Genomic DNA, 72,089 nt, shown 5'->3' on the forward strand with positions numbered 1-72,089 from the left:
AAGAAAGATACCTTTTTCCATGCAAATGTTAGTAATTTAGCTATTCTGCCTCTATAAGTGTGTAATATTAAGGCTAGCCCTTAGACACTGACAATTAAACACATATCTTCATTTGTCTCCTGTAAATCTTTTTTAAGTTTTAGCTACAAAGAGGCAATTTGGTATCAGTGCTTATTGCATGCGAGTGCTTTTTTTTCTGTTTTCAGTTTTTAAAAAGCATAATAAGAAAGCACTTGAAAGGACCAAAGAAAGAGAGGTCTGGTGTAACAGGTAGCTGTGTCACAGTGGAAAACTGTAACTGCAAGGAAACTCAGCAATTCCAAGACAAAAGCTGTAGGATGTACCAAGCTACCTAAACTCAACTGATATCCCAGCAAATGACACAGGTACATGCTTATGCTAAGACTGAATTTAGTAATAGCACAGCCCTATCCAGTAAGGAATGGAAAGGCGTGGCTGCAAACCATCTTTGTGAGTTTATAATTTCGGGACTGAGAACCACCATACTGCTGAGCCAAAAGTATTCTGATCCACTATAACACCAGGAGCCCAGACAGACAGACAGGCTTACACTCTATCTGTCAGTGCTGAGTTTTGTACATCTACAAACATATGTGGTCATCCCAGAATTGCTTGGACTGATTTAATGATCCAGTGAAACATCCAGGTGTCAAATAAAGACTGTCAAATCACAAGTACGCAATGGGATCTCAGTCAGGTGGTGACCCCTGTTACCAAGTCATAAGGCTGCAGTAAGAGTCTTTGAAGTCAATAGCAAGGGTAAATTAGCAGTCTCAGATCCTATTGTAGTTAAAAGCACCCAGTTCTAGCCTGATTAAATATGCAATGTCACAACAACTAGTGTGATGACACAGAATGTAAAACAGGGTAAAAAAATCTGTAAAAGGGCAATCCTTTTTCTATTCTTATTTCTGGTTTCTGATTCTTATATACTACTTATTGTAGCATTTAACATGTAAAAAACCCACAGTTATTATATCCTTATTTTTTTTTAAATAGTATATGCAATAGCAATGACTTTGCTAGCAATAATATTTACTACATTTTAGATGATGGCAGTCTTATTCAGCTATCGCCAGCATTATATCCCACAAATGCAAACCTCCTGATTGCCCTGGGGACATCTTTTTACCTTCATCCTTACAATTGTGTGCTGCATTTCTACTGCGTTTATGCTTGAGATTTCTCAGGCTTTTTAAGTGGAGTTTCCTCTGTACTTTGCATTCTTATTTATTCCATCTCTTCTTTCTAGCACGGTAGTGGTCAGATCAGAGGATAATGAAGATTTGGCTTGAACATGATGTTAGTTGAGAGAAAGGTCATTAATGGGAGATGCTGAAGAGAGTTACAGAGAAGTAAGTGAAGTTTTCCACAAAAGATTATATATCAACAACCAGAATTTGTTCAGGAAATTTTGAAATTCATTTTAATTTTGTTTAACTTCGCTCAATGTCACCCCAGATGAGATCCATGTGATCCACACATCCTCCTTTCTTCCACTCTTCTTATTCATCATCATGACAATAACAATTTCTCTTTCATACTGATTTAGAGGAAAAACAGCTTGATTCACATTTGCGTGGGTGAAGGGAAAGACAAGTCAGAGATGAGTTTTGCACTGGGCCATGAGTTCTGAGGTAGGTCTGCACTTTCTGCTACGTTTGTCACCAGGATGTGAAACCTGAAGTTTTGATGTGGCTTCTGTGAAGATTGTGTGTCCTCTACTCCACATTTCCTCTTTCTCTCCAGCAGTTTCATGGTTTCAGAGCGATAGAGGTATCATGACAGGTCATAGCCATGTAGAGGGAGGTGATCTCATAGGCAGAGAGGCAGAGATCTCATATCACACTGAGAGGTTTAAATATCAAGATGGAGACCTTGAAGTGGATAAATGTGGCAATTTTCTTCGCTAAGCAGACATTCTGTTGTATTTTCCCCCATGTGGAGCTTTTTCAAGCCATACGGCTTAATTTCTAGGTCTGAGTTGCAGTAATGCAGCTCGTAGGTCACTAATGCAGGGATAACTGTATGGTATGATTACTGTGCAGATTGCCACATAGCTATGACTCCAAGGGAAAGGAGGGAGCAACATGGCTATTTGGACATATAGTAGCATCAAGGAATCAAAAGGGATCTGAAAGCTACAGATGGTTTTCCCCAGGTATTTATGTACCAGCTTGAAGGAACAGTTTATTTAGAAATAAATAATTGTGTTAAACTCTTTTACTTACTATTATTGTAAGGAGCACCTACAGCTATTATCATAGAATATGAAAAGAGGAAAGTATTTGTCCTTTTTTTAATTTTATTTTTTGTACATTTTGCAGAATTTTGTGTGCAGTATATTTTTGTTTTTCTTCTCTAGCAGGTACATGTTCTCATTTTAATTGTGTAGACCTTAGATACAAACCAGTATGAGAAAGAAAAATATTTTCTCTGTTTTCCAGTTGGAAAATGTGATTCCCCAAACCATAAACATTACCGAGAAGTTTCAGTCAGTTATAGTATTAAAGCTATATTTTAAATACCTCTATGGCCATCACAATGATTGGACTGCATTCCAAAGTCAACAACATCCTTTCATAATTTGCTTTCAAGAAGTTAAGCATGGTAAGACTTGTAAAACCTATTCTTCTGAAGATTTACAGGAGGTGGACACCAAATGTCTGAGGGAGACAATAATCTTCTACATGACCTAATATCCTGTAGCTGTTAATTTTTGGTGGGTGCAGAGAAGAGGGAAATTTATTAATTGATTGTAAGAATGCAGTGAGGATATATATAACTTGTAGAGTCCCATTCAGTGCAGCTGGGAGTCTCGATCAGGATGTTTTGACTCATTACTCTGGGTCTTCATCAGCTGATGGAACTAATTTTTTTTTCATCAGCTGATTGAGATTCAAGATAATGAGTCGAAACATGCCAGAAGTAATTCCCGTCAGGACTGGAGACAGGATGTTAACTTCCATGCACATGCACACAGAAGAAACCACAAGAAGCATAGCCTCCCCAGGTTCATTTAACCAGTGAAAAAAGTGAGCGTTTTACATGCACCTAAGAAATAAAAAGCAGCCCCAAACTAGAGGACTGAGAAGACTGTCATGTTTCTAGCAGAACAGGGGAGAAAACAAGACAGGTAAAGGAGCAATCGCAAAATACAGAAGGGGGGGGGGGAATTATTGCATGTAGATCAACAAAAACCTAGGGAAACATACATTCCAAGTATTTTGGGCTTATTGCTAAAGCAACAAATATTCTTCAGAATGCTTTTGATCTTTTTTTTTCCCCGCCTTGAAGTAAATGTATGTAAGCTTAAAACCCTAGAAGTTTCTTGCAACAACTTCAACTTCCTTTGAATGTTTATCATGCTCCTAAGCATTGACTTTGACAAAGGAGATCTTTCCATTCAGTTTGAAAACCTTTGCTGTCTATATATACAAATGCCACTATATGTTTTCTTTTGGGAAACATTTGAAATATTTCCTTCCTATATTATTTAACGTGCAATTTGAATGGGGTTTTTTGTTTGGTTCGCTTTTTGACAGGGCTGTGTTTTTTAAGCTGAACAGTGGGAGGGAAAAGAGAGAGGAAGGGACAAGCAGGACTTGTACTGGGGTTGTAGTCTGACCAACAGTTCAGTGCTCAGTTACAGTTAATGGGGTGAAAAGCTGTGATAAGGCATGTGATCTGAATAGTTAATGTACTATTCCTACAGCTAGCCAAATTCAGTGCTTCCTAAATGTGGTTTATTATTCCAGAAGTTGAAAAAGGAGTAGTCTTACAATATGAGCCAAGCTTTTTTAACCTATCCACAGAAATGTCAGTATTATTTTAGCAAGTGATTCATAATATCTGTAATACAAAATCTTGTATTTTGTATATTGCATTTTATATAGTAACTGGCAAATTATAGTACAGCATAAACTGAAAGTTAATGATTTGTACTGCATATCATGGCTGTGATCCCAGCATCTTCAAACCACAAGGACTGGAAGTATGTAGCAATTTTAAATGCAAGCCTCTGTTACCAGAAAAGAGGCTGAACTCTTACACGTATGATTAAGGATCACTTCTCCCTGCAGTACGCAGCTGATCTTCATGTTTCTAAAATAATCTTCTTGCTGGAACACTTTGTTACAATTGCATACAAGGTTTTGGGAAAAGGCAAAGTACTGCAGAGCTGAAAACATTTATTTTTTGCTTCTCTCCCCACAGATATATCTACCCTGTAACCATTTCTAAACTGTCAGCTTCTGCAGACGCTATCAGTAGGTATATTAGAGAGCAGGAACTACTACTATTGTGCAATTTACAATGCGCAATTGAAGCAGAGCAATTGTCATACAATCTATAAAGACCTACTCATAAACGTCTTCAAAAAAGGTCTTAATTGCTGCATGATTTACTACATGGAGGATACCTTCTCCTTTGTGTTTGGAAGTATTTTGCTGCAGGAGAAACCTTTTTAGCCAGGCTTTTATAGGCCAGTCTTTGCGTTGGTAGCATGCATTTACTAGCTGTGTAATTGGTGGCACAGCTCTTCTATCATAAACATTGTTATCAGTTAATTAAACTTGAAATGGAGCTTTGTTCCACAACATGTTTTGTCAGATTGTTTTCCTTATTTATTTATCATCATAAAATTTTATTTTATGACTGGCAGCTTCTCAGCCCTCCAATAATAATATAAATCAAAACAAGATTTTAGTCTTCATGCAATTTCCTTTTGGTCTCAAAATATGAAACCAGATGTTTTTGGCATGCTAAAGATGCTTTTCATCTTTTTTTAGATTCTTTCAATGCAGTCAAAGTAAATGCATTTTTAAAACCAACTTATGAAAGTTAAATTTCCTTTGTTCGCCTCGGTGTAGTCTGGTTTGCATTGATGCAGCAGCAATGAGAGACCTTCCAGATAACACACAGAATGCCATTGAAGAATTACACATGTGTGTCTCAAACCTCAGACAGCCACAGGAATTGTATTAATAGCAGATCAGTAGATTTATATTATAATTTAAAACATTATGAATTTTTTTTTTTTTTTGGTCTAAAGGGCTTAGCAAGCATCTAAAGGAAGGCTACGGGACAACTGTGTATCCTGCAGTCTGTGTACAGTAAGTGGCTAACCTACAATATTTGTTCACATATCTAGCAGCCTTTTTCTGAGTTGAAACAGATTTTTTTTTATGATGCCCTAACGAATTGTCATCAGTATTTCCTTTAAGCAGTGAATCCTTTTTCAGCAGACATTAAATCTGGGCCCAAGGCTATTACTAAAGGACCTAAACATTCCCAGGTGGGCCCCGCTTCAATAATAACAGCAGCCTTGAAGGGATTTACTGATACTGTAAAGAATAAGAAGTAATAAACAGGAACTGGAGCAAAGTGGGACAGTTGTTATGAACACTTGCATGCCAGTCCTCAGAATCCTCTGTCCTATCAAAATAATTCTGATTTCTAACCCCTGAAAGCAAATGGAAAGGCTTTGGCGTGCTTGTGCACAGTGGTGTGTTCTGGGGGTTTTCTGTCTGCTTTACAACCTGTGACTGCAGACGGGCTTCTCTGCATCAGCCTCAACCTCTGAACTCAGTGCCATTAACCCTGATCTGGTCTCAGGCATTGGAAAAATAGTAAGTTTTATAGTAAGACTAAACATTCTCAGCCCCACAAAACTGTAAGTGACTCTGCTGCACAAATTACAGAAGAGATGCACATTTGCCTGGTTGTGGCATCTGTTAAATCTCTGAGCCTTGTTTATTCAGGAAAAATAAGTTGAGGAAGAGATATGTTACTGAAAAACAAAAAAAAGAAGCCTGCAAAATGAACTTAAAATAAATGTTATCACTCCAGCTGGTCACTTTATTTACTTGTTCAGATTTTCTGTTTTCTTTTTTGGTGAACTTACTTAAACTTTTTTTTTTTTTAATTTCTCCTGTTTTTTGAAATCAAATGAGTAACTGTAAAAAGACACGTATATGAAATTTATCACGTATTAAATTTGCTGCATAAATGTCATGCTTTTACTATTCTGAAAGTATGTCTTGACTCCTTACTTCAGCGTTTTCCCTGTTTGTATTTTTGAATGGTAAAAGATAATTAGGAGCTAGGTCTAGGGTAAAAGAGGTTGAGTTTCCAAATAAGACCTATCCAGAGAAGAAAACACCAATGTGCAATTGTTGGCGGGGGAGGGAATTTGGTCAGGAGGGAATCCAGGGCTGTCTGGGAGGAATATTTTTCTTTGACCTTGGCAGAAATTGGGTGGTGGGGGGGATACGGGGAAATGGAATAAAAGGTAAACGCGGACAAACTGGCAGTTTTCTAAGAGCTTTGATTTTCAGTGTCTTTATACAAAGGATGACATTTAAATAAAACAGTGTTTAGTGACTTCTGCAGAACTACATAACTCTCCCCTTCTCCCCTGTAAGTCATATGGGCACTAAGTTGTTATTTACTTAGAAAAGTATTTGTAAGAAAGAAATTGGGAAGAGGCATAACTGTTTTGGGGAGTTTAAGTAAAACGTCTGTATGAATGCAAGCTTGGATTATTTCATAATGTGAACACTGTACAGGCAGTAGGTACTTACAGGGTTCTGGCTTTTCTTTGCAATGAAGAAATGCGTCCATAGAAATGGCTGGAAACAAGAAACGCATGACTACTTTGCTCTGTATGAAGCTTCAGCTATTTTTCCATGGACCGCAGGCCAGGACCAGATCATCTACCACCCTTAGAGCAGCTGGACGTACTTTCTTGTTTACTTTTTTTGTTTCCTTCAAAAAAGTAACTGCATTAGATATCAACTATGTGACTGTAAATGATGAGTAAGCAGCTTCACTGGCCGTTAAACTTTAAATCTTTTATCCGTCTTTCCTCTCCCCACTTCTCTGTTGCCCTAGTTCCTCTGTTGAACCAAAGGAGCCACCAGCGTGCAGACAGATTGCAGATATGAGAAGTTCTTCCTCTCCCATGTTAAAATGGGAGGATATTTGGATATATAGGATATCTTCTAAGTTCTCTTACAATGGTCTTTTATTCAAGCTAATAATGGTGTGTGAAATATGAAGCAAGGAGTGTTGCTTACATCTTTCTGCATGGGGTTGCTTACATCTTTTTGCATACATCACCAAGCTGTATGGCTTTATTTGTAGGAGTGGTTACTTTCTGCTTCATTTTGCAAGATGGTGTTTCCCAGACCTTATCTTGTCCCCCTGGACTCACTGGAATACCCCATGCAACACTGTGCTTTCTCTATGCCAGTGAATAACATTATAATTTGACCCTATATTTTCATATGCAGATATAATCAAGTACAGCCATGGTTTTGGTCGTTAGTGTAAAGAAATTCCTATAGGAAAGATGTGTATGGGTTGCAGCCATCAAATGGCTGCAAAACCTCAGAAAGAGTTTGCTTAGTTTATGAAATGTTCCATTAAATCTTGCTAAATGCACACTGTTGAGATTTGACATTAACCACCTTCATTCATCATAATAAACACACAAATTTTCCACTTGGAGTATCAAATCTGATTTTTTTAATAAGAAACAACTATGTTTATCACAGTTTTCTGAATGCATTGCTCAGATATCAGTCTAGATTCATAATGTTTTTATATTGTCCAGAAGATGTATGTTTTCTTTCTCTAGTCATTTTTTTTTCCATTTTGCAAAAGCCAAATAAGACTTAACAAGTACCTCCTGCCACATGGTGGTAGGTCAGATACCTGTGTTATATAAATCTTTATGCTGAGAGTTTATGACATTTTAAACTCAGAGCTTCATTCAACTTGATGATTTTGGCAGCAGCCAATTATGACATTAAACAGTTCACAGAACTTAACCTAAGACCTAAAATTATATAATTTTTGTAATGACTGATTTGCACCTCTCCCAGTTCATTTAGAGCAATTCAGTTCAAAAGTCTTGCCCTTCTTAATTACTCCCTTTTAATTTGAAACTGCAATGTCTATCTGTTTCTCTACTCTATCTACTTATTAAAAATTATCAATTAAAAAAAAAGGAAAAAACCAAACTCCAAGCTTACAGGAGCTATATGATTGCCCATATACATGCTATTGGAACAAAAAGAGTGGAAAATTCTTGCTGTTACTACAGAGGCCAAAGACCGAAAAGCATTTTATTTGACTGCATTATATTATTTAAAAGTGTGGCAAAAGAGTTATTGTAATTGTGCATTCTCAGTATAGAACTACGAGATTTCATTAGATAAAAGACGGAGTTTGATGTTGCATATCTCAATAACAAAATCCTGAACACTGGCTGATGCTTAAGCCTTCCCTCATGGTACAATATCCTCCCTGTTTTCCTCCATCCTTCTGGAGACTCAGTGGCTCTAAAAGGCTGTGCTGGACAAGCAGTCAAGCTGAAAAGAGCAGAGTGTTGCAGGTCACTCAGAGTAGATCATCATATTTTGATGTGCCTCTGACAAAAGTAAAAGGGAGACGAAGTTCTGGGTGGGAAAGTAAATAAATGAAGAAAAATTTTCTGAAACCACAGGAATAGTTAAACAGAGGCTAAAAGATTTGTTTGAAATTGGGAGGTGAGGAGGAGGTTTGGAAAGACCAAGCCACAGAAGAAATGGGGGCAGAGGAAGACATACAGTTCCATGAAAATTGGAACAACAGCACAAGGTAAAAAGAGAAAAAGAGGTAGTCCCCAAATTAGAAGATGCAGCAGCCAGAAGAGACTTTTGCATAACACATGCATAACATATAGATTTACCTAGCCCTCTCTTCTGAAGTTAAATTCATCCCCCCTTTCTGAACAGTGCCCATTCAGATTCTGCCAAAACAGACAGCGTTATTTCCAGTAATCAGGTTTTAAAGCCAGCTGTATGCTAAACACTTTATATGGCAATGTATAGCTTTGTTATAAAGTAAGCTGCACAAAAAAGGTGTAGAGGTAGCTTGTTATCAGTGTAGAATGAGTTGTAATGCTTTGGGTTCTGAAGCAACAACTTTATAGTATTTGCTTTTCACATGTGCTTCAATAGGATTTGAAACCTGCTTTGAACATATGCAGTGCACAGTTTGACAGATCTTGGGTAAAATATATTGCATCTTGTTTAAAATAATGCAGTGTCTTGAGTACCTGGGAGGCATACTGAGGAGAGAGAAACCCCCCCTTGTTAAATATTTACCACTTGAGTCCTGAACATCTGCAATTAGCTAAGAATGGTGATGTCAGTGGACACTTCCCAAGGTTAGCTGCCTCAATATTTGTACAGATCTAATCTGAAATCCTTTTCTTGAGAAGAGGAACACATCCAAACTCAACAAATTGTCATTGACAAATGACCACAGTAGTCTAAGGATAAAAGAAGGGCAAGTATTCAATAGAGAAAGAGAACATGAACATTAACAGAATAAACCTGACCTATTTAGTGTGTTTAACCCTCTGTGATTTCTCAGACTTGGATTATTTATTAGCACGTGAAACCCAGGATTTTTTGATTTCTCACAATTTAGACACCAAGCAGCTGCAGTTTAACTGGGTGGCTTTTTTGATTGTTTGTGGGTTGGGGTTTTTTTCCCCCTGAAAGGGTGAGGAAGACTCTCTGTGCACACTAAGATGCAGCATTCGGATTGGGTGCTTTCCAGGTGGCATGCCACTCTGTGTTAAACGGCTCAATTAGTGAGTCCCTTTCTATTTTTGTTGCATCAGTTTTGCCAACCGTACGCTTTATTGTGGAAGGGACAATGCCAAAATGCCCCAGCCTCGTGGCCCCTACTGCATCGCACAGAGAGACCAGGACACATGAATACAAGGGAAAAAAGACTGGGTTTTTCATCACCACCTCATAGCGAGAGGCTCAGCGTGGGCGCAAGAGACACGTTGCTGAAGGCTGTTGGATGAGCAGCAGAGGTGATCTCTGGAGGGATCACCCGGGCATGGCGCCCGCTCGGCCAGAAGGAAGGGGCTACGAACCAGCTGTGGCTGTGGGGTGTTAAACAAGAAGGGGCAATGTGAGGGCAAAGCAACAACGATGCCAGTCCCTATAAAAACAAACCTGGTAGCCGAACAATGAGATTCAGGTTTGGAATCATTTCTAGCCAAAGCCCTTCATCCCAGTGGAAAACTAGGTGAAAAAAAACTTGTTCATTTAAATTAGCTGACATAACCACGCCACTCCTCGTCTGAGCCCAGCCTGTATGAACTATCACGTTTAGCCGTCAGCAGAAGAAAATTAGACCTCTGTTTTTTGATGCCAGTTCGCTGGTCAACCAGATGTAGACAGACAAGGACAAATGAGAAATCTAGGTGGTGTATGGGGCGTAGATGTGTTTCAGATCTCGTAGCTCTAGAGTTCAAGCTTGCTGCAGTTACCAAGTCTGTCAAGGAATGTAATGAGAAAGGCTTTTTCTGTTTGGAGGCAAGCTTGTGGAGGCTGTTGCCTGTTTCTGCAGTTCACCAAATTGTTCACAATATTAATAATGAAACAGTTATGGCATTTTGGCAATCATACAATATGGCCAAATTTTAACTTGTTAGAGCTTCAATGCCTACTTTTTTTAAATGGGGTTATTGAAAAAAAAAAAAAAAAATTCAGACATAGTTTTCAAATTTCAATGTATTTAATGTGTTAAGGCAACCCCCATTTAAATATGCTTTCTAGAATGAAATTAAACAAAGCAACAGCAACAAAGAAGAAACAAAAAAGAATATGAAAAACATAAAAGACAAAAGAAACAATTTGTTCCCTGTATTGTTTGATTGTGGAAAACATCTTCTGCCAAACTCCTTAGAGAGTGTAGTGAACACTAGTCATCAAAATGCATATATATATCTTCATGTTATTAAATGCATATATGTGTATAAAACAAAAGATTCTTATAAATCACCAGTTTTGATCAAATTTTCGACCATTTGCTACATAATATTTCTCCATACCACCTATGAAATGCTTGAGTCTCAGAATGTAATACAGATTTTCTTCTCATAGAAAGAAAGTGATTTTTGTCACTCTGCATAACTGTTTGCAATATAAAGCTCCAAATTTTTAAATGTCAGATGGGATGATGATTTCATTAGACTGCACCAGACTGCCCATTGACTCTGTTGACAGAGCACCAAGTCTATAGAACCATGTATCTGTGGGATGAAATGCTGAAAAGAAGGCGGATTTAATTGTCTTCTTTTTCAGTGTTGACTGTTTACTTTCTTTTCACTGAAGCTCAGAGTAGTTAGCAGTCTATGTAAATATGCATTTATTCTTAAGGCTCATATTCAATACACTTAAAAAAACAATCTGAATTTATAGTATATTTAGTAGAAAGTAGTGTTATTGGACAGTAGCATTTTAAGTAATGATAGCCAAGAATTTTTTCCCCAGCTATCGATTTTTAAGAAAAATGGGGGGGAATCCAGATATTGTGCTAGTGACAAAACAATATGCAGTTATTTGAGGGCGGAGGGTCCCTTTATTAGAAAGAAAAATACTTTAATTAGAAGAAATATGTTAATTTCAAGAGCGCATTCTTCATATCTCTGCCCCCAAAAATCTTTGCACACACCTACATTCTTTTTATGGACAGTACAAAGGAGGATAATAGATGCCTATAAAAGTAACTAGTGAAATTCTGCATTAGGATAATCTGTCAACCATTTCCATTTTTTCTGAAGAAAGCAAGCATAATCAAAAGCCTAAATGACAAAGAGTTGACAGTAAGATTCTGTAGTAAATGATTCCAGAGTCGCTGGCCTGCGGAGATGCTGAAGAAGTCCCCAGCAGACCTGATTAATTCCAGTTTCTCCAGCTGCCAGGGGAGCAGAGGCTAAGCAGTTTCACAGAGAGGAGCCTATTACCACTACTAGGCTGAAATAGATCTAATCAACTCACAGCCGCTCAAAAGAAAACTTTACAGGTTTAGCTCACTAAGGCAGTGCTTTAAAATGATGACTACAAAGGATCATGGGAGTCTGAAAGCATTTAGTCTTTATTGCAGCTCAAGGAAATTTTCTGCTGTGGTTAGGCCATGCTAATTTACTGAACATGACAATGCCTCCCAGATTGTATGACATCATTTCAATAATGGCCCTGGTCCTCTTAGTTAAATATTTCTACTACTTTTTTAATTCTGAATACTTCATTTATTGAAATACCCTCTATCTTGGGATTAATTAGGTTTACTGCTCCAAATCTATGGGCTAGCCTGCTTTATCATTCAGTTTGAATGATGATGTTGCATAATTTGCCGTGGCACTGACAGAAAAATTATAGTTATATTATTTTTATTTTTAATTTTTTTTTTTTCAGAGAATGAAGTCTAGAAGTACTCTGTGCCTCTGCTGTAAATTTTATGGCAGTTGTGCATTGCTTCAAATATTTTACCGGGCTTCACAATTATATGGATTTGAATGATTTTAAGAACAAAAGCTCCAGCATATTGGGTATTACTTATTTAGACTGACAACAATTATACATTCAAAACTAAAAACCTTCAAAACTTTTTTATTTCTTTTGTTCATTCATTCATTTGTTTTTGTTTTGTTTTTAAGTGCTCCAGTCCCCAGGGAGAATGTCAAAGCGAGGAAAATACACATGTAGTTTGTTAGATTAAGAAAATAATTCCATCAACTCTTTCTCAGTATTCAGTTGAAAAACCTTCCTTAACAGATAAAATCTGCTTTTTTAAAAAACAATCAGTATTTGGAAACTCCAAGCATAAGCAGTTATATGACACAATGCTGTAAAGATGTAGCGCAACACTCACGATTTGCAAGGCAGTTCTTTAATGATGGCTAATACATTATTATTTGACCAGCCTCCCAAGTGATTTAAGGTAGAAGCACACAGCAGAATGGCATTTGGAAAAACAAGTTACTGGTGACCCTGATTGGGAGGGAGGGACAGTGAGCAAGCAGCAGTGAATCGGGTTGTGGAGGCTGGCGTCCAGGACTGGGAGCTGAGAGGTTGCTGGAAGCTGCCACTGGCCTAAATACAGCCCAACTCACTAATCGCGGGGTTACCAGCTGCTCTGCGCGTGGTTGCTTTTGTGAAATAAGCTTGGCAATTGTAATTCGTGGCACAGTGGAAAAGAAGTGCTGTGTATTGGAAGTAGAACCATTCGCATGCATTTTAGTGAGGAGCTAAAAGGCAAAGGAGATTGAGCTCTCCCTACCCCAGGAACACAATGGGTGAGATTTAAGATCTCACGACTGCAGAGCTCCCAGGAAAAAAATGAAAAGCTGGAAATAGAATGAAACTTTTCAGTCTTACAGTGCTTATTCCATACAAGAAACATATCCAATGCATCTTTCAACCAGTGTAAAAATCGGACATTCATCTATCTACTACCAGGTCATTTTTATTCCAAGAACTGAACTTTCAGGAGTTAACAGGGGGAAAAAAGAAACAGATTGCAACAACCCAATGATCCACTGCACAACAGATATATGAAGAGCCGACTAAAAATGAAGGATGAGAGAAGGATTTATTCCATACAGAGATTCTCACATATCTTTTAAAACTATTTTAATAAGTTACAAGAAAAGTGCCACAAATGAGGGTAGGACACTTGTTAGCAGCAGCTTAAGTAATTTCTGGAAGAGAAAAAACCCCCCAAACCCTCCTTTATCACTCATTCTTCTTCCTATGACATTTCTGGAACTAGGTAGGGAAAAGTATGTTGTGCAGCACACTTTGGACACTCAGTTGCAGTGGGAACATGAGACAAGACAAGGACTCATTTTGTCAGACTCCAGGCAAGTTGCAATGAGAAATAGTAGAGTACTGTGAATACCAAAAGGTGAACAGAATATCTTTAATTTGTAGATAGCAGAATAATTTAGTTAGGTAGAAGTGAGAACTGCAAAGCCTTTAACGTCCTCAACCAAGTCGTTTGACCAGGGTGCGTTGGCTGTAAGAACTGGAAAACCAGAACCAACAACAGGGGATACAAGGCAGGAAGAGACTGGAGATCTGCACTGAACAAGAATTTCAAGTATACAGCAACATCCCTGGTAAAAGTAAAAGCAGTGAGATGAAAATATTACCCAGCCGGGAGAGCCTATTCATACTTGAAGCTGCTGAGGTTGAGAGAGTGTTAAAGCAGTGGGGATAGGAGCTGGCATGGACAGTAAAGTTTCTCTATTCTTTCTGTTCTACTTCTATCAAGAAATAGCTATAAACTGGGAATGCTACTAACTATCTTTTTGCACTGTATGAATCCTTGCCTCTGGTTCATTCTTTTTTTCCTATTTTGCTAATTTGAACTCCTTTGGTATTTTATCCAGGCCTTCTCCGAGCTCTCTGAGAAGCATTCTTGTTGATCCTGCAGTGGTAGGAAGACACTTTGAGAATTCATATTTTTGCTTATGTTAGTGGCCTCTCAAAAACATGCATTGCAGAGTTAGACTGCTGACATAATTTTCTCTTTGTTGGGGAGTCCTGTTGCTTCCCTGCTCACTGTAAGTAAAAGGGGATCAGTACTCCTCATGCTGCTCCTACCTGCACACTCTCAGGGCAAGATTAGTGTGATTTGGACCACAGCACTCCAAAGGTTTCCATATATTTCTAGCAATGCAGCTGTCATGTTCCTGCTTCCTATGTTTGAAGGTCTGAGTTAAAGTTCCTTGACGTCAACAGAAAGTTTCCCATTCATTTTAATGGGCTTTGATCAGGCCCCAGAGAGAACCATTGCCAAAGAAGGTAGAATAGAATAGAAAAGAAATTTCTATCTGAAGGGACCTACAATGATCAACTAGTCCAACTGCCTGACCACTTCAGGGCTGACCAGAAGTTAAAGCATGTTGTTAAGGGCATTGTCCAAATGCCTCTTAAACACTGACAGGTTCGGGGCATCGACCACCTCTCTGGGAAGCCTGCTCCAGTGTCTGGCCACCCTCTCAGTAAAGAAATGTTTCCTAATGCCCAGTCTAAGCCTCCCCTGGTGCAGCTTTGAACCATTCCCATGTGTCCTATCACTGGATATCAAGAAGAGATCAGCACTTCCCTCTCCACTTCCCCTCCTCAGAAAGCTGTAGAGAGCAACGAGGTCACTCCTTAGCCTCCTTTTCTCCAAACTAAACAAACCCAGAGTCCTTAGCTGCTCCTCATAGGACATTCCTTCCAGCCCTTTCACCAGCTTTGTTGCCCTCCTCTTCAAGGACCTTAATATCCTTCTTAAATTGTAGGGCCCAGAACTGCACACAGCAAAAGAAATGTTGCTGATGTGGAGGAAATATGAGCAGGGAAGGCTGCCACAGAGAGCTGCTTGTTTGAGAGCACTTCATGTTGTCTCCTTTTCTATTAAAGCATGGTAACTGCCAGGAGGAGAAGAAAAATATTCAAAATCTTTCAATTTGCTACAGCTTCAGCTGATAACTGGCCAAACAGCTGGAAAGGCAGAGGGTCCCCAGGGTTGGGGGCTCACCAGAGGGGCTGTCAGGGCAGGACCTCACAGCCAGGAACTATCCCACCCTCGGCCGTGCCAGCTCTGAGCTGGCCATGACCCTGGAGGAAAAACCCCCAGGAAGAGGAATGCCCACGGTGCCCCAGTGTGGAAGTTCACAGTGGGCTACACAGCGTTGTGCCCATTCCTGGTATACACCACGGAGCAACACCTTGTTTATTATGCATGTTGTGATGTTGCTAATGTGTATCCAGTGTCTCCAATCAATGTCATACATAGCACAATAGCTCGTGAAGCAATAGAGCTGTCGATGAAGGAAATGGTAATGGACCACAGTGGGAATTTTAATGCACAACAGGATCCATTACTGGAATGGTAATGGCCAGGATGAAGGTGGAACAACAAATGTCAAATGCAAATAGATGTGTGTGTATGTATGTATGTGTGTGTGTGTATATATATATACACACTTACATGTATATAACACTTATAAATACTTGTGTGTCCACAATATGTTTATACACATATACGCACACACACATACAGAATCTTAAAATACTGTGTACATTGTTTTTTAAGGTACATGTGAATTTACCTTGGTCAGTGAATTTTTGGGTTTGGGTTTTTTTTTTTTTCCCCCTGACAGTGTTATGATATCATCTGTGAATATGTAAATGAGCTATTATAAGCTGTGAAGATTTCGATAGGCTTCTAAGAGATTGTTCTGGATGTACAAGAACAGGGGAAATGCTGAAGGAGGGCAATGTAGGACAACAGCATTGTTAAAATAAAAAGTAAAATATGGCAAAGAAAATATCAAACAAAACGTGTTCTAAATGAAACATGGATGGCTGATTCAAAGGTTCTGTTTTCTAACGTATATAATATATATTAGCAAATGGCTTGCTTTTGTTTTCTTTTAATGCCCCTTATGGAGGCATCCTACTGAGTATAATACAATAATATATCTACCCATCCATCTGTCAAGGTTCTTACACTGGCACCCATCACCGTAGAATAAGAATACTAATATTTAATAGAAAATTGCCCTTTTCCCACAGAATCACTCAAAACACCACAGAAAATAAAGTTTTCTATCATTCTCACAAATCCTATTCAATTTTATCCTTGTTCATTTCTTTTCTGTACAGCAGATTTGTGTATACACTATTTACTACATACATTACACATGTTTTCAAGCTGCTATTATGAACACATTCTTTTGGTACAAATTGCATTAAACACGTTAGGTCAGGTAACACTATATAGCTTTATTACCTTAAGTTTGATTTGGAAAAAATTCATTACCTAAAACAGCACAACAAAGAGTTAAGTGCTTAAGACATCATTCAGAAAATCCAGGTGCTGTGCAAAGTGTTACCAGACAATGTAAAGATTCTCCTTTCCCATGTAAGGCTCCAGAGCTGAGACTGACGACATGTGAAGGGATTTCTGCACAAGCATTGCTTCTCTGTACAGGTTTTGCAGTCTTTCTGCAAGCTGCAGAAAAAGGCCAAAACAGATACCAGAAGTAAATCTCAGGCCTATTTTAAGAGGCACCCTCCATTAGTTAATGCTGTCTCACCAATGAAGCTCAAGCTAATACACCAATTTGTGTCATTACAGATCATAAGCAATTTTCACGAAACTATGGGTGTTAATTCCTTTCTCCTGGTTGAGTCCCTCCTTGGGTAATTGTAGTCTGCTTGCTTAACTTCCCCTGCAGCTTCAGCTCTCTAATGTGCTCTTCTCTCTTTCTCATCCGCCAGCGTGTGCTGCTGAAAGCTGCCAGCTATCATGTGGCCTCACAATTTATCACATTGGTATCACCACCGTATACGTGGTTTAAACACGGGTATTGTGCAGTACTACAAAGAATGACACTTTTCTGATTCTCCCCCCTGTCACCAGGTCAAGGACTACCAAATTATATAAATATAGTAAGGACTTGAGTGGGAAAATTCAGTACTTTACATGGAATAATGAAGCACACTTAGGTGTTATGGACCTTGAAACCTTTTCCTTAAGAACATAAAGTGTGGACTGTTCTCAAGTCAAGCTGAGGAATATTGTCTGGTTTTGAAAGAGGGAAAAAAGTTAACGAGGACCTAAGTACAGTGTGTACATTTAGAATTCATGGTATTGTTGCATTTCCGGTTTACTCTCAGTTTTTAGTTTCTATTTGCAAATTTCCACATTTCCCTGATTGAAATGGAATATCACTACAAATGTTAGCTAGCTATCACCACCTGGGTTTGGGGTTTTTTTCCATGTGTAAAACCTGAGAGCAAGAAAAGTCAATTAAGGAAACATGGTGTCTTGGAAAGGCTGCTTAATGTTGTAGAGCCTATCAGAAAAAGATTGTCTAGATCAAATACAGTTCCGTCCCTATTAGAAAACTCAGAAGTCCATTTCTTAGAAAGCCAGGAATTACCACGGTCGCAAAAAAACTCCCAATACCTAAAGCCAGACAGCAACAACAGAGGTCTCCAAGTAGCCTTTGTAGCCTTTGTTTCTTTTGTATCATAGAGAAGGAGCTGACATATGGCTCTGTCAAGTCACAGATCTGCTAATGACAACCCTCACAACCTCTGAACTTCATGGTGCAGGAGGATCACAAGTTTGGTTGTTATAGGTAATCACATCAACATGGCAGACATATATAGGTTAGGCTTATCGCTCAGTCTTGCACAGAAGAGATTTACTGAAGCACAGCAATATAAAGTATGTGTGACACACCTTGAATAGATTCAAAGTAGTTAACTGATCTCACAAACATTGCTGTAAATGGTGTGTTTCTATCAAGGTCTCACAAAGATAAGCTGTGACCCTTTACTATTTAACATCTTATCAACTACCAGGGAGAAAACATGAACTGATGATTGAAAAAGTTTGCAGATGACACAAAGATTGCAGGAGAGGTAAATGATGATAAGAGTACAGCATTATTCCTTAGAGAGATTAAAACCCCTTGGGAAACCGGACTCCAGTTCAAACAAAATACATTTTACTGCTGCATACCTCTGTGAGGAAAGGAGGTTGGGCATGATTTTAGGATCGGGAATTCTGTTCTGAGAAGCAATGATGCTGAAAAAGACTTCGGGCTACAGTGGAGAATCACCAGACTGTAACTTTCCCCATGCAGCTCTGTGGTTAGAAAGGCTAAGGTATGAAATCTGAATAAACAAACAAGGAATTTAGAGAAGCAGAGGTTACATCACCTCTATTTGGCATTAAAGACAAGATCACTGCAAGTGATCATTGACAAATCAGCGAGCAGTTTAAGTCTTCCATAGCTGAAATCTAAGCTGAGTAGACACAAGTGATGTGACGTGTTTCTATCCACCTGAGTATCATCAGAAATTAAGTTTTCCTATGGGACTATTCAGGACTCGAAGTACAGAGCACACACTCTGTGAAAATTCAGCGATACAGGCTTAAACGTGGTGTTCTGGAGACGATGCCTGTTCCTCTTCTCATCCAGAACTTGTTCTCCCAGGACCTTCTTAGATAGTCGGTGCACAAGGAAGACAAAATCAGAAGGGAATTAATTTTTAAAATGCATATGGATAGTCACATAACATTTGCACTATTTTCACCTCTTTATTAAAAAGCCAGTGAACAACACTTCATCTCTTCGACTACAGCTAGACACTTAAGTCGTTTTGCAACGATTCAGCAAGAATCATTCTATTTATTTCAGGTATTAAGTGTCTATCACTTTGATATCTAAGCACCTACCTGAATATTACACTTCATAATATTGAAAGAACATAGAAATGTTGCAGCACAATCTGTCTGTATTTACTCTATGGCAGCTTAATCACTGATTAAATACTAGTAACAATATGAAGATTGACATATGAGCCGCAGGAGAAAGAAAAGTTAACTGCACAAAGGTGAATTGCTGTAACTAAGAATTGTTTCTGTCCTATCCAGAGCATGATCTTCAGTGAGAGAACCAGCTTTCTTTTTTGAGTTGTTCCCTTGATCTCCACAAAACTAATCAAGAGAGGAGGGCGGACCAATGTTTTGTCAGCAGTACTTCTGCTGTCAGCCAGGAATTCAGATATTGTCCTTTAAAATACTACTCACTTTTAAAAATCAGGGTGCTGAGTGGAACAGGAAATGGTACTTGCCCACAGTGTAAAGGTTTAACTTTGACCGTCCCTTGAGTTTACATAATTGTAAGGACCTGGGGTTCCCATGAACCCTTGCAAATTCTGTCAAAATAACTCATACTTGGGCATTTGGACTGCATCTTCACACAGCTGCAAGTCACAAACAAAGTAAGTTGTTTTCTCCAACACATCCATTATTTAAATCTAATCAATGGATCTGATAGAGATCTAAAGGATTAAAATATGGAGTTTTGATCCACTGTAGAAAAGAGAAAAACACATTATTAACATTAGGTTTACACTGTTTTTTTACAGACAGAAAGCTGACACAAGTACAGGTTGGCCTTACCATCCCAGAATTTCTGTTGCAAGGAATTTCTGGCAGGCAGAAGGGACAGATAAGTATATAAATAAATGCAGAATTTCAGGGAAATAATAGAACAGAATTAAGTTGTTCTGAAAATTAACCAATAATTTTCAACAGATCAAGTTCTTCTGTGATATACATTTAAGAATTAAACTTAAATTAGCTCTTTAAAGTGGCCGTGTGACTTTAATTATTCAAAATGTACACAAATTTAATGAGTTTTTAAATATTAAAACTATTCTCTATTGTCACTACTGTGAGCTCTTAATTTACAGAGCAATTAAGTCAGGACCCTCATTTATCAGTACATGTGCGTTTCTTGAAAACATAGTCAGTTTTTATTAATTGATGCTATAGAAATACTGAGGTAAAATTAATGTGTGTGCTTCAGAGGTCATGCTGGCGATAGTAGGTAGCTAGCAAGGAGCAAGACGTGAGATAAATAAGTAACTGCTGTTCCCTGATTACACTAGAGATAGCTGAAATATTAAGTGGCACAATGGGCACTACGCTTAGCCAAAATGCTTGCAAACAAATGCCCCCTGAGTTTTCTCTGGCAAGCATCTGTCATGGCAGTAGCTGCGAAATAGGGAAACTTCAAAGCTTTAGTTTCTGATTATTAGCAGTGTGTGTAGTGTAATGTTCTTACATTTTTATGTAAACTCAGCACTGATGAGCTGAGAGGGTAGAATTAAAAAATACTTCAGCTTGCCTTTGTTCTTTGGGACACGGCTGACAGGAATGTTAGCAGCTAGGAGTCTCCCGAGTGTCTATCAACTTGCGAATTACAGGGAGTACAGGGCCAAATTTGCAAAAGAATCAGGTGAATAGCTACAGAATTGGAGCACATTTTTTTTCTGCATTTTCCCTGCCCCCAGTGGTGTAGCTACAAAAGCTCTGTGACGGCACAAAAAGTGACTGGAAAGTAGGTTAGGCATAAATATGAGCACAGCCTGGGTGCACAGAGATTTTTGGAGACCGCTGGTGGGCTGCAGAGCATTAGCCCCTTCGCCGCTTGCACTGTCGGAACGCCCTGAGGCCATCCTTCACATCTCCTCTGCTATCCCAGTACTATTTGACTGGTAAATAAAAATTTGCAATGGAGACATTCAAAACAAACAATGCAAGATTTTAAAAATGGAGAAAATCCAGCCAGGCCCTCCTGCTTCGGGTGGTTGTGTTTGGAGTGAAAACTTTAAAAGCCTGGTATTTAAAATATTAAACGATGCTGTTATTGGGAGTCTCTTCCACGGACCCAAAAGGCAGTCCGGAGTGGAAGTCCTGTGTTTCCTTTGAAGACTCGCTCGTGCAAAAGCACAGATGCTTCAGCTGGATAAGCATTGCTCAAACGCCCTCCTGTCCTGTGCTGCAGGAATGCAGCACACCTTGCTGGTTAGTCTGTGTGAAAAGGTGGGAGAGGTGGGAAACTTAAAGTTCCTTAAGCCCTCCTGTTAGGGCACGTCTTCCTGCAAATCCTGGTAGCTTATTGAAAAAGTTCTAGTCTTCTCTTCGCTTGCCAAGGAATTTCAATAGATTAGAGAGAAACGATTTACCTCTTAAGAGACCAGGCAGTTTGGCTTTCTTATGCCATGGTCTGTTAAAATATTTTAATTTTTTTCAGATGATTTATCTTACACTGGAGTAAGGTCATTGATCTGTGGTTCTTCCAATTGCCTGTGTGCCTTTTTGAAGACCTTGTGAGATATTATGGTTGTTTTTATGGAAGAGTGTGTTTCTCCTAATTGGTCATTTTGATGTTTATTTGGAACTTTTACAATGGATGATCCTAGTGATTTTTTTTTCTTTGTCAGTTTCTTTAAGATTCTTTTCTTTTGACAACTTGATCTCTGATATCGCCTTGTGTTTATTATCTGAAGATAATTGGCTTAGAGAAAGGCATCTCCATAGCGAATGCAGATGCGAAGAAATTGCTTCATTTTTATGCAATATTCTTAATTGTTCTCTTTATCTTTAGTGGTCCAGTGTCTGACCAAACCATTTGCAAGCTCTTTGAAATTGTGTATGTACTACTACATGTGTGTGTGGGAGGGATAAAGAGGATGTACTTAGAATTCAGAGCTGGGAGAGTAGTGTGGAATCCCTCTTTTTTATTATTTACCAACCAGCTTCTCCAACTCCTTTCCCTCCTGGTTGTTCACTGCCCAACCTGTTTATTTTTGATTTGAAATATGGGGTCAATGGGCTGCTGCTGATATAGGGGTGGGATATGATCCTTGCAATCTTCCCACTTGTTTTGGGAGTCAAGGGTATGCTGCCCATTAATAATTGCTGATAAAGTGGCTTTAATTGCTCCTGCAGTTTTCCCTGACATAGTATATGCTATTGAGACCAATGCTAGATCATTTCTGATTTGGGAATGCATCAGTCTTAATGTTACTGTGTACCTTTTGGTGTCCTTTCATCTGCGTATCTCACAACTTTTCTGTTCTGATCTGTCCTGTGTTTCAGTTTCAGGCCAGGACAATGGACTTTTAGCTGTACAGCTGCTAAGAAAGGGACCACCAGTACTTTGAGACTCCTTACAGGTGTTGTCTCACAGTCAGTTGGTGGAGATCCTAGTCTTCTTAAGCATACAAATGCTTCATTAATACTTTAATTCTTTACTCATTCTCTGTTACAGACCAAGCCTCATTGTGCTAAGAGCTGTACAGACCCAAAAGGTGGAGAAAAAAAAGTGAAAAAAAGCAACCTTATCCTAAATATTGTGATCCCCTCCCAGTCCCAGGAATTTTGTACTTACTTTAAGGTATCTTCATCCCCTTTTCCTCACTATTGACCTATCCATTTTAAGTCTGGAGGTAGCCACAATAGAGGGCCATGGAGGCTGAGCACCTAAAGCTGTCTAAAAATACTCAGCTTGGATTTAGGAGAATAGACAGAACTATCTTCTCAAAAGGCTGTTATCCCATTCAACAAAACACACCTCTCCTTCAATACACATATTTTATGAAATCTTGACCTTACTTAAAGCTACATTTCCCTTTTAATCTCCGCATTTCAGTGTCTCAGGGAATTTCAGAATCTTAATCATAACCTCTGAGCAAACTTGTTCTCTTATGTTTGGGCATCCAGGTGTACGTATGTCAGGCTACTTTTAAATGGCAAGTGACATACCTCTTCCTAATAATTTAAGAAAGAGTGTCTCTGCACAGATCCCTTCATGCATCAATGCACAGTGTACCATGATGACTTAATAGAACTCACACCCAAAACGGGTGTCTGAACTGAGCGTGGAGCCAAACCATTCCCTTTTGTGCCTGATCCTGGCAATTCCTGCAGGCCACAGAGGTTACAGGAGAAACAGGCCACGTGGCAAATGTCACAGAAACAGACCTTGCTGTTTCAAGGATCTCACGGGTGCAGAAGGACTGGTAAAGGAGGAAGACATACTCAGAGTTGACGCGATTTGTTCAAGGCCATGCAAGAGCCCTGTGGCAGATCCAGGCAGGCAGGGACCCTGTGAACCAGGTCACGGCAACCTGTGCCTTGCACACTATCTTTCCACGCAGAGAAATCCCTCTGCCATTAAAGATAAAGTTCAGTGCACACGTCATTAACATGCTCAATTTACTAAAGATTTTCCTCAGTGAAAATAACGTTGGTGCAAATAGATGGAAAGATTAAATGGCTTCAGAAGCATTTGGCACCTACTTTTCACCGTTAGTCTCTACTTCTTTGGTTTATGGTGTATTAACAAGGATGCACAAACATCTAGGGCAAATATTCAGCCTCTAGGCCTGATGGTAAACATGGAGCTGTAGGACAGCAAAGGCATTTCTTAAGTTTATCTATGTGACCCCTAAAGAATATTATGTCTCATTGCACTACACACTTTCCCATCTGCTCCAGGCTGGATGATGCTCTCCTCCTTGTGACATCTTTCACTGCAACCAAGTTCCTGACTAAAGAAATAGAGTGACTCCATCCGTTCCCAGCAGTTAAGGTTAAAGAGATGCACTCGGTTCTAAATCTCAGCTGCTAACGTTCTCTTGACCTTTGACTTGCCTTAGCATGGCGAAGTTTGATGGGCCCATGCCAAGCCGTCTTCTGTAACCCATGAGTTGGTTAATATACTCCCATTTCTCATTCAGACAGCCAACAGAGGCAAAAAAGGCAGCAGGGCAACAAATGCTGTCTCCTGCAAATGCTCAGTAATAAATTGCTCTTTCAGTAGTGCAGAAGACAGATTTTTCTTTCTTTTGCTTCTTTCCTCCTTTTGCACAGAAGTCACCAATGGGAAGCTCGCTTTCCCACCTGGCCCCAGCTGACTGTCCCCATAAATTTGCCTATGCAACGCCTGTTTACGGGTCGCTGCCGGAACACGGAGACGGGTGCGTTTTCTAAGCACCGGGTAGATAATCATGGTAATTGATGTTTGGAGCTGCTCGCTCCTAGGAGCATAGGGTCTCTTTCTCCCAGTGAGGCCCTGCTCCATGTTATCAGTCCAGCCCATAATTAAATATCACTCTTTACAATATGTTTCAGGCTCCTTAATGAGTCTAAAGCAGAAATAGTCACCTCTCTCCCCTTTGAGCTTTATTTGCTTGTTATTAAACAATGTTATTGAGCTGCCTTCTTTCTCTGTGTTGCCAAACCTGCATCATTTCCGTTTTATAATTGCACAATTAGAGTCAGTGCTTTGCTTTCATACATCAGCAGGACCAGAGAGAGAGAGAGAGAAAGGGGGAAAAAATCAGGTGTTCACAGACAACTCAAATGCATCTTATTTTCATTAACTACCAGATTTTGCAAAATGGGAAGCTATTTATCATGATCTGTTTTCTACCACCAGCCACCCCCACCACCCCACTCTGGTGACTTTCGCTATGACCTTGTGCTGTATTGTTAAGGGTCCAATTTGCTCATTGTTACTTGCCTGCATAATTCTATGCACCTCCCCCACCATCTTTTTTTTTCCCAAGCAAAATCCAGTCATTTATATTCTGAGACTAAATGGTATTCCTCCTCCCCTACGGCCTCCCCCAAAAAGGGGGGAAAAAAAAAAAGCAAGCCTTAGCAAGCCGTATAACACTAGTAATTCCTTCTAACAAATTTCCACAGATCCCCCCCTCCTTACACACATGCACACTCTCTCTCTCTCTCTCACACACATACGCTCTCTCACACGCACACCCTTAAGCTGCTCTAAGCAGTGTATTAAGTAGCTGAAGAAAATCCATTCACATTCTGCTGTGTCGCTTTCTTCTCAAGTCATGAACCCATCACAGACTTTTTCTAGCTGTAGGTTGCCACGGTGAAGATTTACAATGCCAGTTATTCATACATCTGCCTTCTCTTTTTTCCCCCCTTATTCTTAAATCCCTTGGGCGAGGGCAACCTTGATACTGAGACTCGTAAAATTCATGCAGGCTTATCATCCTTGGTGAAGGCTTCAGGCATGCATTACCGTATCCAACTGCCTGCTCACCGCCATGACAGAACTGGGCCTATAGCTTTTATTTCCAACAGGGGAAAAATGTATTAATGTGCTAAATAGAAAAGAAAGCTTAAATGTTTTGAGGAAGAAAACGATAACTAGCATTATCAATTTCTCTTAATGATTTTTAAATTTGTTTTAATTACTCTACTCCCCACAGAATAGCATAAATTTGAAACCTTTTTTTTTTTTTTTAAAGCACCCTTTAATTTGTGTGGAACAGTGTTCTGAAAGTCCAATCACACTGCAGTGGGGAAGTACAGTACTAATACAGCCTCTGAACTCCACATCAAAGTAATGAATAGAACAAATCTGGAATGAATTTTAAATGTCAATTTTAAAGTCTTTTCCTCATTTTTTTCTGATTTTTTTCTGTATTTTGAAAGACTTGCCATAAAAAGAAATACTTTCTTGAAGGGAGGTAGAGTGGAGATGAATGTATTGATTTTACAAAACAAAAACAAAAAATTAAAAGCAGAAGAATCCCAAACAAATTGCAAGTGTTCAGTTACAAAGTCACAGGCTAAACATGGAATCTGCAAAACTGCAAATCACTGTGATTATAATTTTGATATAATCATCATTTGCTAGAGCATTAATACATTTTTGTATTTATCTGTTCTTTTCTGAGGATTACTCCTACAAAGTATTGAGGGATCCTCTATGGGGAGCTCAGGTATGAAAACCAGAGGGTTTTGTTTCAGAGTTTGGTTTTTTTTCTCTGTTTTCAATAGGTGGAAATCATGCTAAAACCTCTCAGGTTTTCAAGGAGACAGATTGCTGGATGCTGTGCTTAAAGACCTGCACACCTCTTCTATTTTCTTTGGATGAATATGTGCAGTTCTAAGTGTATTGTTTCATTTTATTGTGTGTTTTGAAATGGGTCATGATTTTAGGAAGCTGAATAGTGCAACTGAACTATGAGCATCCTAAAAAAATTCTTTCAACATGCTTATGCCTGTGCAAGCAAACCCAACATAGCTAGAACCAGTGAGAGTTACAGTGAAAAAGGTACGATGCTGGAGTGCTGCCTTCAGGAGATGCCTAGGGTGCGTGACAGACTTTTTCTGGAAAATTGTGACTTGCGGTTTCAGAAAGAAGTAGTTTTGAAGACACAAAATTATTCAAAGAGAAATGAAACCTCATGTCCTTTGAGAAGTCGCACCCCATTATCCTCATCCTTTTTTCCCCTTTTGCGTTTTATTGTTGCTTTAAATGTTTCAAAACTGTTTCAGCCATTATGCTGTCAAAAGTGTCTTTTCAGTCTCAGATCCATATCTTCTGACATCCTGAGACAGCTACAACAGAAAAGAAGACTTGTGTTGATGTTACTCAGTCAGCATTAAGTTGTCACAAGTGCTGTCTCACTTCATCTCAGTAGTGATGCCTAAAGCCCACTCATACCACCATCTGCCTGCACAGAGGTGACATCCCCGTTTGCATGATGAAGCACTATTTACCCGGCTCCACTCTCAGGTCCACAGGGCTCTGACAGCAGCGCATCCTGCTCAGTGTGCCACCTATAATCACCTGTGAGCAGCATTTCTCAGTGAAATAGCCATGCAAGACTTCTAATGATTTGAATCAGAGGCACAAAGAAAAATTTCTATGTCAATATGTCACCAGTGAGGCAGTTGTTCTTCCACTTAGTTTGGTCTTACAAGGGAGTGCAGAAAGTTGTTTCCAAACATGCACTAAAATTACCTCAGGGTCATTCATCTTTTCTGGCTAGGGGAGGTGCTTTTGGGGCATCTCACAGAAGGGGATGCTCCATTGTGCACCTCAAGTGGGAGTTCACATGCCTTGCATGGAAACCACAAGGCAGGGAAGAGGAGTTCTGCTAACCCAACAAACCTTACACTGATTTACGCTAGGAGGTTGCTGAGGCACAAATGCAGATCTCTGCATGAGGACACGTCCCTGGGTCCCACAGCAGACATGTTGCTGTTGGGGGTCTCCGTACTCTAGGCATGCGACGTGAGCTCAGACTGTTAGGATGGATGGATGCACCTGCACTACCTTGAGCCAAGGACACTGATGGTTTTTTCTGAGAGGCATCTGCTGGTGTCAGGATTCCACCACGTTTCTTGCTGATGTCCTTTTCTAGGCCAAGGGGCTCAGAGGATCATCAAGTCCAATCCCTTCGAGCACAGGACACCATGCAATCAATGTGTCTAGCAAAGCAACCCCCTCATTTATCACAGGTCGTGAAATGCCTCCCAGCATCCTGCACTGAGCTTTACAGTGTAAGTAAAGAGACCAAAAGCCACAATTACAACCTGACACAGAAAGAAAGAAAGAGATTTCAAGGGCATCACAAAGTCCTTAAGTTCCTGCAGTAGCAGAACTGGCTGGAAGCCTGAGTTCCTCAACAGTGTAGGAGTTACCAACACTCCTTGCTGCCAATTAGTCTTTGTGTGTGTTGAGTATCCTCCCCCAAACTGACTTACAAAGGACTCACCTCCCAGATATTTCAACTAGAAATCCAGGCTGTTTAGCTCAAGCACCAGACAAGCTCAGTGCTTTTTCTCCTTGAAAGGCTGTAGTTCAGCTGAGGTGGTAGCAGTGAGAACCACATGTGTAGCAGTGATACCTCCCACCAACACATTCTTTTGCTGGTAGGATTTACTCCAAACATCAGCAGAAGCTGGTACAGATACTCAGCGAATTTGGCCCCTTAATTATGTTTCTATAAGGCCTAGCACTAAGCATAGCAATTTGTTTCAGCCAGTCAATGGACCTGATGGTTCCCCAACATTGTTTCTTCTTGCTGTTGTCCCAGTCCTCTGATTGATCCATTAGACAAGACTCTCTAAATCATTAGACAAGAATCTCTAAACCAAAGGAGACTTGTCAGAGCCGCTTTCCATTTAGGGAGACTTAACTGGAGGTATTTCCCAGTATTATTCCATTTCAGTATTCCATGTGAACACTTCATTCTGGGTTGTGGTACGCAGGTCAAATAGTCAAGCACTTCCAGTGCAGAGATTGTATATATCGTTGAATATTAGATTAAATTGAAGGCCTTCAGTAGATGGGAATTACAGGCTGCCAGAAAGAAAGAAGCAGATAGATCCAAAAATTAGAGATCTGAGTAATTTCTTCTGAATCAGTTTGTATTCTCAGGCACATCCCTTATTGTTAGTAAACAATGTGAACTGGTGCTGGCTTTAATTTTTTTTTTTTTTAAATTCCATTTTCATCCTTCTGCATCCCTTATGCAGTGGTATTGTCAGCATTTCAAAGTAAGGTAATAAAGGAGTTATGTGAAGCAAATCACTTGTGTGTTTTCGTCACATTCAGGGTGTACTAAATGGTGGAGATACACTGAAGAAGGAAAAAAAAAAAGTATCCCAAGCCTGAATCACTACTGGATTGGCAAAATTTTAAGTGCCTAGAAAGCCAGTGTAGATTTGATGCTGTTCAAGCTATCTGATTGGAAATTATTGTATCTTACTATGTTAGGCAAAAGCTGAGGTGGTTATGTAGAAGCTACGACTTCTCCACCTTGTTTAAGAGTGCACAAATATGATAGATCTCTGGTTCCAGTGAGCTGAGGTGGAAGACAAAATATATCTTCAGCAGGTAACCTAGAAGATTGCTTCATGCAACACCTGGACTAGTTTTGAATGTACCTTTGCCTAGGTGGAGCATGCTGGGTGAGGGAGGGGTTTCTGGCCACAGGAGCTCAGAAAAGCTTGCGATTACCATGATGCTCATGATGTTCAACAACTGTTTGTGTCTTTCTTTTACAACATGGCTGACAGCCAGCACTGAAAAGAAGATCTACCGGCCAGCTAATAGGTTTCTGGAATGTCATGTATAAAAAACCAGATATAATTACACCTGGCCATGCAGGGGAATTTTTCACAAATACTTTGTTTACTATGGAATTCTAACTTTTGGAGTGGAGGAACATACTGTTCTCTAATACCAGAGTCCTCACTAGTAGTTGCAGAATTATAAACGCTAAATACCTATCAATTTAGTCCATATAGTAAATATCTATGGATGCATGAAGTAATGGAGATTTGATGAAGTCCCTTGCATAGTGTAGCATCCCTGGTTTGGCAGTATTTTTTTAATGTTATAACAGGAAAACAGAGTAGCTCCGTGAAAGCTTACCAGTCCCAGAAGACTTCATACCATTTCAGTAGTGACTACCCAATAAAATAAAAGTTATTGTGAGCCTCAAAAGGGTTTGTCACCTTGAAATAAAAAGTGAACCGTAGAGAGTTTTGAAAGTTTTCACTTGTAAAAAGCAAGGAGATTTAAGATTAAGCTTAGCTGTCCTGAATGCAGATGTTGTAGTTGGTGCATTCCACAAGCTAGTTGTGCTGCAGTCATTCAGAACAAAAGCATAAGCTTGACTATCAATCCCTATCCTTAACAAATAACAGCCTTCTTTATTGTAACGTTCTCCCAGAAATGTTTCTTCATGGTGGCTTTCCTAGTTCATTGAGACTGTTTGCACATTTAGAAACAATTACATGCATTTCTTGTACAGAATACACTAAAAAACCCTCCAAAAGTTTATCAGGTTCAAGAACGTCTTTCCCTTTTAGATTTTCTGTCTACAGTAGATGTGATGGTTTAGTTCTACATTTGCTGGCAAATAGGGTATTAGAAGTCCAGTATTTTGTTTCCTACCTGAAATTTACTTGAGCAACTCACCTTCCTATTGGAGGCTGCACTTCAAGCTAGATATTGTCAGAAAGCCCAGAGCCTTTAGGCTTGGTCACTTGCCACATGTAAGTAACAATCAATTTTTATGGGGACTCTATGTGCTTTTTACATTTGGGGTTGGTTGGTTTTTTTTTTTTCTTTGGTTTTTTGGAGTTCTTTTCCATCCCATATTTCCTGTATCTTTATTTCAACATCGCAAATATAATTAATAGAACTTAAGGTACTGGTTGTGACAATAAAACCACCAAAGAAAGAAGACGGTTGACCATGGACTTGAGGTTGGATTCTGCAAAGAAAATAAGGCACGATTTTTCATGGCCTTGCCTCTGCAATGGAAGTTCAGTGCAGCATTAATGAGAGCCTGTAACTGCATGGGTCTCCTTTGCCCAGTTTAAGTGTGTTTCTGAGGTGTAAGACACTGAAGTATCAGGCCCTCAGGGAACATTGTCCATCTTAGGTGGCTTTAAAAAGCAGCATAGCCACCCTTTGAATTATGAGCTTGTCACAGGTGGGCGAGACAGAAGGATAGGAAGGGCCTTTCTCTGTTTTCTGCTGTGATGGTTTTCATCAGGGTTCTTAGAAAGCCAAGGGTGTAAGTGTAAGGCTGCTCTAATTTACATTGGCTGTTAAATCCAGACTGCAGAAAGGACAATACGGCTTCTGGCCATCTTTGCTCTAACTTCTCTGCCCTTAACAGGTAATAATCCTTCTTTGCTTCAAAGTGTTTACTCATAGGAGTAAATTTTGTTGAGCAGATAGCATTTGATGGATAGGGTTTTGAGATGAAAAGGTGCTCTTTAGGGCAGAGACTATGTACTTAGCCTGTCTTATAGCAGCCTTGCACATCAATACCTCTGAGTAGAAAATAAATACAAAATTCCATATACTGTTTACATACTTGTTTTTACAGATGTACACACCCCTGCAAACATACGTACATATGAGAGGAAGAGAAATACAGAGAAAGATAAAAAATAAAAGATATTAACATCTAGATATTTTAAACTGATGGGTGGGGGACAGATTTTGCACTTGGTATTTCATTTATTAAACTTTGGGTGACACTGTCTTGGAAAGCAATCATTTTGGTTTGTATTTTCTTTATTTGCATTACACAGCACACCTGGTAGAAAGGATATTTAAGTAGTGAAGGACTTGCAGCATTAGTAATTAATAGGTCCCATTATGCTAACTCTCATGCAAGTTTAGGACATCTTAGATGCTAGATAAGAGATGAATAATTTGAAGTAATTTTCCTGTAATCATGCCAATCACTTCAGCAAAGTAGTTATTAAATGAAACAGTATTATGATGAATTATAGGACATCTATTGAATATCTTTTCTTATCATCTACTTATAGTGCCTGATGCTGAAAAGAGGCAAACATGTGAATGCTCTTTCCCAGTAAAATATGCACACTTCTTACTGTAAATAATAGTTTGTTTAGCAAACCTTGTTTTTTTAATGAGGCCTAGAGACAGATTTCTACTAGTCTCATACTCTGTGCTGCTCCAGAAGATCATCTAGTTTTACCTTTTCTTTAAAGGTAGATATTAGCAAGAATGAGTCACCACTGATGACAAGGAATTTTTCTAGTTCAAATTTGCTGAAGTGATTAAATATTATTTATCTAATTAAATGCTCAAAACAGATCATTATTGAAAGGAATAAATTTAGTGGATTTGTTGAGCAGTGTTAGCTGAAATGTAACTGCACATCATTTGACTTTTTAACATTTTATTATATCTAATAAGTCTTTCTGTGCTTAATTAAATCAACTTATTTTTTACAGCTAATTTAACATGATTTCATTTTAGTTACAGCTTTTGCATCAGATATGTAGAAAGCCAACTGTATACCCAAATTAAGCTTGTGCTACTCGGGTGCTCTGCTGTACTTCTTACCTCTCTAGCTGCTACTGATGCCCAGACTATTTTTTAGTGTTTTCTCATCTTTCACTGGAGAAAGGTTACTCATTTGTTAATTATCATCTATTTCAAATACTACAGTAAAAAAATTATACCATATGGTCATAAAACATTTAATAATTCTGTCATATGTAACAAGCTCTGAAAATCAACTTTTTTTCTTGGCATAGGACTTCGCCTGGTGTCAGAAAATGCCAAACAGGAATGTAAGATTAATTTTACTCATGGCTGCCCCAGTAACTTAATCTGCATGTGTCTGGGTGAAGGTAGGAGTGGACCTGTTAGTGTACATAAAGCTTTAATTTTTCCCAGGGCACACCCTATCTTCATAGTTATTGCGTGTTGTTCCAAGATTTTTGAATCTGGTTTTGTTGTTCTATTAAAAACAATTCATTGGCTTCATCCTTTTAAAACTTCTGAGAGCTTTTGCCTCTTTGCTGAACGGTATCCCACCATGGGGGTAGGCTAGGGTGGGAGGTGAGAAATTCAGTCAGCCTGCCAGTGATTGCAGTTGGCTTGAATCAATGCCACTCCTTTGACTTCAGTAGGATTATGCCTGGACCACACTAGCATGTGTGAGATCAGAACCAGACTGAGGACATCTCTGTATCGGCTAAAAAAAGGCATTTTATGGATTTTGGTCAGCCTGCTCACTGGCTAGCTGTTCCCACTGAGTTGTTTTAAGAGACACTGTCCCTCCAGAATCTAAACGAACAGAGTAAAGTTCACTGAGCGAGTAGATTGGAGCTTTTGGTAGATCATTGTCTAATCCGAATATCTATTTCTCCCTCCCAAATATCTGAATATTTTTCAGAAAAGTTCAGGAACGCTTTTCAAGCTAGCCCTGGAGGATAATGAATTTCATAGTGCATAGTACCAGTTTTTAGCAGTGTTACCAGTTTTTAACCTAAATAAAAATAAAACTGCACGCAGTTTTAAACTCCTGGGTGAAGGACTGCATAAAGATACATTTTCGCCCATGTGCATGTAACACATTATTATTCCTGCGGTGGCTACCAACAACCATTTCTGCATATAGAGAAAACTGCCTAATACTTGGGCTTAAATTCCCCAGAGTAACTGTTCATGATCGCAAATTTGGCTAAAGGATTTTTTTCATTACCCTCAAACATTTCCTTTCACCTCCAACCTCTAGGCAGAGCCATCGCTTTCCCTTTAGAGCAGGGAACATAAAGCCATGGGGCCATTGGGGCTGGCTGTGCCTGACCTCGAGGGCCCTTCTGTCAATCACTGCCTCCCCATCCCTTGCTCTCTTTCACACCAGGCAGCTGTACCCATCGCTGTCAACCAGGTAACAACCAGCAAACAATAGAGGCCTGAATGCCTGGTCTAGACACTCTTTTAGCCACTTATTTGCTGCTCTTGGCAGCTGTTGAAGCATAAATAAGCAGTTTGTAATCAGAAAGCTGACATCATTGCAGCTCAGCTGAGAGGGGGAATTGTTGCTGTGCACTGAGCTGCTTTCCCCCCTCTCCCCCCGCCCCGGCCCCCTCCCTCCTTCATTTTGTGACAACAGATTCTGGGGTGGGGATGCAGATTTCTGCCGGGCTAAGCTGGCTTTTCTTTTTATTTCTAGAGTACAATGATGCAGGTCGCAGAAAATGGTATGCATGCGGGAATGTAGTTTGCAACTACCAAAATTGGGAAAAAAAAGAGAAAAAAAGAAAAAAAGAAAAAAAAAGGCACAGAAAAATCATGGAAGACCTCACCTGCAAATAAATACTTTTTTCCTATGCATTCAGAAAGCACTTTGAGGCTCACAAGTATTTTGAATTTAAAGGGTAGTATTTTAATAGGTAGACAATACTGAGGAGATGGGCAGAGAATGTTTTCTGTCCTGACTGGTATTTTTACCCTTTCTTTTTTCTTCTTCACCCCCTGGAAGGAGACAGGAGGTAGAAACAGCCTTACCAGAGCTGAGCGAACACTTTCTAACAAACTCTGTTTTCTGCCAGCGTGCCTCTGTTTCTGCTTTCGAAATGCCCAGCTACACATCTCCCATTGCTGCAAACATTTGTTGTTCGAGTACATTTCATACAATTTAACACTTTTTTTTTCTACTTTGGGGCTCGATCGTAAACAAGTTCACTGGGCAAATTCGACACAATATTTGAAACTCAAGCTGGGTTCCTCGGGCGGGATTGGTGGGGCGAGGCACGTGGCAGCACTGCTGCTCCCTGACTGGGGGAAGACGGCAGCATACCCAGTGCAAATATTTGCACATGCAAATTTAGAATTCGTTTTCCACAAACACTTGCACGTATGACTTTCAAATTAGCTTTCTGCGAGCATTCATGCTGCTAAGAAACTCTAGTTCAAATATTCATAGAAAGTGAGCATAAAAGGGCCACAGGTTTAGGTGATTTCATTTTTTTTTAAAGAAAACAGCCACTGAGTGAATATTCATGCTGCAGTCCTTGCAGTGTTTGTCCAGTTCTGTTGTTTTCTGGCCGTCCTTCAACGCTGAGAACTGATATGTGTTTGTGTGGCACCAAGCAGCAATGGCAAATTATGCTGCCTCAAATATATAGTTAAAACATAAACTTTACAATCTGCGGTGCATTTGCTGCTCTTTATCGATGGGAAAGTAAAGCACAGTGTGTAATCTTTAAAATATATAATCCATACCGGGTCCCACATCTTTCCCCCATGTTTCATTTAGTCTGGTCCGGTGATGACTGTGGTGATAATGGGAAAGAGGTGAAGTGCTTTTCTGAGGGGCTTTTCCCCCAGTTGTTTATTTATTTATCTGTGTGCACTTTATGCATGCAGTCACGAAGGGAGTTGAGCTTTCTCATTCTTGTGGAGCAGAACACAGGTTCAACCGGCCATGCGTCGAAGTCTGATCCGACCGCCTGTTGGTACATGGAGGCAGGATGAATGCCAGAGTGTCTGTGGGATTCGCTAACTATCTGAAATATCTTCAGGTAGCTCTGTCTGTCTCCAGTTTCAACAAGAAAGAAGGCCAGTTCAACAAAAATATTGACTTTATATCTCCCAAAGGCTTTCTAGTATTAGTTTGCTCTAAGTAGCTCATGATTTAGAGTACAAAGGCATTTCCAGAAAGCATGTTTAACAAAATGACATAGCAGATAATTGAAATTTATTTGCAATTTTCAAACTACAATAAACACCATTCTCCTTTTCTTTCATTAATAATCGCACGGCTAATGCATAACAATCCCTCTGCAGCTTTTACAAGCAAACTTGAGCTGCTGTGTTGTAATAGCTGGAAAAGTTAATGTAGCTTGAACAAGGTTCCTAATTGTCCCTGTCTCTGTCATATTTGTCTACTTGAATGGTCCTAAATACCACAGCGATTAATTACTACAGAGCAGGTATTACAAGATGTTATCATCCTTCCCCAACTGTCTGGGTGAATGGAGAGAGGCAGTAGATTGTTGCAGTGTTTCATCTTTGCACTTCCTGTAAGGCACTTTAACCAGAAGATTTAATGTGTCAAAGTTAACTGCGTTCTCGCGCAGATATTCACATTCTAATTAAAGATTAAGAACGTAGTACATTACACTGTGATTTGTCATACATGGCTTGTTAAATAGGAAACCTACCGGGATTCCCTAACATTTTATAAACATTATTCAGGGCTTTTAATGTGGGCAAAGGAAAAGATTATTCAGCTGCTCTGCAGAGTAGGAAGCGGGTCATTTCTCTCCCCCCTCCTTCCCAAGCTGCCCCCTCTCCAAATAAATAAATAAGAAAACTCAGGTGGTTTTCAAACTGGAATTCTGCTGAGATCTCTTTAAACTATTTATCTTCCCAGCGTGTACGTGTGCACATGGAGATATACATATATATATAAAAAAATATATATGTCTTAATTATTTTTTGGCATTTTTCAACTCTTGCTGTCAGCTATGTAAACTGAGGTAGGAAGTCTTTGTTTGAATTAGACTGGCGAAGGAAGGAAGAAAGATGAAACAGTTTTTCAAAATGCAGAATGTGCTTTCAGCTGATTCTAGCAATGCTGAGCGGCGTACCACTTCCAGTATTAGTAGCAGAGGACTGGTTCACATTCTTTGATTGCCTGAGGAATAAATTAATGAGGTTACTGGAGACATTGAACATTTGCATATTCACGGATGCTTATTAGGTATAAAGTGAATGCCAGGTGCATTGAATTTTGGGAATACTAGCTTTGGTTTTGGTCTTCTATTTTTAAAGCAATCACATCTTTCTTTTTCCCTACAGTGGGAAGTTGGGTGAGAAAAAAGCAGCATTTATAAAAATAATAACACACAAAAAATCAAATTAATTCAATACAGACAAGGCTGCGCTATGAGATATACATCAGAATAAATACGATACAGCATGAGGCTGGGGACTATCCGAATATCTTGTTTGGAACAACAGTTAGGATGACTACAAATATAAAAACAGTTGTTCCAAGACATAAGGAGAACAAATGTTGTATTTTTCACTGTGCTCCTTATGGATTTCTAGCTTTAAATAGCAATAGGAGAACTCATTATGAAGTTACCTTCCATAATGCCCAATGCTTAATTTTAAAACACCAATATTCGAGCACATTTTGTAACAGTGAGTCTTAAACTCAGCCTGCAAAGCACAGAAGACAGAATTACAAAATTTGCTCGACTATTTCTCCAAGGAGTATCTGCACATGGTTGCATTGTTGTCAGTGACTTCCGTCATTGCTGTGTGAAAGCACATTGTGTGAATGATTTGCACTGTATCTCATTATTCCTGGAAGTTTTTATCTGTATTGTTTATTTGGGATTGTTATCCCCTTTGCATTCTTAAAGATTTTATGGTGGTGCTTTTTTGTTTTTTCCTTCCCATTCTTCGGCTGTCCATATGCTATAGAACACAGTATTAGCACTGCTTGTTTTAGCAGAGAAATATCTGTCATTTGAAAACGTGTGTATTGTTTGTTCTGCCTTTTGCTTGTCTTTTACAGTGGAAGCATCAAGCGTGTACATGTGCACAGACTACAGGCTTACATGCCCTGCACACAGATAAATACAAACACACGTGCCCACACAGATGTGCACCTACGAAATTATTGGTATCACCTAGTTCCAAGTAGCTGGTGTAGCAAAATCAAGCAGTGATAAGTGTTTTCTTTGGATAATAATATGTATTTACAAACAGGCTCCCTTCTGCCCCCTTGTTTCGCAGAATGCTGTGCTCAACTTCCTTTCCTGGATGTTGCACTGTGTTGATCACTGCCCTGCCTCTGCAAATCCTATTTGAAAATCTCATTTGCAGCATAACTGACAACAAAGGCATTACATGGTGTATGCCCTGCATATTCGACAGACTATTCCGTGCCTTTGTAAGTTATTTCTAACTTCTAATGAAAATACTGTGCGATCAGTTGATGATCTTTTTTATTTATTAATAGTCTGTAAAATTAAGTGTGTCTAATCAAAGAATGGATCCTTTCTTAAAAGTGCAAGGTGGAATGCATTAGATCAGTGGTACAAAAAGCAGATGTTCTTTACTGCAGTAGGCCTTTCTTTGGGTACTCTAGGAAGCAGGGACTTAAACAAAACATTAAATTGAAGAGGATTCTGAGGTGCAATCACTGCCAGCCACTGCAAGGCACAGAAATCCTCTTCAGATACACATTTTCTCTGCATTTGTTTCCAAACTGTAATTCCGCTCCGTGATTAAAAAAAAAATAAGAAAAATGATTTGATATTTCAGTCTCTCAGGGCAGCTTCTGAATAATTACATGCAAAATGATCTATTATGTATTTATTGAAAATAGTATTGCGGAGCACAAATGTGCATTTTATTCAGAAAGGTCATTTTTTAAAATGTCCATTGTAGCTGCTTCACTAACGTCCAGGGGTTTTTGCCATACACACGGCACAGATTTTTTTGATTATGTAGATTTTTTTTTTTTCCCCCTATTGCAGTTTCATATGCAAAGCATGCATCAGCCACATCCATGCTATCTCCTAAAGCAGTCATTCTGAAACCCAATCTGAGGACAGTGCAGACTAAATAAAATTTCATTTTGATTTGGCCTCCCGCTGAGAATGGGACTGCTTTGTTTCAGCCGACAGAACCAGCAAGCCAGAAAGGTATGTCCTGTTTTGCATGGCTGATGGTGTGACTTGAGGATCACAATCAGGCCGTTCATGCTCTCAGGGCTCGGCATCTCATCCACATCCTGTACCGTCTTTCTCTTTTCCTTGCCATTTGCTTTCCTTCTGTGCCGCCTGCCGTCTACCTGCAGGGCAAAGCTATGGCAGACCCTCACACTATTGTTTACTTTGGCATATGTTTAATAGCTGCATGGCTGTTTCAGGGTAGGGTTTTTCTTTTTTTTTTTTTTCCCCCCCTTCCCCCCCCGCCTTTGTTTTTTCCCTTCCCTGTCCACGTTCACTTTCCTTATTTTCTAGGTGTTGAATACACAAATACTGACTTAACGGAAAATTATGTAAGTACTGCTTGCAATGCTTCAGAGATTTTACTGGGAGATTTGTAATGCAGAATTTTATTGTAAATCTGAGGAAACATTTAACAGCTTTGAAGGACTTCAGTTTTCATAGCCCTTTAGAGCTGTTTAGGCAGAAAAGCAGTCACCCATTATAGTTAGGAGAGGAAAAAAAAAAATAAAAACCACTCTTAGGAAGGGGTCTGGCTGCTTTGCCATCTTCACATGCTTTATAGTTACAGCTGTAGTGTTTGGCTAGGGGAATATCAGTAAATATTTCTCTCTCTAAATATTAGTATTTATCCTAAAGCCAGTTTGCATTCCAGGAGAAACTGTACAGCACGCTCCTTGCTGCTGCTGCTGCTGCTGCTGCTGCTGCTGCCCCATCTTTCAGAGGAGGTGTTGGCGTTCAGGGGAATGACCACTGTTGTAGCCGCTGAAGCAGCTTTTGGACAGGGCAGCGGGACTCCTGAAAGACTCCTTACGATGCGAACTTACTCCTCAAAAGCGTATTTCTCTGTCAAAGCTACGCTATCCCTTGTCTGTGAATATTTTTGGGAGGGGAAAATGAGTTTTTCATGTGAAATAAAATTAGCATGAAATTTACCTCAGACAAAGGGCAAATTTTAGTTTTGATTACTATATATCTTAATATGGTCAATGTCCTGTTTTCTTAGTGAGGTAGAATACAGTTATAACTCCAAAGAAAAACTGAATCCTTAACAAAAAATTAAAAATATGTACATATTCTATAGAGCACTGACGTTATATGGGAATTTATGCCTTCAAGTGATTTACAAACACAAAATTATTATTGTATGCAACATGCCTTTGTGGTAGGTGCTATTAGTAACAGCAGGTTGTTCAGCAAAGTCTTATGGAACGTGTATGGTCAGTTATAACCCTCTCTGCTCAGTTTAGCAAGTTTTATTCCCAGCTTTTGTATGTTACTCCAACTCCATGACTTTCATCATATAACCATATTCATATTTCAGTTTCTGACTTTCTGAGGTGGCCAGGGGTGCAGGGCCTTGGCATAACCATGTGGATCTTCGCGTGGCAGAGTTTTGTGACTTGAAAATTCACTTTCTTCCCATCTTTCTTAATTTAAAACAAAAAAAAAAAGGAAAAAAAAGAAAAAAAGTGGTGGGTTTGGGGTGAGGTCTCATCCAACAAAAGTTTGGAGAAAAAGAGAGGTAAAAATAAGATGTCTCAGTGGCCTCCCTGTAAAGAAGGGAAGGCCAAATTCAAGTTTCAGCTGCATGCATTAACCTTGGTGAACTCCAATAGGATTTTCCGCACATGGCAGAGGGCAGGATCTAGCCCTGCATGTTTTGTTATTCAGAGATGTTTATAAAGTGAAATGCAGCTTGAGAAGACTTTAAAGAAGCTATCTGTAGTGATGGCACATTTTCTTTAACAAGTTTGAGGCTGTAAGGAAACTACAAAGAGACTATATTTATAAGAAACAAGAACTACAGCTTTTTAAATGGATACAGTGGGAAAATGATCAGTTCTGTGTGGGTTTTTCCTCAGTATCTCTAATCCTCCTGCTTCACCCCTCAGGTATCATTGGGATGTTTTCCAAGTTACCAACTCTGCATTTTAATCAGAGTTTATAAAAATGAGTTCCAACTTTACATTTACCATAATTTCATTTTAACAGTTAAATACAAGTTTAAGAGAAACTAAACTTTAGGTATTGTGTGGCACTGTATCCTAGTTCCTTTATGTCAGAACTCACAGTCCTGGCAGGCTTTTTGTTGCACGAAATGTATTTTATATTATGTCAATAGCTGTATTAAAAAAAAAAAAAAATAAGCAGGTACACATGGATCGCTTGGAAATAGACAACCTCCTTATATAAAATACTCAAGGAAATTAATAGAAATATTGTTTATTTCCAGGAATTAAGTATTTTTTAAAAGAGTGATGTTCATTGCGGTAAAGGAAAATACTCGTAGCTCCAGAATATGCTTACTGTTCTGGGTACTTTTTTTATTAATTACATAACTGTTTTATTTAACCAGAAATTAATGCAAACTTTATTCCGCTCTTCGTAGGAGATCAGAGTTCCCTTTTTTAGGTTGATTTATTAGAGCTGTATCTGGTGGTCTTATTCTGGATCACTAAAAGAAGTGAGCGGGTTTTGGAAGTTAGTTTTGTATTTATCACTCCCACAGAAAGAAAACTGTAAAGATATTAGCCCAAAGTCCAGAAACAAAGACCTCATTCTTAGATAGCTTTATAAGGCTGCCCTCAGTGGAGTTAGCAGTGTTCCTCCTTATTTATATTTGTGTGCTTAAGAAAGGAATCACATCCAAAATCCCAAATCAGCTACCTCTAGCACACTATAATTGCAAAAAAAACCAAGATACTTGGCCATGTAACATATTTACTTATGCATTTATTTTTTAATGCAAAGGACTTAATAATTCTCAGTTCTCTGACTTTTCTTTCACTTTTTGTGCTTTACCTGAATGAGGTGACATGACTGAGATAAGTCATATCTGTGCCCAGAAGATCATCTCAAACAGAGAAATATGGCAAATCATGAACTAGATGAATGCACTCAGGAGACAGGTGCTTACTTGTAATTAAATATATATGCATACTTGTATGTAAATTAACTGTATGATCCTAGTATATATATATGTATGTATGTATAAGTGTGTATGTACAGATACATATACGTATATATGTAGGACACTGTCACTAGGGTGTCCAGGGCCCACCAATGATACATAGACAGATACTGTTACTGTGCCCATATAGAAGATGAGAACCTGCATTATCAGTGCGTTTGCTGATCTCCAGCCCATCGGAAACTCTCAGCAGCTCCGCAGCTGATTGTCTTAGGAAATTCTCCTGGAACAAATTCACAGTCATCTGACATTTCAATCGGCCTAAAAACTTGCTGAGGTCAATAGGATCCCAGACTTAAAGATTTGACTGCAGGATCAGGGCCTAAAGATTTGACAGTAGCCCCTTGGACAAGCCAGGACAGACTAATCAACAAACCTTTGGCAAAAGGTGGCAAAAATCTTTCATAACACTGGACTTGGGACCTTCCAGCAGAATTAACGGACAACTCATTCTCATTCGACTCAAACTCCTTGTACTCATGTTCTTACTTTATACATCTGATTTGACCAACACCAATAAAAAAGGTCTGAGAAACTGGTAGGAGATACTATAAAATTACATATCAAAGGGCAATTGACTAGGAGCAGATACTATAAAATTATGTATCAAAGGAAAGCAATAATATCCTGTCAGCAAGTATGAGCATAGGAACCCATTGTGTTCACAGTCCAAAAGGGGTGAGGAGTAAAATTGCTTTGGTCTTTGGTTTGAGATATTTTTACCCAATCTCCTTAGAAACGAAAAAACAAAAATCAAAGTTAGTTTTTTATTAAAACAAAGAAAAGGTGAAGTTAATCATAAGCTTACTGTTCAAGTTCACTGGAGCAACAGTATGCTATAAAAATGAATGCCATCACTTAAACCTTCATTTGATAACGTTTCAGGCTTTCAGAAAGTTGCCTTTCCTGTCCACAAAAATAAAACGGGAGTTTTCTCAGATTTAGGGGAGTATTCTCCGCTATAAAGAGGTACTCTTTCTATAATTCTTGTTTTAAACAAAAATCTAAGAAACCAATCTAAGTAGCTGATGAAATACCTGAGTGTAAACAGAGAACCAGCTTTGGACCAAAGCTAAAGAAGCAGAGCTAACAAGCAGGAATTAACTTTGTTTAGGAGTAGAGGCAGAACCAAAGAACTTAGCCCAGCAGCTACATTGGAAACCTAATATTTCCTGAGTGGAGAGAGGAGAAGGAGGTTTGGAAACTGTGGGGAAAAAAAAAAAAAAAGGACGAGAAAAACATGTTATTTGTAACATATACACACTGGTGGAAAATCCACCATTGGATGACTTTATCAGAACAAAGCTACACCCAGGGAGACTGCTTCTAAGAAGTACAGTTTGAGAGATGTTCAAAGAACAGAAGTCTGGAGTCTTGATAATCCAAATCTTGAAAGATTTTCTCAAAATAAAATGCACATTGACCTCCCATGTATCAGGGCATATAAATGTGTTAAGATTTTATCGATTATATTGAAAAAATTGACAATGTGTATTAGTTAACTATTTATCTCTCTTTTCTTATCAAAGCTTGAAAAAAGATTTTTGTCCACAAAATATGGGGTGGGTGGAAGAAATTACTAGTGAATGTCTAATGAATATTATCACAGAAATGGACTACAGATTAATAAAAGCATCCTCTCCTTCATTAACTGTTCTTTACCCTATGGGGGTGGAGAAGGTTAGGTTATAGCAGCATTATGTCCTCACAATAAAAATACATTTAGTCTCCTAGCATCTACTGCAATTGGTTATTCATTACATATAATTTTCTTTATTTTTGAAACCCTTTCCCTCTACCAGCTGTCTGACAAAGGCAAGCATGAAACATTCTGAAAATAAACTTTTGGAATAATTTGCATTCAATGGGAAAATTCCACTAGTAAAATAGTATTCATTAAATTTTTCTAGTGATGGACAAATCTCAGAAGATTGAGAGGATTGTTTCAGACATGTATAACAGTATCAGTGTTTGTCTACAGTGTTTTGAAAAAAAGTCTCTACAGTCACTGTACCCAGGAACCTCCAAATAATCACAATTTTTTGTGATTTTATTCTTTAATGATGTCTAGCTTTATTTCTGTCCCCTCCTGAGGTTCTTTTACTTTACCAAGCAGAGCAATGTCTCCTCATGGGTGACAGGCTACATTTCAGAGGAAATTAATTCATTCTCCAAACCATGTTTCTTTCAGGAGTAACCCACAAAATCTTGCAGTCATAAGAAGTACTAGGAAACATTTTTTTCTGTAGTTTTTTGGGGGGTTGGCTTTTTTTCTCTCTCTTTCTCCTCTGAATTAAAATTTTCCTAGATCCATATATTGCTCCTTGCTGTGGAGGTAATAAAAGGAGATTCCTACACCTTAAAATGGGAACAAGAGATGCAGTGCTGCAGGAAGATTTACTGTATCCTCTCAATCTCTTCTTATTTTCACATGGGAAATCTGAAGTAAATCGAAGTAAGTAACTTTAAAAGGATAAGGGGAAAAAAAACAAAGGAAATGGCTAAATAAGATCCACCAGTACCTCAGTTCTGTTGGCCATACTGTAAATCATAAACAGATTTTCATCTAATGGAAATGAAAACTTGGAGCTACTTTTTAGTAGGTTGGTGGGGAGAAGGGAGAAGAAGATCTAATTTTTGTGATTCTTCTCTCTTTTATTTTATCTTTTTTTTCTTTTTTTTAAGAGATTCGGTTAAGATCCCAATTTGTGCTTTAGGGAGGTAAGATGAAAAGACTAAAAGCTGCCTCAATAGGATCAGCTAAAAGAGCAAAATAGATCTGGGTGTTATCAGGTTAACAATGATAACTCACCTTAAGGTCCCTAAAAATAGAAGAGAAAGAAGCACATCAGTACTGAAGAGCAAGGGGGCCAGAACAAAATTCTGAAGATCCCCATAATTAACTGGCAGAGGGTCAGATGAACACTTATTAAAATGCAACAAAGCACAACGGGGTGTCTCAAAGATGGAGTTTCAATCTTAACCATGAATTTCTTGGTTTTGTCAGTTCCAGCCAGGCCTGCCATGTTATTTTAATAAGTACTTTTCTCTACATATTACCTTTGAGGATTTTGGGGGAACATTTATGGGGAGAGTTAAAAGGGCATTTTATAGACAATTCACAGGACAGTCCTCCTTAGAAAGTACAGGACGAATGACATTATGGTGATATTTTAAGATGTATTTCTATGTGATATTTGAATACTGTGAGATAAATGCATCAATTTACCTTCCAGTTGCGAAGGCAATAATAAGCCTTCACTAAGAAATAGTGTTCTCCCAGTGCAATATCCCTACCTTACCCTAATGCTGCTAAATACTATATGTCAACCCCTCTTTTTGCAGCATCAATACGATACTCTGAAGCTGCCTCTGTCAAATAATTTTGATGAGGATCAGTATTTCACTTCACAATTTACCCACACCAACTCTCACCCCACCCTAATCCAAAATCAGATGTCCAGGCAGCAAATGTAGATAAACTATCTTGAGAAAAGGATTTTAAAGCTTTCTTGGCCATGTTGCTTGTTAGCACAACAAGAAGTCGGTGTCTAAAACCATAGACTCCATCTAATTCCACCTGATTTTAACACTATTCTAATTTGGCTTATGTGTTTTGGTTTTGAGGTAAAATATGTTGTTGGAATTGGTTGATTAAAGATGAATGAAAAGTACGGAGAGCTGTGGGGACCTCTGAGACCTAAGGGGGATCTGGAGGGGTCAGGACAAAGCTAGGGCAGGGGGATGATGAATACTTTCTTGGCTTCAACAACAGAGGGAAAGCTGTACCCCATTTCCTAACGCTTAGACATGTTGTATCCTATGCATTGAATATATTGTTTATTGAAAGTTTTTTGAATGGAATATAATTCAGACCACATTGTTACATCAGGATTTACAGACCTCTTCTCATAGCATAGGATGTTGACAAAACAGGAGAACATTATAAGTAGCTGATCTGGCTGAAGTCCTCAAATACTTTGTTTTATGGCAGTGTGAGTTTGTTAGTGTATTTAAGTCCAGCAATATTTCCCCCCCGCCAGGTGCATTTTGAAGCGCAGTAATGTTTAGCTGTTCATATGTGGGAGGGGTTTTTTGGTTTCTTTTTTTCTTCAGTAAGTAAGATTATGGCATCTTCAATTTTGTAATCCCTTCATAAATTATTTTAAGTTTTCTTTGCATATGTGCATACCCACACACATATTTACCACTTGGAGGACAAGTTGGATAAAGCAGAAGTGTAATATCACACCTCCCCTCTCCCAAATGAAGGACTGGCCATCAGCGGGTACCCAAAGCGCTATGTGCTCCCTGGAACACAAAGAACAAAATGCTCTATAGGCAACTGTCAATAATATGGCCTCAAATCCTCATTGCTGGGTGACTCCTAGTTCTCTTGCAGTCATGGCTCAAGTAAGCAGCAGTGTTGTGGTGCACTGACAAACAGGACCCCAGTCTTCCAAAATCCTGCCCTCCCAATTTGTTATGCTGAAAGGAGTTCAAGTCAACCCTGCCCCCAAATGTATAACCACAGCCTATGATGAATGTAGTGTGGGGTTTTCTAGTGGGAAAAGCAGGGGCTGTAGGTTCTTTAAAACTGACTGGTTTTGCTTCAGTGAAGGAGGAAGAGAATTAAGAGAATAGGAGGAAATGAGAGAAACAGTCACGAGAAGGGTCCCAAGACAAAGCAGAGACAAAAGTCCTTGGGACACAGAACTGATTATGTGGGTAAAATAGAAAGCTGGTGAAGGGAAACTTTTTGCTCCAGTTTCTCATATGCTCAAGGGGACAGAACTTTGTGCAGTGTTTACAACAGGATTGCACCAAAGGTTATATTGCTTTCGTGCCAGCCACTTCCCAAAGGCTGCAGTTCTATAGGACCACTAGCATTGGAGTATCCACTTGAACCAGAGGTGTAAAAAATACGAACACCTGTCTGAATTCCCTCTCTTCTCTGTATTGTTCCTGCCTTTTCTGTTCAAAATAGAAATCTTCTCATTCTTCTCCCTGTGAGTCCTTTTCATCTTTGTTTGAGGTCATCTAAGAAGGGTACAATAAAGAAGCAAGATGAAGGAGCCAAGTCCTTGCTGTGGTCCTGCTAAGAGCACAGGCGTGATTACAGCATAGGCCCCATGAAACCAACAGTCATTACTTCACGTAGAAGGACTGGCTGTCACATCAGTTTGCTCTCTGAGTTTCCAAAAGCACATCAGAACGCAAGATGCTCGTAACATGCAGTCGTTCATGAATTTAGTATTGCCATACATGCAGCTTCCTGAGTGAAGATCCTAGAAAGTCTGTCAGTTTTGCGTGCAAAACTATTGCAGGGCAATCTCATCTCTGTAAGAACAGTGACCTTGTTTCCCTGAGCGAGGATGTAGATTTCCTCCATTATCTTCACAGTCCTCCCTGACTCTCTGGTTGTGTTCAATCTTCAAGTGGGAGAACAGGAACACCCCTTACATTACTTCTTTTCATCAAATCACTCATTCTCTCCTTGTCCTCTGTGGGTCCTCACCAGTCTCTCAACTCTCTATATATTTATATGTTCTGGATTTTCATTGATCCTACCCTACTTTTTTGCCTAGGTTTTCTTCTGCAGTGGCCAAAGATGTCTTTCACAGTTGTGCTCTGTGGAAAGTCATTATGCATTTAAAACAATCAAATCCAGTGCTACCATAGGTCTGTAAAAAGACTGATATGTCCTCTTTTTCTCCTCCAAGTAGAACTCATGGACACTAATCATTTGCTCACTATTTCCAGGCATTCATGATTCAGTTAGAGCAAGGAGCTACCGTCCAGAAATCCTGGATAAACAGCCACTCTCAATGCATAGGCTACCTGCACACTACATGAGCTGTAGATCCAGTGATCCTAGACCCACTGGTTACACCATACATGGACCCCATACACTCAAAGCCACAGTAGCCTGGCTTCACCAATCTCCCAGGCAAACCACAATTTTCCTGTGAGGAGCAGGTGAATCTTAGTTGGAACTCTTCCACCAGCCAAGGCTTATTCACTGCAAGAGAGAAACTAAAAAACATGAGCAATGCCATGTGGCAGGTGGAGGGGACTGAAGCTAAGTGGAAGTCCTGGCTGAGTTCAGGTCTTCCATAAGCCACACTTTCCCCGCAAAGTCCCTTTCTCTTGGGCTTTTTCCAGTCCTGTAGTCTCTGCTTCACCCCACAGAAGAACTCAAAGCACTCTCTGTCTTTCAGGCCACGGTTCAATGATATAGGAGCCATGTCAGGAATATCAGCTTAAGCAGTCCCAAACTACGTGTCCCATTTGGGTGTCAGCATGCAGTTCTGCAGCTGAGATACAGCCTCAGTCTTTTGATGCTAAGCTCAGAGAGTAGATCTCAGTGTGGACTTTCAATAACAGGTCTGTCACAACACTTTTCGATCATTTTCATGATCTCGGTGTTGCCACACCATTACTGACATCCTGTGTCCTTAGAGCCCCTGAAAACCACCTACTCGTCCAGCCTCAGAAGGGACACTTTTCCATACAGAAATGTACAACAGAACCACCTCCTCTGAGGCTTCATGCTCCTTCCTATCCTCCTGGAGCACAAGTTCATCAGCATCCCGACCCTTCTACCATCTGTCCAGGCTGCAGAAAGCTACTTTCCAGCAGCTGCTTGTAAGTGGAGGGAGAACAATCCTGGGAAAGTCATCCTGCAGGCTTGGCTACCACACGGAAGGAAATTTCCAGGGAGAATTCATTTCCCGGTCCTCTTCCTGTCAGTAGAATAGGATTCCTTCGGCAGTAGGTTATTGCCTTCTCACACTGAAATGCAGGTGAATATTTCTGGAAGATCCATTTGGCCCTGTGGCTCTCACCCAAACAAACAAGTTCTCACTGTACAAACTAGACAGTAAAACTTAGAATCACGGGAAACAGGACTCTCTTCATCACTTAGCCCGTGTAAATGACAGGACCTTGAACATGCCTGAAGGATATCTGCATGACATGTTCTTGAAATCTCCCAGCGGTGGAGATCCCACAGTTTCCCCAGGTGAGGTAAGTGTTCTTCTCCAGTGCTTAGCTTTTCTTACAATTAGATTTTTTTTTTCTTAATGTCTACCCCAAATCCCTCTTGCTGTGATTCAAGGCTATTACTTCTTGTCCTATCCACATTGGGCTTGTCATACAGATTATTCCCTTTCTCTTACATATCTCTCAGCTGTTATCATTTCTCTCTCAGTCTTCTTTACTTTTAGATAGAATAACTACAACCCCTTCACACTTCCTTCATAGGTCTTATTTTCTGATCTTTCTCTGCTCTCCAAATTGTCCACAACTGTTTTTAAGGACAGTGGTCAAAAAGTGGACACAGTACATCACTGGAAGCGTCACTGGCACCAAGCAGAACTCAGATCATATGTTTGTTCAGATCATATGTTTGTTCTTTCTTCCCTAAGAAAACAGTGTTTTATGGGTTTCATCCACAGTGCATCTGCTCTCCTGGCTGTAAAGGGTTGCTACGTAAAAGCAGCTAGATTTTTAATACACTGCTTAGGCAGCTAAGGAATGGCTTTTTAGCATTTCTAGCATTTTAAATGCTCTCCAAGCATTCCTTGCAGAATTTTCTCATCATTAGTATTTGCAATATAATTGTAAGGCAGAGAAATCACCATTTTTCCAATGAAGAGGCTGCAGGACTTTGCTTTACAAAGGCATATTTTGTCTTGTGCCTTGTGAGGAGAAAATGCATTACTGGATTCTTCTGTACAGGATTCTACAGTGCATTTGAAATCTCCTTCCACAAAACATGATTATTCAATGAGTGTGTTCATAGTGCAGGTTTCAAAGCCAAGTCTCTCTTCTTAAGGGCTCTCAAAGGTGCTTAACTGTAAGCTCATATGATTAATATTTTGTTCATTTCTGCATTTTCCATTTAAGTACACAAGTTTTGGTCTTTCGTGCGCTCCAGAGCACTTTGCCAAATTCTTTTATCCCTCTTGGGACAGCTGGTCAAGGAGAAAGGAGGGATGGCAGCTGGAGAAGATAGGACCAGAAAAGAACCTGAAGGAGAGGTTTCAAGTGACAGGAGAGATTGTTTCTCTGAGCAGAGATGAGGCAGAAGCATTCATCTCTACACCCTACCCCTATCCAGAACATGGAATTTTTCCAAGTTTTCTTAATTTACAGTGTTCCTCTAATGTCAGCAAACACCTGAAACCCCACTTAAAAATGTATCTTACTTCCCCCTTGTGGCTGATCCACAAACAAAAGATGACAATTTACTATTGCTACTACGTTCTCAACAGCTCAAGTGACAGAGGTTTTCATTGTGCAGCAGAGGTTTCCAGCCTCTAAAGGAGGCATGTACAGATCAGAATGATTCTGCCTAACCTCACTCGTGCCGTGCCTATTTTCTTTTTCTTTGTTTTTTTGATCTTAATTTAGCCCTCTTGTTTCTATGCATTATATGCATAGATATGCATTATAAAATGTGATGTGACATCAATTTCCAGCACTGCTAGGGTTTTTGCACATGATGCAATCTGGTGTTCCAGTGGCATGCTCTCATGTGACATAAATTGAAATCACAGTGGGTCATAATGCAGCACAACAGGTGCACCAAAATGTTTTAAATGGTTTCTATTCTTTAAAAAAAAAAAAAAAAATCAAGTCAGGATCAAGAACAATGGCAGCCATTAAATTAGTTCTGCAAATCCTTGCAGGCAGAGCAGCTGGAAAAAGGGTATCAGGGAGAGGACTTTTTTGCTATTTGCAAGGGGGATGCAAATGCAGTTGTTCAGTGTAAACTACATATTATATTTTTTGTCTTTCATGTGTTGTGATAAAAGTAGTTTTCTTACCAGTATAACATGTTTCATTAATACAATGTTTAAATAATTAAATACAGCAACTCTGGAGGCGATGGCTAAGATAAAAGTTTGCAGGCAATCCATTATTGTGATCAGACAGTACTTCTTAAAACCCATGGAGATGCAATTTAGTAATTTAACTTCTGAAGTCAGTTGTTTAATAAACTATTACATTTTAATATAGTTTTGTTCTTGTCAAAGGGAATGATTCATTTCCCCTCTGTCAATTGTTCCTGCTGAAGTTATTAGTGGTTCCAGGGTTGAGGGGGTGCTGGGTTCCTGTTTGAATATCATTACCATGCTGTTCCCACTCTCTAGGTGTTGCCACTGTAATGTTACACGTGTGATCTTTGCTGGTTAAAATTATTTTGTAGGGATAGTAACTGCCATCATCTGAGTCTTCCATATTGATATATTTCATTAGGTTGAATTCTGTTGGCAGGGAGTAAGATACTGGTTAAGGGGGATGTATAGTTAGTTGTAGTAGGATTAAATGAATATTAGTATACTCTAATAATAGTCCCAGAAAGAAACCTGGCAAACCATTAAATAGAGATAATATAGTACCAGACAAACTAAACGCTACCTCTGCTACTATCTGAGTTTGTCATAGTTTTAAACAGATTTGCTTGTTGAAGTTTCAAAATAATACTCTTGTTAATTTTCCTTTATTAAAAAAGCTTTTATAAGAAACATATTCCTAAAAAACAAAAGGCTGGGTTTCTCTGTATCTGTCTTTCCCCTCCTATGAAGATTTTAGTTACATAATGTTGGGGTGTAGGTTTAATACTGTCTGTTCGGCTCCTTATTTTGCAAGTTGCTGCCAGCTGACAAAATGCTGTTAAAGACAGGCTTGGTAATCAGTTAAATCATTCGCCATATGCCCATCCGTTACTGATAGCAACCTAGGGTGGTGGACATTTCCATGCCACTTCTGCACAGAAATGCCAAGGGAGCAAAGACTGGGACAGCAGCACCCACTGTGCCTTGAGCTGGTCATTGCGACTCACCTGCTGTGAAGACTGTCTCAGTGCGGTATGATAGGTCCATGGAGATTAGGGAGCGAGGGGCTTTCCACAAGCATTTGCTTATCACCGGCCTTGGCGACACGTGTGATTATTTATTGCTGAGTCCTTTACCACAGCACTTACGGTTGTGAGATAAAAGGCACGCACCAGAGTCCCCACCGCCTCTCCAGCTGAAGAGATGGAAATTGGCATTATTTGAAATTCAAGGAGTTTTTACTGTACACAGGAATAATCCAAACGTGGAACAGGATTTGTTATTAACTGTAAATCCCCTTTCCCCTAAGAAAACCAGAGTAAATGCAGGAAATAAGCTCCCATTTATATACCATAGAGACAATGCTTCATTGTCACTTATATTTTAAAGTCACAAGTGAAAGGTAAATGGAAAGTGGAAGCAAATATCAAGGTGTTAGTGGCATTGATCCTTCCACAGTGCAGTCAAGAGGAATTTTTGTAGCTTACTTACAACCAATGAGAGAAGGCTTACATACACAGAATATTTGATGGTTTATTCTTTAGAGCATGTGTTATTCTGCAGCCAAGTCAAGAAGAGAGGAAATGTCTTCACCTTTCTTTTTTTTATTATTAGTTCTGCACATTTCATGTTTATTTACTCTTTACATTGTAGCATTTTAAGAAACTTTTAAATATTTCTTTAAACACAAAAAAAGAACCCCCATTAAAATAATTCCAAGCATGCATTTCCAGAAAGCCTGAAGCATACTGTTACTAGGTACTTGCGAGGCACGTAAGATGTAAGAAAAAAGAGTTGCAAACAAAATTTCCCTATACATGACATAGAAATCATGCTCAGTCCAGCTTAATGCCATCATCTTCAAGGTTCCCCTCGCAGAGGAGCATTGTTAAAAAGATTATAATTCTCCCACAGTTGTGTGCAAACCCTTAGGAAAATACTAACCTTCCTTCCTTGCATTTACTTCTTCTCTTTAAATTATATTTAGGACACCCTGTGCCATAACCTGTCTGGGGTCCCATATGGCTACAACCAGTCTGGCTATCTCTGCATCCCACTGCAGAATCTATTGCAGATATATTGTATGTTACCAAACCCACACGGCAGTTCAGCTGTCCTTAAACATGGTCCTCAGCATTGTCCATTCCATTCTTCCTTCATTTGTGTTCGAATAATTTTCCGTTTTCATTGACAGTCTCTGAGTTTCAGCTTTGCAGGAGACAGAATGCACGTGCTGTACAATTTTGGCTTCAGGCAAATTCTTTTCTGTAAGCATCTGCACTAGTTACTGAGCACCACCCATCCCACACTGATATTATTTTCTCTCTCTCTTTCTTGGTCACTATATCTCAGACTATTTGACCCAGATAGACACTTCCTTCCAGCCCCTAAATTGCATGCACTGGAATCATACCGAGTAAATCACACTGAGCATTTGTGTCCTAGGAATATTTGTCAATACCATTGTTATCTTGTTTGGCACAGTTTTATTTTTCTTCTTGTTCCTGTGACTATGCATGCAACCTGTTGTATGCTGCAGAGAGTACAAACCTAAAGTGATTTAAATCTTCTCTATTAACATTTATTTGCTTATTATGCCCTATGAGCTCTACAAAGATGGTTTCTACATAGGAGAATGTAAGTGCAGGGGAAAGCTAATTTGCTATCAATATGCTAGTCTTATTGTAAATGTCTGCCAAACTAGATCTCCCTTTTTTCAAATTCACTTTGGATATATACACATAAATCTTTGCAGACTGCTACACCTTGCATGTATAATGCTGAAAGTATTGGCTCTGTATACAAAAACAAAAGCTTCCTTGTTTTTCACGAAGTGGACACATAAGAAACAATGGTGTTCTTGATACCTATGCATCAGTTTTAGCATTATGGTAGCCTAGGCACTGGCATAATAGAGGCATCAGGTAAAATAATAATACTCAAATGATGTTTGCAAAGTTGAGCTCGTAAATGTCAAAGGTGATTTGAAGTGGACAAGAGTGAGTCTTAACAAATCAACTAGGGGCTGCTGGCAATTGTTTCTGTTCTCGGTTCTTATTGAAACTAATATTGGACAAATTGAAAGAGTGATTGCCTTAGAGCCTTCGCAATGTCTTCACCAATCTGTTGCCCATTTCCATAAAAAATGGGAGTGAAAATGGCAGCTGACTTCTTTTGACCTCTCTCAATTTCACTGTGGCTCCTGTCGGAGGCCTGAAAAAGCAGTTTTTCAGGCAGACCATTATCTGCTGTAGCAAGTTAGTTGGCAGAGAAATTGAAAAATATCAGTCAAATAATCTATTTAAGCCTGGTCTTTCTGTATGTGTTATGATCTGAATGGTAGCAAACCAGCAAAAAAATAAAAGCTCAACTTGAAAGTGGATGAACAACTGGAGTTAGTTCCTTTACCAGACTTTTTTTTTCATTATGTCCAATTCTTCTTCTGTCCCTCTGTCCTCATGATTTGACTGTCAGAGTTATAGTAAGATAATAAGCTACCTGGAGTGCCTGAATCCTAGTCCTCCTTATCTTCCTGACTTACTGGTTTCTACCCTTCTGGAATCATGCACCAAGATCTGTTTTGCTCCACTTGCCTTGGTAACTCATTCCCTTTCCATCTGGCATCTTTCCTTAGATTCACCAAAGTGTCACCACTTTGATTCCATAAACTAGTTGCAGAAACACCTCCTCCTTCTAAGACTTACTTTCATGAACTTTTTCTTCTTAGAAACTTGCAAACCCACTAAAGTTTCTCTTCTCTATAAAGACCAAGACCTGTCTTCCATGCATATCAGAGGTGTGCTGACACTTAGTTCCCCTCAACTTCCTCTGTAGCCAATGACAGATATCTTCATTTCCCTTGAAAGTAGGTCAAGCTGTCTAGTACAGGATTTACTCTTAGGAATTGTGTTTCTCTTCTAGAGGGAGTTTTGAAGAACTGCTCTCCTAACCTTCACTTGTCTTTCAAGTACTTAAAATTAGGTAGAGAACTGGAGGCTCCACGACTTTGGGGAGCCCTCAAAATGAGTGCCTCAGGACCCTAGTCCATGCTGCAGATTGCTCAGCCTAACAGTGCTGGGATTACCCAGCAAACACCTGCCTGCATCAAGTGAGCAGCTTGGACCCTATTTCTACCTCAGCTGTCTTCCATCAAGTTGATTCTTTCCACCTAAACCCCATGTGGCTAGAAGGTATCAAGACCACTACAGTCCTCTCTTCCATCCCACATCTTCCAGTATATGTGTCCTTTACCCTCTCCCAAATTAACTGTGGGTTTCAGAGGTTCTCTCACAACTGCTTCTAGCTATTATTCTTCTTGGATTTCTAGTCCTAGCTTTCCCTGACTGCTGCCTGGTCACGAGCCTCTTCTTACCTTGAGGAAGTAGATATCTTTCCTCTTTCACAGAAGCTAGGCATTTCGTAGAAGTAGTCATGATTTCACTGGGGAAAGGATTTAAACCTGTTTTTACTAACCAAGGCACAGAGGAATCTTCTTGCCTTAGTTTCACAGCTAGAAGTGCCCAAGTGCCCTTTCTTAATATTGCATTTGCTTCTGACCATAACCTTTTCTGCTGTGAGACTTAAGAAGACATATTATTTGTCTTTGGAATATCTTGATTAAAGAATTTGGCTGAAATTTCAAGGTTAGTCTGCTGTTACTGAAAATAAGATTTCTCCCGTAGTCAGTTCTGGGTTCATCAATGACATAGACAGTGGGATCGAGTGCACCCTCAGCAAGTTTGCAGACGACACCAAGCTGAGTGGTGCGGTTGACACGCCAGAAGGACGAGATGTCATCCAAAGGGACCTGGACAAGCTGGAGAGGTGGGCCTGTGTGAACCTCATGAGGTTCAACAAGGCCAAGTGCAAGGTCCTGCACCTGGGACAGGGCAACCCCCAATATCAATACCAGCTGGAGGATGAAGGGATTGAGAGCACCCCTGCGGAGAAAGACTTGGGGGTACTGGTGGGTGAAAAGCTGGACATGAGCCAACAATGTGCGCTTGCAGCCCAGAAGGCCAACCGTATCCTGGGCTGCATCAAAAGCAGCATGGCCAGCAGGTCGAGAGAGGTCATTCTGCCCCTCTGCTCTGCTCTGGTGAGACCCCACCTGGAGTGCTGTGTCCAGCTCTGGGGTCCTCAGCACAAGAAGGACATGGAGCTGGTGGAGCGGGTCCAGAGGAGGGCCACAAAAATGATCCGAGGGCTGGAGCACCTCTCCTATGAGGCCAGGCTGAGCGCGTTGGGGTTGTTCAGCCTGGAGAAGAGAAGGCTGCGGGGAGACCTTACTGCGGCCTTCCAATACTTAAAGGGGGCCTACAGGAAAGATGGGGACAATCTTTTTAGTAAGGCCTGTTGTGACAGGACAAGGAGTAATAGTTTTAAACTAAAGAAGAATAGCTTTAGACTGGATATAAGGAAGAAATTTTTTACAACGGGGGTGGTGAGGCACTGGAACAGGTCGCCCAGAGAGGTGCTAGATGTCCCATCCCTAGAAACCTTCAAGGTCAGTTTGGATGGAGCTCTGAGCAACCTGATCTGGTTAAAGCTGTCCCTGCTCACTGCAGGGGGGTTGGGCTAGATGACCTCTAAAGGTCCCTTCCAACCCAAAACATTCTATGATTCTATGATTCTATGTGATTGTTGTAACAGAAGCAGATTCTTTAAAAAAACAGATGCACAGTTTTTCAGCAAAAAGAAAAAAAAAATTGTTTCCTTTTGTACGAGTGGGAAGAAACAGTTTAGACTTCAGGGAATTCTTCTCACTTTTTGCCTTCTTCCATTGTGAAGAACCACTGTGCTTAATTAAGGACAGAATTACCAGATATACTCAGACAAAGAGTATCAGAGCCATTTGGTTTCTATCAGCAATCATAAGATAGCACTAGGGAAGGAACTGTGTGAACAATAAAGACCCTAAAGTAGCAAAACTGGAGACAGTTACAACTGCCATTCTGAGATCCATTGGAGATAAGTTATTGAATGACCATGTTATAAAGTTATAATGACACAGCAGTAGCTCAAGCTTTCTGCAGAGCTATCCTAGTTTCCAATGGAGTTAACACATAGTTGCCAAGTTACTGCAAAATACTCTCTTGTAATTGACAACTCATTATGTGATGTGCTGCAACTGGGTCAGACCATTCCTCTGATTCCTGATTTCAGAAAAGTTGATTTTCATACAGGTGCAAAGTTTAAGGGTACATAACTGTGGTTGCTACACTCAGAATTTGATCTATTTTTTGCCAGATTTCACTAGTGTGTGATGTTTCTCCAACTGGTTGTTTTCATTTTATTTCATTTATTTTTATTTTGGTTTGTCGGACTTTAGGACTCCAGGGCTATCCAATTGCTAAGGGATAATATAACCAGATAAGTGTAGGTTCCAACTAACAGTGTTCTCCCTTGCAGTGCTTCGGTGTTGTGGATTTACAGGGCTTGCAAACTGGATATCATTCTTTCACTCACGGACACCCTTCTACTCCCATGAGGCTGCTATATCAACCTCCTACTTTTCTGTCTGTCCTTTTTAAAACTCAGATTTTTTTTCTCTATTTCCCCTACACTGATGCTGAGAATGACCCAGTTCTGATCAGAGGATCTCAGTAGTGAGAATCTAACTGTGGCACTACGGTCTCATGAAGATGTGTCTGAACCTAAACTTGATCATGGTTTGTAGTACTACAATTATTACTTCACTGCGTGATGTAATGCACACATATTTCATATTTGTTTACTGCAGAAGAATGAACAAAACAAAATATACCTTTTTCTGGGTTCATCAGTCCTTCGTCTTGTGCAGGATTCAAATATCAGACTATTAGTGATATGCAAATCCCCTATAAAGACCTTCCTCAATATTTAGGGCGAGAATTGGGGTACGGCTTGGTCCCTTTACTTTCATTGGGGCCAAGTTGGTCTTGGGGTTTTGGTTTTCCCTCCAGAGATTTTTCTGCATTCACAGAGGAAGACATAAGATTTTTTGTATCAGACATGAAGTGCCTAACAGTGAGGATAAAACAGGACTCTGTTAGCTACTGCAGGCGGATGGGCTGCCCAAATTGCTCGCCCTCCAGGACAGTTGCATTCAGTGCCTTTGCAGATTCTGGGGACTTGAAAATAGCATGGCTCACCTCTTGGACAGATGTGGCATTAGATTTCAAAGCCCTCATCCTTAGCCAGAAACCAGAATAAAAGGGCATTGTGGCAGACAGCAGCATGGGAGGTAGGGCTCAGAGTGATTGGAAAGTGAGCTATCTCTGCAAAAGTATTATGCGTGACCTACTGTCTTCCTCCATTTGCAATGCTGTGGTCCAGCAGGTTTGCAGTCTCCAGGCTCATAACTCCACATGCATAGACATTTTTCCTTCATCCCAGCAGTTCCCTTTCTGTAAAAGTACCATTTTTGCACTGTTCCTCCATTGATCCAAAGGAAGTGGCTGATGCTGAGTGGTAACAAATTGTGACAGAGCTCTGGGCAAGACACAACTCAATCCACAAGCTTGTGAAAGGGTGAGCAGGCTGTACCCTGCCCGCCCCACCTATGGGGGGGCACCAACAAGGTGGACCATTCAGGGGCACGACATAGACCTTCCCTCCTGCCTGTTTGCAGGAGTCATGACTTGCCTCAGACACAGCTTTGATTACTTTATTCTGCAGTACTTTGTGGGCGACAGGCTCCTTTCCAAAATGCCTTTCTCATGCAGACATCTCGCCTTTCCAGGCATGCCACCCTTCTTTTTTCTATTCTCAGAATATTCTTTTTTGGGGGTTCAGTGGCAGTGCAGCAATCCCCTGAATGTGACCTTTATATAAGACTGGGAAAGGGTAAAAATTATGCCTTTTTACTCTGTCCTTTACAGTGCCTTTATGATTTATAAAGAAACAACAGCCACTGAGCTTTCTCACTTTTATCTCTGTTTTATTTTTAACTGTAGCAATATCAAATCTTGATACCCTTCCGCCTTTTTCAGGAAGACTTTCGAGGGAACTTTGTAACTGGCAGTATTCAGAGCTCTTTCTCAAAGGGCTGACTGAGCCCTTTTCTCATGTGTTTGTCAGGAATTTAAGTACTGTAAGTGCTTATGGGAAAAAAAACACTTTTAAAGAGTATGATTAAATGTCCCACCCTTCTGTCATTAAACAGCTTCCAATCTTTTGTCCCTTTTGATGTCACAATCCTAGTAGTTCTCCAGACTCCTGAGGATTTATCTAGGGAAAACATGGAAATCAGTACCTGAGAAACAAATGGGTTTGAAAGACAGAAAAGAATTTTTGATGGTTTATTTATACGTTTAAAGAAGAGACAGCAAATAAACACATTATATATATATATATTTTTTTTTTTTTCACTTTTAAGTTCTTCTATACCCTGCTGTTTGCCAATGGGAATGAAGAGGCAGTATTAGTATTCTGGTTAATAGCACAGACTGATTATCAGAATTCCAAAGCTTTTTTCTACATCATATTCTGTTGTGGGGTTTTTTTTCTGTACTTATGCATGTATATCTGGCATAATATCAAATGCTATGTAAAATTCCATAAATCTGAATCGCACTTTCAACTTGCCAGTCGTGTCAACTTTAAATAAGACTTTTTTTTCACCTGCAAAAGTCTTACTTTTAAAATATGGATATAAAATAACAATTAGAGTACTGTGTCAATCAGTGTCCACTATTTCAACCTGCTACTTTCACTTAGAGCAGCTTATACATTACACTCTATTCATGCTTTGGAACTACCATGCCCTAGAATGAATACAAACTAGGGATAAAAAGCTTTTTGTTTCAAGGCTCCACAAATGTGGAATCAGTTACCAGTTGATTTAAGAACAATTGGGAGCTTTTCCTGTTTTAAGATGGAACTGAAACAATACTTCATGATGACTAGAAGTCGCTGTAATTGTTTTAATTGATGTTATTCTAGTGTTATCTTGGTTTATTGTTTATTTATATGCATTTGTTTATCACAGGTCATGCTTGAAAATGGGCTTTTATCTCAATTTACATAGTCAGCTAACAAATATACGTATGTATGTGTATCAGCTACACTTGTTTATATCTGACAGCAAAACCATATGTATTCTACATATATTTCTTGCCTTTATGTTTGTGCTATCGATTAAGACATCTGAGTTTGATTTCAGCTTGACTTTTAAGTTTGCAGGACAAACCAAGCAAGTATGTATCTAATAATATCAGTCAAATTATTGTTTGGCTCCCAAAGCACAAACCAAGTTAAAGCATTAACTAAGCACATGTTACTGTGCTTTTTAAAGTAGTTCACTCTTTAGTTGCAGCATTTAACTCCTGCACTGTGTTGGCTTTAAGCAACATTAGTATTCAGAAATTATTTTTGTATCTCTAAAGGCAAATGATGTATTAAAAACAATGATAACACCGCTTGTAGAGAAATACAGTCTGGCATCAAGTATTTATTATCATAGCTGATAAAGTAATGCCATGTTTAATTTACACTCTGTGTGAATGATAAATATCTGTCTAAGTATTCCTACCTGTCTTTACATATCCAGCAAGTAAACTAACCAACGTATAAGAGGAATAGAGAGGAAGAACAAGTCATTATTTCATCTGTTCCATTTACAAACTCAGAAGTCACAAATGTGCAGCTGGGAAATGTGTTTGTCTCAAAGCTTCAAATCTGTGACATGTTAATTCATAAATAATTGCAGTCACATGGTCTTCCTCGAGGGCATTAGCTCAGTATTCCCAGTACAGTACACTTACTTGTAATAGAAAAGAGTGGACAAAAGTGGGTTTCATAAATCAGATAAAATTGCTCAATAAATCCAAAACATCCTTCATTATTTCTAACAGAAAATGAGCTTAGTTATGTAAGCAACATTTTTTAAATTTGAACGGTCTTTGGAAACTGGCAGGTGAGGAAATAAAGGGCAAGGCTACATTATTTTTGGTTATGGAATCTGTCAGCTAAAGGTTTCACAGCCCTGGACCAAATAGTGCTCTGACTTGTATCCCATGCTAACCCATGGACGACCTTATATCCAGATACTAAATATTTCCGTTAAACAAGAGCACTTTTCTTTTGGGACAGTCATATGATAACATTGCCTGTGTCATTGTCTAAATGCAGCTGTTTGCAAAAATACAGGCTTTTTCCCAAAAATTTTGTCTTTGGTACTCTGACGGCAGAGTGAATAATACAGTATGAAAGGAACCTGAAGGAGCCGTTAGGGTCCATTGTGTCAATCCAGCTGCTACACATGCATATTAAGTCCACATTTAAAAATGCTTGTGATGCTTTTTCTGTTTGTTTTGTTTTGCAGTCCATTTTTAAACATTCATACTTCTTCCTGTTTCATTGTCAGAATACCTAAACCACTCTGAACTAGCCTTTGGACAAACTCCAATTTAAATTGAAAACCATTTCAGTTATACAAGAGTAAGATTAAAAAAAAAAAAAAAATCAGGGGAAGTTTAGAAAAAAATCATGAAGATTTAGTACAAAAAATTGTATTTCCATTGGTTACAAAAAAATCATCTTGTCTCATCTAAGGGCGCGCTGTCAGGCTCCAGTCAGCATTGGATTTAGTCTCTTGAAAGTAGGAATTAGAGTGGAAACCTGACTGACCCTGACTGTAGCTATTATTGTTCAAACCACCACAAATTTCTCTTGATAAGAATAGTGTTTTGTTCAAATATCAGATTAATTTTCTGTAGACATATGGTTGTAATCCAAAATTTCATATTTGTAATAATTCATTTGCTAGAATACTTTGAATTCAGAGAATCAATCTTGTGAGTGTAGCATAAGTACAGCATCACAAATGAGAATGCCAAATTTAAACTGTTTAGTCTGGGAATTTATTGCTGGCACTGGAATGGTTGTTGGCAGAACATGTCCATATAGGGGGTTCGTTCAGCTACTTCATTTCCAGTCTGTGTCATTAAGCAGTGGTTTGAGGACACTTAGTATTTCAATGCAGTAGACAACAAAAAGAAAAGCATCTCCCCTCTCCCTTTCTGTTTAATTGTATATTGGTACCTCAGAATTTTGGCTTAAATATTAATCTGATTTGCATTTATACACTGAGAATTTCTTAGAGTAATTGAAAAAGTTTGTCGTTAGTATAAGCTGTCGGTGTCCTGGATTTTGATACTAGTCCTAATGCTCATTTTGCAGATGCTGACGCACAGTGTTGAGATATCTCGAGTTTTAACAGCCCGAGCTACATAAAGGATGTCAAGCAAGCAGGTAGTGTAGAGCTAGGGGCACTGTGTTCATGAAAGATATTTACTTTAGCAATTGTCATACTCCAAGCAGAGAAAGTGTAGGTCTAGGGTATAAATCGTGCTTTTACTAGTTAATGGAAAGTATGGGGATGAAGGTTTGAAAGGGTTTTAAAGACAAACCTTGCCCTTACCTGCAGCACACTGCAGAAAGGTGTCAGACACAACCAGCAACTACTTAGACCCAAGAGTCACCCTACAGCTGGAAGTTATGAAAGCTGCTGTTTCCAGCTGACACTCCAAATGCACACTAATCACCAGCCGATCTGAGGATGGGAAACGTGGTCACGTTGCTAACTGCGTAAGGTGGATACATATCAGTATTAATTTAAGCCTGGAAAACACATCTCTGCATTTTCTCTTTCAGCTGAAGACAGGGATTACAGATAGGGAAAAAAATTAACAATAGCAAATAAACCCCTCATTGTACTGCACGGGGTCAGAGAATCATAGAGCTATTTACTAGCAAACACATCTCATGCAGGGCATTCAACCCAGTCTTTTTTGTCCTTCCCTCATGTATTGTGTCAGGATTGATTTCATTAAACTTAAACCATTGCTGATAGATCGACATTAAGTCTGGCCTTAAAATCCTGCAGCAGAGGTGATTCTGGAAAACCCCTTGACAGTTCGCTCCATGACCTAACTGTTCCAACAGTTGTAAAGTTTTTCGTAATGTTTGACCCCATTATCTATGTTGCAGCTAAAGTCCATTACTTCTTGTTTTGTCCCCATTGACTAATGAGAACGATTGGTCCCAGTCCTCTTGGTAACACCCCTTTATGCAATTACGGAGAGTTATTATGTCTCCCTTTTGGCTTCTCTTCTCTAGACCGAACATATCCCAGTCTCTTAAGCTTTCCTCCTGGGCCTTATTTTCAACACCTTCTATCATTTTTGATGTCCTTCTTTTAAGTCCTTCTAATTTGTCTGTATCTTTTGAAAAATGTGGTAGCCCAAACTAAATACGGCTCTCTGGATGAAGCCTCAGCCAAGTCAAACAGAGCGTAAAAACTGCCTTCCTTGTATTACATACAATGCTCCAATTAACACAACCTAGTGTAGCATTTGTCTTTTCTGTGACAGCATTGTCCTTTTCGCTTGTTCAATATATTGTCCATTATCACTACTAGTCCCTTCACTGGAGTTTTCTGATCTAACTGGTTATATCTGTAACTTTGATCATTCTACTCTTAAATTGTTCCATCATCTGCTTTGAGTTTCCATACAGCCACATATGCTTCCCATCTTCATATTTATTTGTATGTGGCTTTGCCTTATCTGAATCTTTGTCCTAGTGCTGCTAATGTACCCGTAGCCACTGGAGTAATTTTTCTATATCATCTCTAGGATAGACTTTTTCCAGCAACTGAATACTCTCATCAGCAATACCAAAGCCCCATCAGCAGCTTATCTCCATACGATTTCAACTATGGCTACTGTGCATGTAGGGATTAAAAAATTATATATCCTTATATATATGTTATCTTCTTGGAAAAAGGAATATTTCCTTGTACGTAGTTAATCAATGATCTATGAAAACATCAAGGAGGCTAGACTAGAATTATCCAAAACACAAATTTTCTTATTTGCATGGACTTACAGTATTTTGATGTGGTATTTCTTACCCTTAATTATGAAATCAAACATTCAGCAATTTCCCACAAGCCAGAATTTCAAAACCTCATTTCAGAAATGCAGACATGTGATTTCCAGAACTGGGATATGAATCCGTACCCAGCCCACCTGGGAGGCAGGCAGGAGGGAAAGCAGCCACTACTGAATCCCAACCCAGTGACGCTGCCTTTGCAGGACTAGCCTGGGGCTGTGCAAACTCAAGCTAATTCTAGGCATGCTGGCATAAAAGCCTTAAGAGACCATTTTGTGTTGGAGCTGCTACAGTATTACTCTACTAAAACCCAGATTCGGGGAGCTGCAGCTCAAGTTTTCAAGGTTTCTCTTTCTTCAGCAGTAAATGTGGAAGACTTCAGAGCCCCAGGATGGACCAAGGAAATATTCTTCAAATCACATCTTTAACAGAGCAATATCTGTCAAATTTGGGGGAAATGTTCAGGTTCAGCAAACTGATATTTCCTCACAGTACATTGTTTTTTCAGGAAGTCTGTGCACACACTAACAAAGACCCCTGAAGTACTTTGGTTTATCTACACACATCTGAATCTTTCCAGGGGTTTTCATGGGATTCTTGCTCCAGAGGAGAGCTCAAAAAATCTTTTTACTCTTACTTACCTTTTATTTCTCTTACTCTTTATTGTGCATGAAAGCATGCTCTTTGCTCTTGCTGGGCTAATGAAGATTTATAATGTTTATTCATTTCCTTTTCCCTCTTAACATGAACCGGAACAGTTTGCCTTACTCAGGTTTCCAGAGGTATGTCTACCTCACTTGCTCAAAATGCATTCCCAGGAGCAGACAAGAGCACATTGTGCCTGCACGCAATCCACACCAGGACCTTGGGCAGCCTGCCCAAACATGCCTGGCAGGGTCCTAACCACCTACTTACATATTAATACCACCTAAGAATGCCCTGTGTGTTCGGGCCCACGGGATGTTGCATGTGCTAAAGAGTGTTTTCTGCTCAGGCATTTGCTGGGTACAGAGGCGGGTCCAGCCTGGGGGACAGTCATGGGGCACCCCTCAGAGGAAGAGTTATTCCTTCTCTGAGAGGTGAAATGGCATTGCCAGCATGGTCAGTCTCAGGCATTTGAAAGTGAGGAGGTAGGCTACCCAAAATATGAGATTTTACAATGTATTAATAAGTGTCTATAAAAGGGGAGGGGTACTTTTAGTAATAGATGTTGATATTTATAACTTGATGTGTAACGGGAGGGGGAGAGAGAAATCTTTTCGTTTTCCTTTTTCTTTTTGAAAGGATAAAAGGAGAAAACAGTCTCTCTTGCTGTATTCTCACTCTGGAAGTACAAGGCAGCACTAAGGTTTTTACAATAAAATGTTGATAATTCCATATGGTAGAAAGTCCACGTAAACAATGACTTTGAACAGGCCACATGCTGAGATAGTGACACTAGGTTAGTGTAGCAATCCCCTCTAGCACAGCTGTAGCTTGTACCAACGGTAAAGGCTTTCTGGTGGTGTGTTATTCACCAATTCAAAAAGCAAAATAATTTTTATCAATAGCAGTACTTTTAGATTAATATAGTTGCTTAAACATTAAAGCTTCTGCAGCATAGCATTTAACAGCATAGATAAAATTAAAACCATAAACACCCCACCTCAGACTGACATTATTTTATGAGCCATTCCTAATACAGATCTGGCCATTATCTTAACCACTGCCTATGCCAATAACATTGCCTGTATGAATAAAATGTTTGCTTGTACAGTTGGTCCATATTTCAGACCCAAATCTCCCAAACGAGAGCGGGAGTGAAGCCCAACATACTGAGTCATGGTAAAGTTCTTTTCAAGGCTGAGGCAAATGTAACTCCCAGAATAAATTACCGTACACAACACTTTCTTTTGGGCCGGTTACCACTTTGTAAGAATCATTCAAGTGCTCTTATCTCCTGTTCTAAAAGGCTTGCTTTGACACGTTCAAACGTTAGCTGCTTGTTACAGGAAGACTTACTTTCCAGGAATACAAAGATTCAGTCTTTCATCAAACCGTTCCGAGCGGTACATTTACTCTCCCTGAAAAAATTGTTTCTGTTGATATAGTTCAACTACACTGAAGAAGAAGAAAAAGTTCAGTTCTGAGCAGATGGTTAGGATGACTGACTGCAAGCCAGGGCTAAGAAATTACTAAATATTGCTTGTGTTAAGAGCAGTGTAATTTCTCTATATATCGTGCTTCCAATTCTTTAGCCATTTTCTTCCTCCTCAAGAAAAATAGGAGTTAGGAACTATTTCAAGAGGTTTTCTTTTTTTCTTTTTTTTTTTTTTTACCCATGTTTTTGCAATCTTCTGTTTATTATAGGATTTTTCAGCAGCAGGGGAACCACAAAAAGTTTTGTTCCATGATGTGGGAAGTAGTTCCCTAGAAGCAGGACCAAGATAGGAATCTCCCTCATTTTATCAGCATACAAGTAAAAGGTTCTCAAGACATAAATGAGTCTTTTCATTCTCAAACATTTCTTCTGATTGATTTTAGACAGCTAAAGCTATAAGTCTTCAGTAGTATCACTTTTTGAAAGTTTTGTTCTTAACATATTAGGACTGATGAATAAGGCATGGGACATTCCACAATATCCCAGCTGGGGGATTATGCAGCTGGACAAAATTATCCCTATTAGGTTTTTTTTTTTTTTTTAATGATGATATCTCTTTTGATAAACCTTCTCGTTATAGCTGAATAGTGGAGACATTATAGGACATAAATAGAGACACAGTAGGACAAAATAATTCCATGAAAATAATGGTGGTGTAATTTTGAACAAATGTGCCTTTAGCCAGAATGTTTGTGAGATGTCTTGTGATTAATGCAGAATGGGAGTAGAAAGTGATTTTTGAATTCTGAAATATGATGACTTACAATAGACAACCTGACTCTGAGTTACTTCCACTCAGAGAAACACAACATGCGATGTGTTCTGCTCTGACTAACCAACATAACAATATTGACTGCCAAATTTTGAATATCAAGCACTTGCAGTGAAGAGCTCATAAATGATACACCTTCATTCAGGGAATAATTCTGAATAATAAATCTAAGAAAGTCGTAAACCACTCTTGTACAATTCACAAATAGAAAACGGAGGTGAGGTTTGTCTAACAAATTATTCAGAGTGAATTATGCATCCAGCAGCTACCTTGAGTCCCTGATCTGTATTTTCTAAAATTTGTATGGGACATCTCCTCTAAAGATTTTGCAATATAATTATCTAGATCAGTCATTCCCCAGCTGGATCCTCTACGGCAGCATCAGTGTGCTCACATATTCCTGGATGAAACTGCTTATATACCATTTCCTTATGCCACTTCCACATTACCTTTCTAAGCAGATTTGTCACCTGTTCTGGGAGAAACTGTGGCCTCCATTTCCTTCAGTGACCTAAAATAATTAAGAGCTAAATCTCCTGTCTTCAAGTACTTTTGCATATGTTTAAATTTATACACATGCGTAGCTTGGTTGATTTCAGTGGGTCTATTCATAGAAGTACATTTAAGAAAACTTATTCGCAGGTTTGTGCTCTTAAGAGATTTATCTCCTAGTGTTATATGCTTCCTACTTGATCAATAAATAGATCATTATCACTCAGCAATGTCCAAAACATGCACTACTAACCAAAGGATCTACAAATTATCTATAATAAAAATCTATAATGCTTGCATTTATATCATAATTTTCAGTTAGATGTTTGTGATTTACATGGAAGTATATGAAATCAGAAGAAGACCCCGTGTGTTTGCAATCATCTTTTGCTTTTGAAAGGTACTTTGGGTCAGATCCCCAAAGAAAACTTGGCACTTAATTGCAGTTTCCAGAGGTGCTTGGTAGTAAATGTGGCTCTGAGCATTAAGAAAAATTGTGTATTTTTTCCAGCTATTTGTGGAAGTAACACTGACACCAGGACAAGTATAAATGTAGATGGCTGTAATGCATTTCCCTGCTTGTAGCCTATACAGACAGCACTGGAGTGCAGCAGCCAGCTGAAGATGCTGGCTTTTGGAAGGGGGAAAGGGAAGGAATATCTAAGTGGGTTAGCTGTTAAGAACAAAAAGCTTTTGATTTAAGAAATATTAAAAGTGAGTTCCTGGATTTTATTCCAGACATACACCCAATTAATATATTTTCCAAAACCAAGACACTGTATTTGCAGGATTTATTTAATATTAATAGAGGCATTAAAGGATAATCTAGTACCTGTAAGATGCTTTTAATTTTTTTTTCCAGGTTTTGTCTCAAAAATACAGAAGCTGCTTCTGACCTAATTGATCAAAAATGCTTTTCTCCAGGAAAGAGTGCAAAATGTCTTCTTTTCAAAGCAAATGAATTTGGGGACTGGTGAGAGAGGGAGAAAGGTAATATATGCTAGCAAAAGTGCCAGGATTTGAGCTGGAAATAAGCCTCCAGCATAACATGCATTTTGGTGTTGCTCATACAGCCATTCGGAACATGTATTTCTTCATTTGGATGCATACAACTAGTTAAAAATATCTGTTACAAGTCTTTTCTTCCTGCTACTTTTCCAAATTTCTTGGACAGGGTATTCCTCAAAGTTATGTTATGATTGCTCTGTAGAAATTTCCACTCACAGGAAAACTCACACAAAAATAAACTTATTAATTAATTAATTTCACTAATTAAAGAAAAAAATATCAAAATAAATTATATATTTTTATTAGAGATTTTTGGACATATGTCTAGGTACCTTATCCCAGATCTACTTGAAAAGTTTATTTTTCTTCCAGCTGCAAAGTTCATCTGCTATCTTACTATTATAATTATATTAATATATTAATCACCAAACAAATTACTAGAAAGGATTAGGCTTATTATAAAGAGAAAAATTTATGACCTATAACTCTGTTAAAATATTTAGCTTAATGAAATTTTTCAGTAAAGTAAAAAAACCAAAAAAACCACTACAATATTTTCTGACTGTAGACATATGTTTTATAAATAGATGGATTGCCTTTCATACACGCAAATTCTGATTTAAAAACAAAACAAAACAAAACAAAACAAAACAAAACAAAACAAAACCCACCAACTTATTTACACATTATCTCCTGGCTCTTTAGATGAAGTACTGAACAAAGAGTATTAAGACCTCTCCCAACAGGTTGACCTTTCCCCTGTGATCTGACCTCACTTTCTCCTCTTTTCTCCTTTCTAATAACTGCATGGACACAATTTAGCAGATACAAGAAGAATACCTTACATAAGGACACATAAGCCAGGACTCATTTTAATATTCATGAGTTTGTCAGCTTTATTGAAGAAATTCAAGTAGTTAGTGAACACTGGATTGCTTTCCTCCACCATATATCTTTTATCTGGCTGTTAAAGTTAAGCATTACTAATGCAGTTTTAACTTCTCCTTTGGAATACAACTCCTTGGCAGACATGTAATACATGCTCTAGATTCTCCAGTGTGTGCACCTACATTAACAACCACAACTATTTATAGTTGTTACCAGGGTCCTAAAGACATGAAAGTTCCCAGACCCAGCAGGTTAGCTTTGAACTCACTGAAAGAAAGAACCAAAAAAGTTAGAAAGTTCTCCCCTCAATTCAAAATCTAGAGGTTCATTTCCCACCTCAGATTTTTTTTTTCAAAACTCACTAGGAAAGTCCAGATTTAGGTTTCAAAAACCACGAGGAAAAAAGGAACCCCTTATTGTTACTGGTTTTTTCTGGAGAAATCTTGACATTTTCCAATTTTCTCTCCATCTAAAACAAGAGATCAGTTTAGGAATAAAAAATACAATTACTACATGAAAGGAAAAGACATTCAAATGTTGTTAATTAAATGAGGGAGTGGATGTCAATGTTAATGTGTAGGTACATAAAAAGAACCTTATTTTGCAGATGTATGACAGGGCTCCCTGAAGAACACAAGTTTTTCTATATTAATTCCATGGTAGTTGAAAGCTACATAATCAAAAACACCTTCTAAGTTTGGCAGAAATATAACACTGGCTGTTTAAAATAAAAGGTCTGTATGGAAAGTTCAGTTTTGTTTTGTTATTTTTTTTATTCCCCTAGGGTCATTGTGGTGGAGGAAATATTTTTATCTGGGCCTCAGGAAACAGTGGTCTGGCTAGCGATTGCAGTGGTGTGGATGGTTACATGAACAGTATTTACTCGGGGCAAAGTATGCCATCACTTACCTCTGCGCCAAAACTCCTGGACTACCAGAACTAACCAATGTCAATGGCCGCCTGGAAATATCCAGTGAGGAAGGACTGTGGAAGCTACTACCCTGAAACAACCCTTCAGTCTGAAGTGAGGTGAGTCAGAAACGTGTGAGATTATCCACATATTTTGGTGTGGATAAGCAGAACCCTGCTGAGTTGTATTTCAAACAGAAATTCAACGAGAGGCCAGCACGTACGTCACTTTCTTATATAAATGGGCTGAAATGACAAGGGACATAGAGAGTTTTCTGATGGAGTCTTCATGCTTTACAGGTGAATACTTACGGCAGAGATAATGTGGTAACCTCAAGTTAGCAGAAATCCAGCAGATTTTCTGAAGGCAGTTTTACCAATTTTCACTCTTCTTTTCAGGACTCTGCAAGTGTTTAGCACGTGCCCCTTCTAATATAAGAAAGTCCATATCCTGTTCCAGACCTGAAAATTGGTGCACGTAAATCTGCAGTTCTATTTGGGTTCTTTTGCTGTAATTCTGCCCATTCCAGACACCTTACAAACTGGTTGCCTTTTCCTTGGTTTCTTCAGAAAATATGGAATGGAAATGTTGACATCAGATGTCAGGCTTAGAGTGCAGACAGTTTCTTAATTCCCAAAGGATCTTCCACATATAAAGTTCGTTTACAATATCACTTACAAATTTAATCAACACTATATGTGTCTTTGATAACCATTCCGATACACTCAGGCAAGTGTCTTCCTATGTTTTCCCTCTCTCTTCAATACTGGTAGATTTCATTTAGGAAACTACCTCTTTAGGCTATTATATATTAGCTTTTCTTTTCTTTATGTATTCCATTTTTGAGATATTTCCCATTGTGTTACAGCTCTTTTTTTTTTTACGTCTTAATTTTTTTATCATGCATTTTTCCTCCAAGAAACCTCTAGCTTCCAAGCTTAGTCAATATTGTTTTATCTTCCACTTTCTGTTTTATAAAATATGACAAAACGCACTGTTTCCTTTTTTTGCTGGTGGTGGCTGTCCTCTACTTCTAGATGTAGCACTGTCCTTCATTTTCTACTGATTTTGCTAAATGTCACCCTCATCTCTTAGCTAAGTGATACATATTTGGAAATATTAAGAGAATCTCAGAGGAAAACCTTACTGCAGGTCAGCAATAAACTTCTTGGGGGCCTGGCACGGAGGGAGGGGGAAAAATACAATTATAAGATTACAGCTGATACCAGGCATAATTTTTGCAACTGGCCAAAACATTGAATTATTAATTCCATACAAAACCACTTAAAAACCAACACAGTGCATTAAGAACAGATGACAAGGTAGAGTATATTCTGGTTTACCTCTTGATTTGCCAAAGCATGGCATTCTCCCTAAAAACGAACTAGTGGTTGGCAACTCACCTGGTTTTCAACATGTGATGTCTAGCTAGTGCTATGGGGAGCTGAACTTTCACCATAGTCATGATGGATTAACAGCAACTTTGGTAGCACCAGTGGTAGACCAGCAAAAGTCTGAGAATCAGACTTTTTTTTTACATTCATTTTGCCTCAAACTTCATTTTCCTTTTCATTTTCAAATATTTCAGACAAAACTACTCAGTAGTATCCAACAATGAGTCCGGGGAGATAATCTTGTTTTGTACACATTGAAAAAATTCTGGCAGTCTTTCCTTTGAAGTGCTCCAAGTCTTCTGCGCCTGAGAGCAAAGGCTTGAAATTTTAAAAGGATGCATAGCATTGATATAAATCCAAACCCATTCTAACTTGGACAAGTGAGGAACTTTTGGGAAAACATTTTCAACAGAGGTTTCATGGAATTACAGAATCATGTAAGTCGAAAGGGTCTTCAGAATTCAGGTTGCTCAGGCTTTGTCCCATCAGGTCCTTGAAAACCTCCAAGGGTGGATTCCACAGTCTTTTGGGCAACTTACTCTAGTGCTTCATTTTCTTCACAGTTAAAAAAACCTTTTCCTCATATCCATTCAGAACTTCCCCCATTCCAGTTAAGTCCATTATGTCTTGTTCTCTTGCCGTGCACCTCAGTAATAAACTTAGCTCTGCCATCTTAACAGCCTACTCATAAGTGTTGAAAGGTGACTATGAGGTCCCCCTGCAGCCACCTCTTCATGTTGAACAAACCCAGCTGCCACAGACATTCCTCGTAGTGAATGTGCTCTAGCCCCTGGATTATACTTATTTATGTCTTTCTTGCATTGGGTTCCCAAAACTGAGCACAGTATCTGGATGTGGCGAAGTAAAGGAGAATAATCAATTCTTTCAACATACTATCAACGTAGTTAATACAGAATCATAGAACACCCCAGTTGGAAGTGACCTCAAAAGTTCATCTGGTCCAACCTTTTGTCTTGTCAATATAGCCCAAGATGCCATTCACTTTCATGACTACCAGGGCACACTGCTGCTCATGTTTAACCTGCTTTCCGCCAGATCCTTTTCAGCAAAGCTGTTCCCCAGACAGTCAGTCCCTAACCTGCAGGGAGTTAGTCCATCCCCCGCATTGAGCAGTAGGGAGAGCAGAGCGCCTTGCTCTCCTTTTTTGTACTGAGGATTTCTTGCTGGCATGGAGAAGGGAGCCACCATATTCTAATGTGGAGAGAATAAAAGAAAGACTGGGACTTGGAGGAGAAATTAAAAATTCTGCCTGGTAGCCTAATAACTCTAGGATAATTGGAAGCCAGAGAAGATGTCACTGACACCTCTTTGTCATAGGAGGCATTAGAAGGCTGGAATTATGATTTGATGAAGAAGATTATATAGAGAGTTAGAAAGAGCTTGTTGGTTTGGGTGACAGCAAACTAAATTCTCAAGAGAAAGAGGAAGACTTGGGACCAAATGAAGTAGATTAGACCTTATTAAAGAGGGTAAGGAGCAGGTACATCATAAGAAGAGGGAGCAAACAGGCTAGGAAAGGAAACTGGGATGGGTATTTAGGAAGTAGGGTAGGAAGCCCTTACCCTCACATGTAGGGAGTCAGGCAATGACAATTGCCAGTAAAACTAGTGCATAAAAGGAGTAAAAATAGATCAGATGGGGATCTGCATGGGTACAACAGAGATCAGGACAGTCTGGGGGTCTAAACCCATCCAA

This window comes from Pelecanus crispus, chromosome 1, assembly GCF_030463565.1.
Source record: "Pelecanus crispus isolate bPelCri1 chromosome 1, bPelCri1.pri, whole genome shotgun sequence".
Lineage (NCBI taxonomy): Eukaryota > Metazoa > Chordata > Aves > Pelecaniformes > Pelecanidae > Pelecanus > Pelecanus crispus.